Genomic DNA, 72,089 nt, shown 5'->3' with positions numbered 1-72,089 from the left:
ATTCGCTAAGTTTTTTTGAAATTTTTTTAAAGGGTCCCCATTTACTAGTACCATACTAATTATTAATATAATAAATGGGGGGGTTGTTTAATAGCAAAATAGGGTCAAAAACCCTTATGTTCAAGATAAAAGGCCTAAGTTTAGTGTGTTGAGAACGACACAACTTCCTCATACCATAACACAAATTTTTAGAGGACTGTGTGCCCTAGTTTGATGATTTATAGCCATAAAAGGCAAGTTCATGTATATTTCTAGGGTTTTTGGTTTTTTGGACAAGGAAGTCGAGGAGTTTAGAACTATGTGTGAGCTGTTAGAAGAGGGTTGAAGCCATAGAGGCAAGTTTCTAGGTGGAGGTCTATCCTAAGGATTTAGGACAAAATTTTTGGATGACCTAATTAGCACTTCTTCATGTACATATTAGTCAAGACCATTTTCCCTGTCAAGATTGTGAAATATTTCTCAAGTGTAAGTCAACTAAAGAGGAACAAGTGCTAGAAGACCTTCGTGATAAGGTGGATAAGCTACAATGATTTAAGACAGTGATTGACCTATGTTTAGGAAAAATTTGGTATCAGGTATGGTATCATGTTTAGGTTTCAAATCTTAGGAGTAAAATAGGGCTAATGTGGAAAAGAAGAGCACAAATAAGATAGGATATAAGTGGACAATTATAGTGGAAGAAGAAGGGTGTGAAAGGGTATGTTCATAGTGTTTAAGTAATAGTTTGTTGTAGCCTAGGTGCAATGATGTTTGAGGGATGAAGTCATTATTAGGAGGTAGTTTTTTATATGCCCTTAGGACTAATATTTTGAGAAACAAAAAATCAATCAAGAGGGGAGGCTGATATTCAGCCCTAGTACTGTGATCAAAGTGCAAACTTGGTATGGTTAAGAGGGATATTTGATGAAGCCCTATTTTAACTAATGCAATTTGACATATGGTTGATAAGAGGGAAAATTGCAAAGACCCTCAGAATTTGTGTATTTGGAGTAGCACATGAAAGTTTTAGAGGCCAATCATTTAACTCTCAAAGAAAAATCCATCATGGTGGAGCATGAGGGTTGCTACAGGGTAGATCAATGAGCCTATGTTTAGTCATTCTAGAAGAAACTAGAAGACTGGGAGTAGCATATTAGATAGCTAGAGATGTAAGCATTATAACCTTGTGTAATTTGTAGTGATCAGTGGAAGAGGTGGAAAATGACCTTCTCGATGCGTTCAAGATATGTGGAATGAAACGAGTGTATTGTGCACCTTCAACAAGTAGATCATGTATAATTTTTCTAGAGAAATATTGGTAGTCATAGTTGTTGAATCCATGCCCTAGTTGTGTCTTATATTAATGAGATATGTAAGCACCATGATCCCTACTATGGGAGGTCAAATGTTGTTGTATTAATGTTTGTATTATAATAGGTTGTGGGATAAAATTTGTCTTTTGCACTAGTTGATTCACTATTATTTTCTTTTCATTGTGAAAAGAGCTTATGTTGTGGTATTTGAGTGTTCTTTTTTATCATGATCATAGACTCAAACATTATTCTTGAGTGTCGGGAAATAAATAGCATTGTATTAGAGCTACTTTGAAGCGAAAATGGATCAAAGTGTGCACAACGAAGCATCTCATAGGGAGATAAGACATTGTCTAGATCAGGGGGTAGAAGATTCAGCTCAGTACATGGAGATGTGGTCTCAACTAGCTACGTGGCGATATGGGATGGGATTTCTTTTGGATTAGTGGAGAACCTTGTGAAAAAATATTATTTGTGTGGTAGGTTGTTGATCATGGAAAACTTGTGACTTGTCATGGATCATTGGGACTATCGAAGGGTTACTTTGGCTTGGACAAGTTGGCTCTATGTGACAGATGAGATGGTGGAAGGATAGTTTCTTCATTGGGTCATGATGTTTCATAGCTTAGATTAAAGCCATGTGCACATGTGGTGTTTTACCAAGGAGGATGATATTTCTTGGTGTACTACGTTCTAGTGGTGATATGGCCCCTGTTCAACCATAGCTTAGACTAACCTTGTAAGACACAATTTCAATAGAAGTGTGAGTTGGTGGAATTTGTGTAGACTCAAAGGGAGTCTAGCTTCATAGGGAGATGCCTTATGTAATTTCAAATGTTTGTGTTCTGACAGGATGAAGTAGATACACTACCAAGATGAGCATGGTTCATTCTATAGGGTGTGTTGCACTGGTGAATGTGAGTGATCGGGTTAATGTCACAAACAATTATGCTTACTTTCTTGTAGTGGAAGTAACTCCCTTGCAAAGAGGAAGTGCTGATTTGTGTATTTTGGGAGGTATTCCCACAATAGTAGGGCATTGGGTTTGGAAGAAGTTGACCCACAATGGTATTTGTTGGCAAGTGTACCCAAGGAGTGGGTTTTATACCCAAAGTTGTGAGTGTGAAACCAAGTGGCGAAATATTTGTTTAATCATCAAAATAAAGTGGTGCACCCTTAAAGGGCTAAGAGGAACCTAACGGTTTGATGATGTGGTGAAATCATATGAAAGAGATATGATTCCTTATGATAGTTGATGTTTTGTCTAGAAATTTCAAGTCATCTTGGGCTTAAGTGACACCCTTTGAGGGGTAGTCGTTAATCTCATAAACGACTATCATAAGAGAAGATATCAAGCTCATTTACAACCATAAAAGTGAAACAATATCTCATGAAGGAAAGTGAAGGAGTCTCAAGGAGAGTTTAAGCAATAAGGGAGTGTCATGATCTAAGTTTTCTATCTTGTGTGATGAATTCATTTTTCCCTAATAGCCGAGAGTCTTTGTTTAGTGTTCTTTGATCTATGGGTAGGAACACAAACCTATTTGGTGAAGAGAAGGAGACTATAAAGCCCTTGAAATATTTCTAAAGGAGGGTCACATCCCATATACCTTGTTTCATTTAGAAGAAGGGCATGTATGCCATAATTTAGTGGATATATTTGAAGGAGAAGGGTCGCAGACCTTTATGTGCAAGATGAGAGGTATAACGGTCTATGTTAAGTGAAACCAAAGGGAAAAAAATTTCTCAAATCATATCAAAAACGTTTAGAGACCTTTGTGGCCTAGGTTGATGAGACACAACCCTAAAAGGTGAGGTCATATGTCTGTCCAATCTTGAAGGTGTTTTGGAGAAGGAGGCTAAGGAGTTTAGGATTGTGAATGAGCTGCTAGAAGAGGGTTGAATCAATGGAGATAAGTTTCTAAGTGGAGGTTTGTCCTAAGGGTTTAGGATATAAATTTTGGATGCCCTAGTTATGACTTCTACCTATACCTAATAGTCAAGCCCATCTACCCTAGTAAGTATCTGATATCTTTCTCAAGTGTATATTCAGTGAAGAGGAAAAAGTGTTGGAAGACCTTTATGATAAGGTAGATAAAATATAATGATTTGAGAATGTGATTGACATGTGTTAAGGCCAAAATGTGTCTCAAGTATGGTACTATGTTTAGGCCATAGTTCTCAAGAGTAAAATAAGGCCAATGTTTGTGATCAAGTTGATAAGAAGAGCACAAAGAGGGCAAGATAGAGTGGACAATTACAGTGGAATAAGAAGGGTATTGAAGGGTCCATTCATAGGGTTTGGACATCAATTTATTGTTTCCCAAGCAAAATTATGTTTTAGGGATAAATTTTTGGAGAGAATTTCCCTTTGGTGCTTGTTGTGTAGCGTAGATGAGAAACCACTCATAATAGCTAGGTAGACTTTAGGCTTAGCTGGATTTATAGAGAAACCAATGAATTTGACTTGATGAAGAATAATGCCCTTCATGACTCCACCCTGTAATGATGAGTGAGTACTTCTCTCATGAATTTACAATCTGACTGAAGGGTAGCTAGCTATAAAATCTAGAACAAATGACTAAGCCTATTGTTAGATGGAACATGAATCACCCTTCATTATTTGTAGGAAACGTTTGATTTTGATCACATAATTTCCCCTATGGGATTCAAACCTATAATGTAAAACATATTCAATGAAACAAAAAATATATTCATAAACTATGTATAGTTATGTGTTTTCCAATTGAATGGAAATTTTGGTCTCTGTGATAATGATCATGATAGGAGATGGTTAATCTAGTTTTGTAATAATAACTTTCCTTCATGTTGATCTTAATGTGATATTATGATGTATTTTCATGGATTTCAACATGGGAGTAACATATCCTTATTCCTAGTTATCTTTAATGTTTATGGCTATAAATAGTATTCACAAAGCATTTAAGGAAAAATATTAAAGAGTTTATTAAAGAAATATTGAACTAAAGGAAAGTCTACTAAAAGGATTGAAGTGAGCTTGTATGGAATTTTAATTGATTAAGTTTGTCCTTTCTAATCAAGCTATGATTTCCAGAATCTATTTTGTATTTTTTTTGGGTTTGATGATAAGTTTAATGGTATCGCTTATTTGGATAATAAGGCTTGAATGCCTCATATTGCGACACACTATGAATGGTGACATCCTTTCACTGCTTAGAAGAAAATATGTGGAATTTTATATGAGATTAAGGATTCATGGATTCCTTCAAGGTTGGTGAAGAACTCTATAGCTTCAAGAGTCTTCTCAACAAAATTCTACCCCATTCGAGTCTCTTTCAATTTCTAGGAGAAATACATAAAACTCCATTGAAAAATTTAAAATATCATTAAGGAACTTTATGGATTGAATTTGAAATTTGGGGAATAGAGGAATTTATCCCAATCCTAGTCATGTGGCCCGATAGTAGCTATGAGTGGAAGCTTAGCCACAAGGGGTATTATTTTCAAAGGTCACTAACTAGACTAGCATTAGGCCATTATATTTAATTCTTAAGTTATCTTAGTGGCCAATGGTTCCATTAATAGAATCAATATGTAATGGAGCCATTATTCCCTTTTATTGGGTTGAATTATGTTAACTAAATTGAGATCAATATTTTAGTTACATTCCTTACTATTATAGGTTGCTTTTGTCATAGTTGACAAAATATTTAGGTTTTGGAACCCTAAGTTAATGGAGATGAGAAGCTAAGATCCCTTAAGTAATTGAGAACTAGGCATTAGATTCTACCAATAGCATGAATCCTAGGACCCATCAAGTGTGTTAGAAATAATTTGTTGAATTTGTCAAGTGTTGTACAAGGGATCGAGAATCTATCTAGATCTAAATTCTATTAAGAATTGTAAATGGAATTAGTATGATTTTTGAAGTGATGGGACTAAGTATCCATATTTTATGAGATCCAAATTTTATTAAGAGCCATAGAAGGAGAATCTATAATCTTGCAAGTGATGAGACTTTGGATTTAGAGTATATCGAGGTATATATGTCTAGGAATATGAAATAATTTATAGCTATAATTTAACAAAAAAAAATTGCGAGATGGGCTATATAGTAGAATGACAAGTGGTGGAACTCTACAATGAGGAATCTTATCATAAAGATTTTTAGAGATACAGAAGTGAAAATAAATTATGGACCTAGACATATGGAAAAACCTAGATACTAGATGTGAACATAATAGGTTATGCCGAAAATACATTTATTCCACGAGAAATCTAGGACCTGTGGCTAGGAAGGTGCTAATGTGGCATGGTAACATGTCAATCTAATGTGGAAGAAGACTAGTTTGGCATGTTATGACATGTTGATATGTCAAGGACATGGAATTTCAATATCGTTTAGTGATTTTTTTGTATCAGAATGGAAGATTCAATGTGGAGGTTGATGTGGTGAATATCAAGGAAGGAAAGGTGGAATTTGGAAGTCTAAAAATCCAAAATATTGTAAAATGGGGCTATTTTGGTTTCTTTAGATCTACACGAATTAGTAGGGATCTAAAGAAAATTAAAATAAATATGCAGATAGGGATGGATTTTACCAACACTAAATGTAGGTTATGGCACGATGTGACAAAAGAAAAGGAAGGAGATAATGGAGACATAATAAAGACACTAGATCTTTATGCAAGGAGGTGGGCATTGTTGACATGTCTGGTAAGCATGTGTTCCAACATAGTGGTGAATTGTGGGAAAATTTATACAATTCATCAACCAACAATATTTGATTTAGAATTTCATTATGATGAAACATGGGAAAAAATATGGTGGGCTGGTTGCAGGTGTTAATGGCAATCGTTCAAAACTAGAAATGATTTCTTCAATTTCGGTGGAAAATCTTCTTGGTTTTTCGTTGGAGTATCAGTCATCAACATCCAAATTTAGTTATTCTACTAAAATAGCATAACTGTTTAATTTACCCCATATATGGAAAAAATTCAAAATTAGCACGGAACTAAAAGGAATTATAAGAAAACCCCAATTCATAATGTTATCGTATCCACACTCCATAAACCTTGAGCACATTAAATCTCTGTTGTTGATCGCATTCCTCAATTTGATGGTTGCCATGTCACCTGCTCATCAAGTAGCTTGCTGGATCCACACCGTCGATCAATCCTGCATTATCCAACGGCTATCGTGCAATCTCATGTAGATTCTTGCACGATGCATAACAAGTCGAGAGCATAGAAGAAAAGTGGTTTTCCCGTGCTACATGTCAACCGTTAACGATAATCACGTGAATTTGCAAAATACCACTTACCACCTTTTAACCGTGCGAGATACTGCTTACACCTATGAAGACCGCTATACTATTCTGATTAATGTATGCGCTTGTTGGCACATGATAACCATTAGATCTATTTGCTCTGTTGGATCAGATGATTTAGATCTTTTCCCAGGTTTCTCGTGAAATTATCAAGTTTCCTCACCAAAATTAGCACCTCCGCCAAGTTTAGTCTGTCTCTAAATTATTTAAATACATAGTGAGCAAAAAATTAGATGCGACAAGACAAGATTATACAAAACTCAACAAAAATTAGAAATATTTTGAAAGAAATAAAACCTTTTGGATTTGACCATTCATGCACAATATTCACAGAGATACAGAGAAATTCCAAATATTACATTCCAATCCTCCTTAGCCAAAATCCAACCAATATCTATCAAAATCTGCCAGAATCCCATTCTACTAATTCAAAGCTTACATAAATACCTGCTCATACAACAATCAGATCCTAAAGCAATGAATTGAATCTACCTAATCATAGATAATATCTAATCTACATGATATTCTCCTCAAGAATCTCAACTAAGCCTAAATACTTGAGTTAATTACAAGATAATTCAAATCCCTGAATTCTAGCTCAAATCCTGTCCAGAAAGCTTTGTAAAGTAGCAGCTAAAGGATCTCACTCCTTTTCTTGTAAATTTTTTTGTATTTTTGGAAAAATATTCGAAGTATTTTGTCTTGAAGCCTCATGCTCCTACATCAGACTCATGAGGACAAAATTCTTCATGGGCTCCTGTCCATGAACTCTTCTACAAAACTGCCCAACTTCTGCAGCATGTCATCTGTCATCCAGGTAGCATCAGCAATTGGTTGATCCTTCCACTTGATCAAATATTGAAAATACTCTTGTCCTCTTGTCTTTCTAAATAATCTCTTATCTAAAATCTTTTTTGGCTGCAATGCCTTTGTTGTAGGTGATTGTTTTACTAAATCAACCTCTTGTTCTTCTTTATCTTCGGTTTTATCATCTGCATTTCTATTTTCGTACCTGTACAAATCAACAACATTTAAAATTGGAGATATTCCAATTTCAGGGGGTAATTCAATTTCATATGCATTTGTAGAAAATTTCCTCAAGACTCTGCATGGTCCAATTTTCTTAAATTTTAACTTGTTACACTCCCTTTTTGGAAATATTTCCTTCCTCAGGTGTGCTAAAACCAAATCTCCAACCTCAAAATTAACTTCTCTCTTCTTCAAATCTCCTCTGCTCTTGTACTTTATGTTGCTATCATGTAACTGGTGTTTTACGTGTTTATGTATTGCTTGAATCTCTGAAGAAAAATCTTCTCCTTTAGCACTTCTCATTTCAGCTTTACCCAAGTCTCTTAATTCAAACACTCCTCTTGGGTGCATTCCATAACTATATGGAATGGACTCTGCCCTGTACTCCTGTTAGGAGAATCATTATAAGCATATTTATCCTATGCCAAAATTTGATCCCACTATTTTGGATGTTCACCTCCAAGACTTCTCAGAAGATTACCCAAGCTTCTGTTTACAACTTCAATATGTCCATTATTCTAACGATGATAAGATGAACTGAAACTCATTTTAGTACCAATTTTCTTCCACAAGGTCCTCTAGAAATTACCAACAAATCAGGTGTCTCTTTATGAAACAATGCTCTTAGATAACCCATGCAACCTTACAATCTCGTTAGAAAAAGTATTAGCAACGTGAGTAGCATCACTGGTTTTATAACATGGAATAAAATGTGCCATTTTAGAAAATATGTCAACCACAAAATAAATTGAATCATTTCCTCTTTGAGTTATTGATAAACCCAAAACAAAATCCATACTTACCATATCCCAAGGTATATCTGGAATAGGTAATGGAAAATACAAACCTGTGTTTTGGCTCCTCCCCTTTGCATATTGACACACTTTACAATTTTTTACATACTTTTCCACATCAGATCCCATCTTTGGCCAAAAAGAAAACTGTTTTAACTGTTCATAAGTCTTGTCTTCTCCAGAATGTCCTCCAAGTCCACCACTATGTTTCTCCTTGATTAAATTTTCCCTTATAGAGAAATTTGCACAACTAATTTCTTTTAAACAAAAATCATTCTTAAAAGAAAAAATCTAGCCACTTACTTTTGTCTAACAAAATAGGACTTTTACAAGCTTCAAATGCCTCTTTAAAATCTAAATCTTTCTCATATAATTCTTTAAGAAAATTAGAACCCAACACTTTAATTTGACTTTCCTAAACTAGAATACTTTTTCTACTTAAGGCATCTGCTACTTTTTTTGATTGGCCATTTATATGTTTTAATACAAAATTAAAACTTTGAAGATATTCTACACATTTCACATGTTTCTGATTAAGCTTTGTGTGTTTCATAATGTACTGCAATGCATGATTGTTTGAATAAAATATAAACTCCTTGGACATCAAGTAATGTGTCCACTGTTTCAATGACTGCACAACTGTATAAAATTCCTTATCATAAGAAGAATATTTCTTCTTTGATTCATTCAGTTTTTCAATAAAATAAGCTATAGGTCTGTCCTCCTAACTTAAAACAGCTCCAATAGCTTCTCCACTAGCATCACATTTCACTTGAAAAGGTTTATTAAAGTCAAGAAAAATTAAAATAAGTTTTTTAGTGATCCTCCTTTTTCAACAACTGGAAGTTCTTTCTATAGTCCATTTAAATGGTTGTTTATCCTTCTTTATAGTGTCAATAATAGAAGCATTCATCTTACTAAAATTCCTTATGATTTTTCTATAAAAACTAGCAAGGCCATGGAAACTTTGTACTTCAAAAACACATTTCGGTGAAGGCCACTCTATGATTTCCTTTATCTTCCTTGGATCCATCTTTAATCCATCAACAGAAACAACAAAGTCCAAATATACCAACTCTTACTTCATGAATGAACATTTCTTTAAGTTTAGCAGTAAATTTTCTTGTTTTGGAAATAATACTGAGGGGGGGGGGTGAATCAGTATTATCAAATCAATAATTTAATTTTCAAAACTGATTTGTATATGCTAGTTCAGTTCAGTGAACTACTGTGTATACATGACTGTACTTAATGCAACTAACATATATCCAGAGACCTTTTGATTTACCCAAAATATCATGTATTGAACTTTAATCAGTATATTAGGAATTCATTAGACAGTGCAGTAAAAACAGATGAAAGCATCACACATAAGAAACACACATCAACACCAAGATATAAGGTGGAAACCCAATGTGGGTGAAAACCACCTGCTGCAATTGTCTCTGTCTTCTTTTTAATAAGAAAATTATGTTTACAGTTTTTGTACTGGTGCAGTGTTATACCAGCACATAGGCTTCTACCTGTAGAAGCCTACAACCTTCTCTTTTTCTCTAGCTTCTACTGGAAGGTAGCTACAACCCCCTAGCTCTTCCACTAGCCAATGTGTTTACTAGTACATAGGAGTCGACCTACAGAAGGCTACAACCTTCTCATTTTTCTTCCAAGGACCACATTTCATAAATTTTCAAACTGGATCCGTCAACAACATCATATCAAATATATCTTCATCAAGCAATAACCTTTTGAACCAACCACAACCGAATCAATCAATCACTTAGACAAGTCATCAATCTAATCATTCAGAATATTGTCACCAGAATATAGTAACTAGAAGCCAAGCCAGAGCCCTGAACACTGCAGCAACAAACAGAAGCAACTAAAACATATTTTATAAGGTATACTCTAGTTCCATGTGTCAAACCTGTGTGCATACACACTTTCCTCAAGGAGAACCAACGTACAGATCTGCAAATCAAATTTATGATGTATACGCTGCTTTGATATGTAGAACCAACATGTATATGCTTCTTTCCTAAAGTGAACCTCCGTGTAGATCTGTAAATGATGATTTAAACATTACAACTATTCCAGACTTTAGTCATACCCAGGTCATCATATTTACAGACTACAACATCTACCATTTATTTAGATACATGATCAAATCACGTAAAGATAATTCACTTCAAGCCTTGAGATCCAAATGCATCATTAGATCTTATCTTTCATCAAATGCTAAGGTTATTCCTTGGTTCAAATCCAGTAATGCACCATAACCCAATAACCTGCATACTAGATCTCACACTTCATCAGATATTCAATGCTTGTGTCCCTTGGCATAATGATCTTCTCCTCCTTATACAATTTTAGATCTTTCTCAATACCATGGACCAAAACCACTTAGGACCAATACCTTGGATCAAATACCTACGGTAAATACCTCAAACCAAATACCATGGACCAATACCATGGATCAAAATACCATGGACCAAAAACTTTGGACCAAAAAACTTAGTTTCCCAAGGTATACGTGCTTTCATTTCTGTGAAAGTGCATGTGTACATTATACGCTCCTTTGGTCCTGTTAACCTGCATGTATACGTGGCTTGGTTAATGGTGAACCTGTGTATACCTCTCTTTCTTCATTCTGTGAAGAATGATCTATCATTCTTTGTTGTTTACCTACCATACTGTGATCCTTCATCTTCTGAACTGATTCCTTGAAGTTGCCCTGCATTTCATCACATCTCTAAACACTATTGTCATGCATTCTGTCACATCTGATATCTCCTTTGTAGATTCAGCTAGTTACCACATACAAGTGAGTTTATTTTCTATAAGTGGGTTGCCATCAAGTACAACACATACATCATAATGCCAACAATCTCCCCCTTTGGACTTGATGGCAACAACTACCACACCAAGTCACTCTCCCCCTTTGACGTCAAGGGCAAGGGTTCCTACTCCGCCTGAGTGCATGTTGAATGATGAAATCTGCTAATTTAGCTCCCATGATCGATTCCATGCTCCCCCTGAGCATAAGCAAGGTCTGCAAAAAGATGACTCTATACATACATCACAAATGACCTTCCTATCACCAATGACTCATACATACATCCATGTCCCAACCAAGTGGGGATATACCAAATTTGACTCATCCACCCAACCAAGTGGGGATATACCAATTTTTTATACATGTCAAAGAAAAACATTACATCATCCATCCCATGCATAGTGGGATTACAAATTAGGTATTTTCATGACCTTTACATTAAAACATGTACATGACATATATTATAGAGACCAAATATCTTAAACATGACCATGATAGTCATCGGAAACTATCATATGATCCGCACCATCAACAACATCTATTAATCAGCATCAACCATGTTCTCCCTCCTGAATCTATTCCACCTATTCACTGTCAGATCTGATCATTGCATATGTTAGTAAGAGATATCAAAGCATCATCATCAATCAGATATACATCAAGTTATCAAAAACTTTATGAGAACCAATATATTTCCATATGTTATTAGCAGAGTGAAACCAATGTCAAACAAAGCTAATAATTGACAGAACCATGACAGACCCTTTCTTCTTGAGTCTGACCCACTTCTTTCCTTCAAACCAGCATATACGTGACTATGCCCATAGATACCCGCGTATGTGAATGACTACGGTTTATGAAACTCACATATAACCACCTTTCTTTGAAGAAAATAGGATTTAACAGTAGGATGATGTAGCAACTACTCCCAACTTTTGTCTAAGATATTCAAATGTCTCTCTGGGCAGTGTTGTTTAGAGGGAACATGTTCCAGTTTGAATTTTTGTTCAAGCACTTGTTCACGTAGAAAATGATATTTGACGAGTATGTGCTTGGTCTTGGAGTGCATGACTGGATTCTTTGAAATGCTGATGGCACTTGTATTATCACATAGAATGGAGATAGGTGGAGTACATGTGATCTGAATGTCTTGCAAGGTTTGCATCATCCAAAGTAGTTGTGTGCAGCAAGATGCAGTGGCCACGTATTCTGCTTCAGCTGTAGATAATGCAATTGAACTTTGTTTCTTGCTGAACCAAGACTAACCTGGAACCCATATCGAATGCACCACCACTAGTGATTTTTATTTCGTCAACACATCACCCAATCTGCATCTATATATGCATGAAGTGTAAGATCGACATCTCTAGGATACCATAAACCAAAGTTCTGTGTTCCTTGAAGATATTTGAAAATCCTTTTGACTGCATGAAATTGTGCTTCTTTAGGATTTGCTTGAAATCTTCCAACTATTCCCACTGCATGCATGATGTCCAGTTAGGTACCTGTCAGATAAAGCAGACTTCCAATCATGGATCTGTAAGTTGGTTGATGTACTGCTACTAATTCATCATTTGAGCTAAGACTACATCCTCTTAAGATTGGTGTACATACTGGTTTAGAATATTCCATGCTGTAACTTTTCAGGATCTATTTGATATATTTGGTTTGTGAGAGAAAAATACCATTTTTATTCTGTTGAACTTGTAGACCAAGAAAGTAGGTGAGCTCACCAAGCAAGGACATTTCAAATTCTTCTTGCATTACTGAGGAAAAAGTTTGACTCATGGATTCTTCATTGCTACCAAAAATGATATGATCAACATACACAATAATTATTATCAATTTATTAGTGTCCATCTTTGTATATAGATTGCTATCTGTTGACCCCTTTGAAAAACCTTGTTGGTGGAGATATTTGTCAAGATGGTAATACCATTCTCTCAGAGCCTGTTTTAGACCATAGATAGTTTTTCTGAGTTTTCATACATGTTTTGCATCATTTCCAAGTATGAATCCTTCTGGTTATTCAATATAGACTTCTTCTTCTAAGTCTCCATTAAGAAAGGAAAATTTTACATCTATTTGGTATACTTTGAATTTCTAAAAACTAGAAAGAGCAAGAAACATTCTTATGGCTTCAAGTCTAGCAACAGGTGCAAAAGTTTCTTCAAAATCTATAACTTTTTGTTGAGCATATTCTTTACAAACAAGTTCAGCCTTGTTTCTATAACTTCTCCATTTTCATTCAGCTTATTTTTGAATATCCATTTAGTTCCCATGATATTCTTATCATGAGGTCTAGGAACTAATTCCCAAGTATCATTCTTTCCAATTTACTCAAATTCTTCATTCATGGCCTTGACCCAACATTCATCTCTGCATGCTTCATTCACATTTTGAGGTTCAGTGGAAGATAGTAATGGTAGATAGCTTGAGGGTTCAACAATAGTTCTTCTTGTCTACACTCTTGCCCCCTTTCCCCCCAAAATTTGAGTTTTTGAGAGATTTTTCTAAACATACCTGGATGGAGTATTTTCTTCTATCGTTATCTCTTCTTCTGGTGCTTCATTGGTTTCTTCTTCAGAATCAATGTGATTTGATGTGGGAAAATGATCCGCATCTTCTTCATTGTCATAACCTTCGGTTTTTATATATTTTGGATTTTTTCATGCTTCATCAACTACAACATCAATACTTTCAATAATTTTCCCAAGTCTTTTGTTATAACATTTATATCCTTTACTTCAAGAATAGTAGCAAAGAAGAATACCTTCATATACTCTAGGTTCAAAGTTACCAAGTTTTTCACCAGTCCTTTTCATGTAACATTTTCTTCCAAAAACTTTGAAGTACTTTACTATAGGAGTTTTACCATACCAAAGTTCATGTGGAGTTTGAGTGTTGTTTACCCGAACATTTTCTTGGTTGAGAATAGTGATGACAATGAATGCAGCTTCACCCCAGAAGGATGCAGGAGTTCCAGATTCATCTATCACAACACTAGCCATTTGTTGAATAGTTCTGTTCATCCTTTCTACTACTCCATTTTTCTGAGGAGTCCTTGCGGTGGAGAATTTCCTTTTTATTCCATGTTGTTCACAGAAGTTAGAGAATTCATCCAAGGTAAATTCCCCTCCTCGATTAGATCTGAGGTATTTGATTTTGTGATTTGATTCATTTTCAACCAAAGCTTTGAAGGCTTTGAAATTTTCAAATACTTCATCTTTATGCTTTAGAACACCTATCCAACACATTCTGGAAAAATCATCAATGAACAATATAAAGTATTCTTCTTCACGAGGTGACATTTTCCTTGATGGTCCACAAAAATCAGTATGAACAAGTTCAGGAGGCTTACTAGCTAATCCTTCCTTTTCGATGAATTGAGATATGGTCTACTTACCGAATTGACATCATTTGCATATAGTATTTTCAGGAATGTTGATATGTGGAAGATCTTGAATGGCTTGGAATCTACATGCTTTTCTTATTCGAGAAAATCTTAGATGTCCCAATCTTCTATGCCATAGCCAGTTTTCATCATTTTTGCTTAGATAACACTATTATTGTCTTCCCTTGAATATGTGTAGGTTGTTTGGAGTTCTTGTACCTTTAATCATGTTTTCTCCTGTATCAAGCTCATGAACAACACATCCATTTGATCAAAACACTACTTCCTTTCCTTGATCACACATTTGACTCACACTCAACATGTTATGTTTTAAGCCATCAACATACATGAAATTTTCGGCTTTAACTTTTTCTTTCAAGAAGACAAAGCCTTTACCTTTTATGGAAGTAGGAGTGTCATTTCCAAATGAGACACTCTTTTCCTTTTCTAAGGCATTATATCAGTGTAGTTTTTCTCTGTCACCTGTCATGTGTTTCGAGCATCCACTGTCGATGTACCACTAGTTTTCTTGTCCTTTTGCATACAAGGCTATACCACATGTTTCTATTTCTGGTTCTTTCTTTCTCCATATTTTTGGATTTAATGGAGTTTGCTCCTTTTGAGATATTTTTCGAAATATTCTCCTGCATTCAGATTCTTCATGGCCAAATTTGTTACAGATTAAGAATTCTATTTCATTTTCAAGTAGAGAGAAGTTATTATAGGAAAGTTTCTTGATCCCTATCACATTCCTTTGATTTTTTGCTTCTCTAGTCCTGATGGTTTTTTAAGCAACACATTTAGCAGCTTTGTGTTGAAAATTATGACATGAGAAACATTGACCATTAAAGAATTTCCTGCGATTATCGAATGTACTGACCTAGTGATTGTAGTTTCTGTTGATATTAATCTTTGAGGTAGCTTGAGTACGATTTACCTGAGGTTGGCTGTGGCTTTTTTTCATCCTTAAAGTAAATTTACGTGATTTACCCGGTGATTTGCTTTATGCCTTTGCTGCATCAAGATAGCTTCTAGTGTAGGTTGATGGCTTTTGTGATTGAGATGCTTCTTCAGTATATCCATGACCTATCTTTATTAGAGGAGAACACTGCACTTTGATAATTCCATTTAAGTTTTCTGGTCCTTTAGTGAATCTAAGATTGAGAGCTTTTGTTTTCTCAAGATCCTTTCTTAGACCCACAATTTCACATTCCAGTTTTTCATTGTGTTTTTCTCTTTCTGTAAGTTGGTATGTCAAGGTATCTATAACCATACTCTTTTCTTCTAAACATATTTTGAGTTCAGAGATTCCTTCATAAAGGTCATCTTCATCTAGTGCATCCAAAAAATCATCATTTTCGTAAGCCATCCGAACTCTATAGCCATTACTATTTTCATATTCATCACTATTTGATAAACCATCGCTATCTTCACGAGTATAATAGCTCTTTTTACTTACACTTTGTTTTCTATTCCATTTTTCAAATTCCTTCCCTTTATCATATTTATCTTTATGAGGGCATTTGGAAGCGTAATGGCTGACTCTACCACAGGAAAAACATTGAAATGTAGTTTACCTCTAAATCATCCAGAACCCCGTTGAAGGTTCTTGATGAATTTTTCTTCTTCTTCTCCTTCTGAAATATGTCCTAATTCATTGAGTTCTTCTTTTGCTTTTTCTAAAGCTTTAAACGTGGCTTCTCTCATATCTGATGGACCTCCTTTTCTCATCTCAAAGGCAGTTAAGAATTCATGAATCTGTGTCATAGTAATAGTCTATAGATCCTGCGTTTCTTCTATGGCAGATACTTTTGATTCAAATTTAGTAGACAAGGATCTTAAAACTTTTTCAACCAAAGTAACTTCCTTTAGCTCTTCACCCAGATTCTTCATGCAGTTAACAACCTCATCTATACATAACAAGTAACTAGCTATACTTTCATCATTGTGCATCTTGACGGTTTCATATTGAATTCTTAGAGTTTGCAGTTTAGCAAGTTTTACCTAAGAGTCTCCTTCGTAGCTTAGAATGATTTTGTCCCACATTTCTTTAGCAGATTTGAACTACATAACTTTGACAAACTATGATTATGATAGACCTCCCAATCATGTATTGACAGCCTTGGCATTGGTTTCATATTGATTTTTACCTGTCGTATCTGGAGGAATTGCTGATGGAAATGTATATCCTCCTTCCATGATTTCCTAGACATCTATTCCAAGTGATTAAAGATAGGTTGTGGTTCTTACCTTCCAATAAACAAATTTTCTCCTGTCAAAGATTGGCAGTCTGAAGGATCCCCCACTTTCTTGATCAATCATGATGATGGATCTTCCTTAAAGTGATCAAGCTTCTTCTAAAGGACCTGCTCTAATACCAATTGTTGGAAATAATACTGAGAGGGCGGGTGAATCAGTATTATCAAAGCAATAATTTAATTTTCAAACTGATTTGTATATGCTACTTCAGTTCAGTGAACTAGCATTTATACGCGACTCTACTTAATGCAACCAACGTATATGTAGAGATCTTTTGATTTACCCAAATTATCATGTATAGTAAAAACAGATTAAGTAATCACACATAAGAAACACACATGAACACAGAAATATAAGGTGGAAACCCAATGTGGGTGAAAACCACCTGCTGCAAGCGTCTTTGTCTTCTTTTTAATAAAAGAATTATGTTTATATTTTTTGTACTGGTGTAGTCTTATACCAGTACAAAGGCTTCTACGTGCAGAAGGCTACAACCTTCTCTCATTCTCCAGCTTCTACTGGAAGGGAGCTACAACCCCCTATCTCTTATACTATCTGATGTGTTTACTAGTACATAGGCGCCAACCTGTAGAAGGCTACGACCTTCTCCTTTTTCTTTGAGGGACCACATTTCATAAATTTTCAGACTGGATCCAACAACAACATCATATCAAATATATATGCATCAACCAGTCACCTTTTGAACCAACCACAACTGAATCAATCAATCACTTTGACAACCCATCAACCTGATCATTCAAAATATTGTCACTATAATACAGTTACTAGAACCCAAGCTAGAACCTAGAACACTGCAACAACAAATAGAAGTAACTAAAACATATTTTTTAAGGTATACACTACTTCCATGTGTCGAACCTACGTGCATATACACTTTCCTCAAGGCGAACCAGCGTACAGATCTACAAATCAAATTTATGATGTATACGCTGCTTTGATATGCAGAACTGGCATGTATATGTTTCTTTTCTAAAGTGAACCTACGTACAGATCTGTAAATGATGATTTAAAAATTACAACTATTCCAAGCTTCGGTCATACCCAGATCATCATATTTACAAACTACAACATATACCAGTTATTTAGATACATGATCAAATCACGTAAAGATAATTCACTTCAAGCCTTGAGATCCAAATGCATCATTAGATCTTATCTTTCATCAAACACTAAGGTTCCTCCTTGGTTCAGATCTGGCAATGCACCATAAGCCAATAACTTGCATACTAGATCTCACACTTCATCAGATATTCAATGCTTGTGTCCCTTGTCCTAATGATCTTCTCCTCCTTATATAGTTTTAGGTCTTTCTCAATACCATGGACCAAAGCCACTTAGGACCAATACCTTGGATCAAATACCTAGGGTCAATACCTCAGACCAAATACCATGGACCAATACCATGGATCAAAATACCATGGACCAAAAACTTCAGAACAAAAAGCTTAGTTTCCCCAGGTATACACGCTTTCCTTTCTATGAAAGTGCATGTGTATGTTATACGCTCCTTTTGTTCTATTAACCTTTGTTTATACGTAGCTTGGTCAATGGTGAACCTGTGTATGCCTCTCTTTCTTCATTCTGTGAATATTGATTTGACATTCTTTGCTGTTTGCCTGCTATACTGTGATCTTTCGTCTTCTAAACTGATTCCTTTAAGCTGCCTTACATTTTATCACATTTGTAAACACTATTGTCATGCATTCTGTCACATCCAATATGTCTTCTGTAGATTCATCTAGTTACCACATACAAGTGAGTTGTTTTGCTATAAGTCGGTTGCCATCAAGTACAACACATACATCATAATGCCAACATCTTGTTGCAGCTTCTGTAAGACATAACTGGGATGTCTCATATATTCCTCTTTAGATATGCTATAAGCTAATATATCATCCATATATACTATTACAAATTTACCAATAAATTCTTTCATCACTTCATTCATAAGCCTCATAAATGTACTAGGAGCATTTGATAACCCAAAAGGAATTACCATCCATTCATATAGTCCTTCATTTGTTTTAAAAGAAACTTTCCATTCATCACCTTCTCTAATCGTTATCCGATGGTACCCACTTTTTAAATCCAACTTTGTAAAATATCTTGCTCCACTTAAACAATCCATCAAATATTGAATTCTAGGTGAATGAAATATGTACTTGATTGTTATTTTGTTGATTTCTCTTAAATCAATGCACATTGTCAAACCTCCATATTTCTTTGGACTCGGAAATGATGGCACTGCACAAGGACTCAAACTCTCTCTAACAAGTCCTTTATCTAACAATTCCTGAACCTATTTTCTGATTTCTTCATTTTCTGTGGGAGTCATCCTGTAAGTTGCTTTATTTGGCAGATTTTGCCCTTGAATCAAATCTATATGATGACTGATTTTTATAATGGGTGGTAACTCATTAGGAAAATCATCTACAATGATATCACAATAATTTTCCAGCTTCTCTTGAATTTCAATTGGAAAATCAGAAATTTTTGTGCAAGTAATTATTACCTTGGGTTTGAAAATCAATGTAAAATTACCTCATTCTTTTCAATTTGCTACAAGTATTATTTTCCACTCAGAAATAGAGTCTTTGGATCAGATTTTCTTGATGCATCCTCTTCTTCCATAAGAAACAATGTATGATTAACACCACCTTTACTAAATTTGTATGTGTTCTTTTCCCATCATGCATAGCTCCTCTATCATATTGCCAAGGTCTTCCCACCAATCAGTGGCACACATCCATAGGCATCACATTGCACATAATTTTGTCTTTGTATCTTTCCAACTGGAACTCCACTTCACACTGTTCCTTCAATAAAAATTGATATCCTTTTTGAAGCCATGACACCTTGTAAAGTGTTGGATGTTTCTTTGTCTCTAATTTCAAATTTTCCACCACTTATCGCTGCTTCCACTATCAATTACCATTTGACAAAATTTTCCTTGAACCTTGCACACAGTCTTGAACAAAGTCTTTCTCTATGCTGGTTCAACAAATCCTTTTCTATATTTAACAAAACTTCATTAATTACCAAAGATTCCCCTTTCTTTGGTATATTTTTTTCTCGTGGCACCTTTATTGCCTCCTCTTTAGCCTGAACAACAATTACATTTCTCTTATTTGTCCCTTCATTTTCTTGGCACACATAGGCTCTGTATCCCATCTTATTACATCTATAACATCTAATTTCTCTTCCTCTACCTCTACCTCCTCTTCCTCTAAAAAAACTCCTTCTACCACTTGCATCACCTTTTGTTGGTGTATGTTGACTCGATTTTTTCTTGGCTCCATCTCTAGGTGTTGTAGATCTTCCTCTACCATCTTGACTTCCTCTTCCTCAGAAAGTACCTCTACTTCTAGCATATTTCTTCCTCATGATATTTTCTTCACCCTTTAGTACCATCTGATAAGCCTCTTCTACTATTTTAGGAGATTGCAAACTTATCTAATCTTGGATCTCCATTCTGAGACCATTTATATATCTTAAGACCTCCTCATCTATATCTTGAATTTTTCCAATTCTTATCCTCACTTTGTAAAATTCCTTTGTGTATTCTTTCACTGTCAAAGACCTTTGTCTAAGATTCTACATCTGTATAAATAATGACTGCTGATAATCACTTGGCAGAAACTTACCTCTGAACTTTGCCACCATCCTGTTTCACTTTTTAATTAGCTTCTTACCAAGTATTTTTCCTTCTACCTACACTCCATCCCACCAAAGTGTTGTATGTCCTTTCATTTTTGTGACAACAATTTTTAGTCTCTTTCTTTCTTCCATTTCTTCATAATCAAGGAATTTATCCATATCATTAATCTAGTCTATCAACTGCTCAGGGTTTACACCTCCTGTATAAACTAAACCCTCAAGTTCGGGTTTAGATGTGGATCCCAACACTAATTTAAAGAATCTTATTTCAGGAGTAACTTCTGTAGGTTCCTTTTCTTCTGTAGCTTCAACTTCAGGTTCACTAACATCTCTAGCACCTACATCTCTTTGATTTCCCATTTCCACTACGTCTAATCTAGCTTGCATCTGTTGCATAGATTCCAACACTTCAGCATTTGCAATTGGTCTTATTCTTCTTAAATGACCACCACATCTTCCTCCAACTCTAAAAGCCATGTTGGGTTTCTTTTTCTAATCTTTGAGATCATGCTCAGTGTCAGTAGGCTACTCTGATACCACTAATGGTGGGCCAGTTGCAGGTGTTAGTGATAATCATTCAAAAGTAGAAACGATTTCTTCAAGTTCCGGTGGAAGTTCTTCTTGGGTTTCCTTTGGAGTATCAGTCATCAACCTTCAAATTTAGTTATTTTGCTAAAATAGCAGAACCGTTTAATTTACCTGATATATGGATAAACTTCAAAATTACCACAGGATCAAAAGGAATTAAAAAAAAAAAAACTAGTTCATAACCTTATTGCATCCACACTCCACATACCTTTAGCGCATTAAATCTCCATTGTCGATCTCATTCCTCGATTCAACGGTTGTTGCGTCACCCACTTGCCAAGTAGCTTGGTTGATCCCCACTGTTAATCAACCTTGCTTGATCCAACGACTATTGCATAATATCACATAGATTCTTACACGATGCATAACAAGTCGAGAGAGCGCGAGAAAAGTTGTTTTCTCGTGCTATGTGTCAATCACTAAGGGTAATCACGTGAATTTGCAAAATACCACTTACCACCTTCTAACCGCTCGAGATACTTCTTACACCTATGAATACTGCTCTACTATTCTGATTAATGTCTGTGCTTGTTGGAACGGGATGGCCATTAGATCTATTGGATCTATCCGATTGGATGATTCAGATATTTTCATCGGTTTCTCGCGAATTTATCAGGTTTCCTCACTAGAATTAACACCTCCACCAAGTTTAGTCTGTCTCTAAATTATTTAAATACATAGTGAGTGAAATTTAGATGCGAGAACACAAGATTATACAAAAATCAACAAAACTCAGAAATATGTAGAAGGAAATAAAATCTCTGGGATTTGACCATTCATGCATAATATTCACAGAGATACGGGAAATTCCAAATTTTACATTCCAATCCTCCTCAGCCAAAATTTGCCAAAATCCGTGAAAATCCCATTCTACTAATTCAAAAGTTACATAAATACCTTCTCATACAACAATCAGATCCTAAATCAATTGATTGAATCTGCCTAATCCTGGATAATATCTAATCTGCATGATATTCTCCTCAAGAATATCAACTAAGCCTAAATACTTGAATTAATTATGAGATAATTCAAATCCCTGGATTCTAGCTCAAATCTTATCTACAAAGCTTTATAAAGTGACAACTAAAGGATCCCACTCCTTTGCTTGTAAACTTTTTTTGTATTTTTGGAATAAAATTTGAAGTCTTTTCTCTTCAAGCCTCATGCTCCTGCATCAAATTATTACCATGTATTATACATGGTGTAATGTTACATATGCTCATATGCCATATAGAAGGGGAAAATATCAAAAAGGGTATAACTTTGTGTCCATAGCTAAGACCTAGATGCATTTTTTTTTATTGGAAATATTTTAAATAATTGGGGCATGTTGTGAGTAAAGTAAAGAATTTTTCTGTATAACTCTGCGTCCTTAAAATGACATAGGGGATTGGGTGTGTTATGTGGGTGGCTACTCCCAAGGCTAACGACTTTTTTGTTTGTTTCCCAAGTTGGTTTAATATGTTTTTCAAACAATATTTTATCAATAAACTCTTATATTGGAGTAATTGAACCATTTTTTATATTTATATATGTGATTTGGGTCAATGTATGATGTGTTCAACTAAAACTATTACTAGAAATTAAAGAATAAATAATAATACCAAAATAAACATGTAGCTAACATTCAAGCTAGTAGATAAATAATAGTACTTGAAATAAATATATTATTTCCTATTCTAAATTACATTTAATGCTAAAAATGAATTTCTATGTAAGTTATATCCAACTACAAATAACATAGTCTACTCTAGCTTGGAGGATTTAAGAAATCTAACAGCCCAAAAGAGGCTAATTGTTGGGCGTGGAGCCTAATTATATTCTTTATTCAGAGATAATCATCTTCTTTATTCAGAGGTAACCATATTCTTTATTCAGGGGTATCACCGCATTGGACACCAGTTCATAACGGAGTGGCAACACTACCTATCGTTTAATCACTGTCAGGGTAGTCTAGGGGGGTGAAAATGAGGGTTCAGGTTAGTTCCCTTGAAGCTAAAAAATAGATGTAAAATTTCCTTGTAAAATATTATAAGTTGATAGTCAATCTGAGCTAGTCATTAGGCGAATGATATGACAGTAGAAGTTATGTTTAATTTGGAGTTTTTTGACCTAGAAGGAAACCCTTCACTATATATGAGGGAATTTTATTGCAGCTAGAGATATGTGTATTCTGAATGAGAAAGAGAGAGGAGATTGTGTGAGAGCAAAGAGGAAATGATAGTGGATTGTCTGTAGGTTGTATTCCTTAATTTTGTTGGATAATATAAAGGAAGGAATTATTGTTTCTCCATGGAAGTAGCTCAAATTGGGTGGAAAACATATATATGTCTCTCTTGTTTTATGTGTTTTCCGTGTTTCTATTTCTACAATATTTTTTGTGTTCCATTGCTCTGTAATATATAGTTTTCTAAAAACTAGTATCAGATCCGATGGTCTATTTGGTTAATAAACTCGTAGGAGAGAATGGTTCTTGGTTCAAGTGGGAGAAATGGAAGAAGATGGTAGGTTTAGGTTCGAAACGTTTAATAGGAAAAACTACTAGTTGTGGAAGATGAATATGGAATATTATTTGTATCAGAAAGATATGTACCTACCATTGTGCAGAAAGACAAAGAAGTTGATGACTATCACAGATGCAAAATAGGATATTCTCGATAGAAAGGCACATGGAACAATATGGTTGTGCTTAGTAGTGTCGTTAGCCTTTGATATTTTAAAGGAAATCACAATAGAGGGTTTAATGTCAACGTTAGCCAACTTATATGAAAACCCCTCAGCCTCAAACAAGGTATTTCTTATCAAGCATTTATTTAATATGAAGACGTCAAAAGGCGGATCTGTTGTTGATTATTTAAATGAATTTAATACAATTACGAGTCAGTTAAGTTCTATAGGGGTAAATTTTAATGATGAAGTTAGGGATTTGTTATTTTTGTGCCCATTTTCCAAAAAGTTGGAATGGTTTAGTTATGGCCATTATTAACTGTCTCTAGATCTACTACTTTAAAGTTTGACGATGTTTTTGGTGCAATCCGTAGTGAGGGAATGCGAGGGAAAATCTCTGATGAGACATCAGGTAATTCTTTGACTACAAAGACTAGGGGAAGAAAAATGGAAGGAGGAAAGGGCCCAGGATATCATAGTAAGTCAGGGAAAGGCAGATCCAAGTTTATATCAAGGATAGTGTGCTAGAAATGAGGGAAGAAAGGACACATGAGGAAAGATTGTAGGTCTCAGAAGGGAAAACAAGGAGACACATAACAAGAAAACAATCATGAAGTGAATATGACAGGTGATGTGTTGCAAGATGCTTTAATTATTTCATTAGAAAATATTATTGATGCTTGGGTGGTAGATTCATGGGCCTCATTCCATGCCACACTTGATAGGAAACATTTGCATGACTATGTTCAAGGAGATTTTGGACAGGCTTGTTTGGGTGATGATAAACCCTGTAAAATCATTAGAATGGGTAAAGTTTTTGTAAAATAGTATAATGGAAACCAATGGCTATTGAAGGAGGTAAGGCATATTCCAGATCTGAAGAAAAATATAATTTCAACAGGGAAGTTGGGAGGTGAAGGTTGTGTAACTACTTTTACAGATAAAACTTGGAAGGTCACTAAACAAGCCCTGGTAATAGCAAAAGGAGAAAAGGTTGGTACATGGTATTTATGCAATGGTATTTTGAATTCTATTAATTCTTTGACCTCTATAGGAGTAGATATAACATTGTGGCATCACATTCTATGACACGTGAGTGAGAAGGGGATGTAGATTCTTCACTCAAGAATTTTTTTCCCAAGTTTGAAGCATGTTGATTTAGAATTCTATGAGAATTGTATTTATGGAAAACAAAAGAGCCAAATTCCTTGGAGTTGGGAAAGAAAATAAGAGTGAAAAATTAGAGCTTGTGCATACATATATATGGGGACCTCCTCAGGTATCATCTCTTGGTGGCTTCCTCTATAATGTTACTTATATTAATGATGCAACCAGAAAAACCTAGATTTATTATATTCGAAATAAATCGGATGTGTTTGATACTTTCCATTAATGGAAGGCTTTGGTTGAGAACAAGACAGGAAAAAGGTTGAAGTTTCTTAGATCAGACAATGGAGGAGAATTTTGCAATAGAGAGTTTTATAAGTACTATTTTGAACATGGAATTCATAGAGAGAAGATAGTTCCACGAACACGCAAAGAAAATTATGTGTTAGAAAGTATGAATAGGATAATCATTGAGTGTACAAGGTGCATGAGATTACATGCATGTTTTCCTTTAAAATTTTGGGCAGATGTTGTAGATACTATCGCTTATCTAATAAAAAGAGGGCCTTGAAGTTCCTTGGATGATGGTATTCCAAAGGAGGGATGCACAGACAAAGAGGTAAACTACTCATTTTTAAAGACTTTTGGTTGTGAAGCCTTTGTCCACATTAATAAAAGAATAGAACAAAGCTTGAGGCAATATCAAAGAAATGTACATTTATTCAATATGGTGTTAATGATTTTTGTTATCGCTTTTATGATTATGAAAAACACAAAATCATTAGGAGTAGAGATGCCATATTCAATGAAAAGGTTTTATATAAGGATCAAATGTAGGAAAAGAGATAGGAAAAAGAAAATAGAGAATACACAATGGTTGATGAAATCACAGAATAGGTAAAGGTGCCTAAAAATCATAATGATCAACAACCAGAACAACAAGAGCAACCACAACAAAAAAAGCTACCTCAAACACCTGAAAGTGGTGTTAGAAGCTCTACGAGGATAAGTAGACCCCCTGAATGATACTCTCCTTCATTATATTATGTATTGTTTACTGATTTTAGTGAACCAGAATGTTATGAACAAGAAGTGCACATAGAAACCAGGAAGAAGTGGGAGCTAGTCATAAAAGAAGAGATGGAATCCTTGGTACATAACCAGACTGGGGACTTAGTTAAGTTTCCTGTGGGCAAAAAAACATTGTAGAATAAATGGGTTTACAAGTTGAAGTAAGAAGATGGGGGTAGAAAAAGGTATAAGTTAGACTCGTCATGAAGCTTTTTGCATAAAAGAAAGGTATATACATTGATGAAATATTTTCTTCTATCATTAAAATGACTTTAATCAGAACTATTTTAAGCCTAGTAGCAACATAATATTTTCATCTTGAGCAGTTAGATGTAAATATGACCATTCTCCATGGGGATTTCGATGAAGAGATATATATGTATCAAACACAAGGATATGAGGTCAAAGGGAAGGAGAAACTAATGTGCAGGTTGAAGAAGAGCTTATATGGCTTAAAACAGGCTCCAGGGTTGTGGTATCTAAACTTTGACAAGTTTATGTCCGAACAAGGTTATACTAGATGTCACTTTGGTCATCGTGTTTATCTCAAAAGGAAAAATAATGGAAGCTATATTATATTTTTATTCTATGTATATGACATTCTTGTTGCAAGTTATAACATGTAGGAAATCAATGTGCTCAAAGGAAAATTGGCGAATTCATTTGTAATGAAGGATTTGGGTGCTACAAAACAAATCCTTAGTATGAGAATAACTAGAGACATGAACAATTGCAAATTAACATTGTTTCAAAGTGAGTACATAAAAAAGGTTTTTAAAATATTTAATATGTAGAATGCAAAACTAGTTACTATACCTTTGGTTAGCCATTTCAAACTATGTAAGGAGATGTGTCCCAAGACTCGAGAAGAGATGACTTATATGTCTAGAGTTCCATATGCATTAGCAGTTGGAAGCTTAATGCATGCAATGGTCTTCACAAGGCCTGATATTGCACATGGAGTGGGAGTTGTAAGAATGTACATGAACAATCTAGGAAAAGAACATTGGATGGTAGTGAAGTGCATTCTCAGGTATTTGAGAGGTACCACAAATCAAGAATTATGCTTTGGTGGTTCAAACATTTCTCTATAGGAATATGTTGATGCATATATGGTAGGTGATAGAGATAGTAGGAGGAGCACCATAGGGTATGTGTTTAGTGTAGGTGGAGCAACTGTCAGTTGGGTCTCAAAATTGTAGAGTGTTGTTGCGCTCTCAACGACGGAAGTAGAGTATGTTTCTACTACAAAGGTTAGTGAAGAAATGATTTCATTCCAAAGGTTTATGAATGAATTGGGTAAGAAGCAAGACTTGGGCATGTTATACAGTGACAGCCAGAGTACCATTCATCTTGAAAATAACTCAACATTTCATTCGAAGACTAAAAATTTACAACTCAAGTACCATTTCATACAGTTAGTGTTTGAAGATGGACAATTGAAGCTAGAAAAGAGACACACTAGCTACAATCCTACAAATATGTTAACAAAAGTTGTAACCAGGGAGAAACTAAGATTACTCTAAGTTTCAATTGGTCTTAAAGTATGATGATGAAGATGAGAAACATCTATGTACAAAGTATAGTCATTGTCCAACAAATGAAGTAGCAGTGGAGTTGTTATCATGAGTCTCCAAGTGGGAGATCGTTTCTTTATTGAGAGGTATCGCCACATTGGACCCCAGCTCATAATAGGGTAGAAATGTTTCCTATTGTTCAATCACCATTATGGCGGTCTAGCGAGGGGGGGCGACAACGAGGGTTTAGGGGCAGCGCTCGCGATGCTAAAAATAGATGTAAAATTACCTTGTAAAATATTGTAATTTCGTATTCGATCTGAGCCTTCCATTAAGAAGATTATCTCATGGTAGAAGTTATGTTTAATATAGATTTTTTTCCCATATAAGGAAACCCCTTGCTATATATGAGGTAATTTTACTGTGGCTTGAGATATGTGTATTCTGAGTGAGAAAGAGAGAGGATATTGTGTGAGAGCGAAGAGGAAATTACAATGAGTTGGTTGTAGGTTGGGTCTCTTCATTTTGCTGGATAATATAAAGGAAGGACTAGTTTTTTCTCCGCGGATTTAGCCCAAATTGGGTGAACCACGTATGTGTGTGTCTCTCTTTTTTTATTTGTTTTTTGTGTTTATATTTCTGCAACATTTTATGTGTTCCATTGATCTCTAATATATAATTTTCTAACAATAATTTGGTGAGAAATTGAGAAAATTTTTAAATTTTTATCCATGTCTATCTATCTATATATATATATATATATCTATATATATATATATATATATATATATATATATATATATATATATATATATATATATATATATATATATATATATATATATATATATATATATATATATATATATATATATATATATATATATATATATCTATATATATATGTATATACACGCAATAGATTCATATTGTAGAAAATTTCTCTGGAAATTTAGCTTAAAATGGAAAGGATAATAGAGCTATAAAATATAAAATAAAGAGATTTTCTAGAAAGGGCTTATTGGTGGATTATTACTAGACTCGTGGTCTTATTTTTTCCAAGTCTTATGAGGAAAAATAATAATTTTGAATCGATTCCACTAAGGGTATACAAAACCCTAAAAATCAATGAGAGATGGGAGAGATAATAGGCATGGAAAATTTTAGGGGCTAATGTTCGCCCAGTGGGCTAATTTTCCATGATTTTTCCAAAAAAAAGATTCGCCAATTTCCAATTTTATAAAAGACGATTCGCCCAAATTTTAGAATATAAAATTATTTTACCTTAAAAATCGCCAACATTATAGAGAGACTATATATAAAATAATTATAAATTTGATTAATTTTACAAATATATCAATAAACATTTATAATTTGCATATTAGGGATTAGTGAGATTCGCCAATGTTTTAAACTTCAAGAAAATTTTCCATCCTTAAAATTTTCCTTGATAATAGGCCTACCTACAAGGGCACAACTAAGCACTTGAATGTTGATAAGAGCGCGAGTGGATTTTCCATTTTTTTATGTTCTTTCTAAGATAAATGTTAGTATAGAGTACCATTCTAATGGATATATATCGAGGATAGGGAAATATATTATTGTCCATCTGAGGAGATAAATTTATTAAATTACTTGTGTTTTCTGTAAATCTGAAACAAGAAATACAACATTATAAGAGAAATATAAATGACGAGTAATGAAATAAGAAGAGATCCAATATCTAAACACATGATTTTATTGTATTAGCGCTGGCTTTGAAAATGATGTGGTTCCCCTTGCCTAATGTAGTGTAGGGTCCTAGTAATCATATATCTTTGGTGAGATTTCCTCCCTTTGGTTGAAAGATAATTTAATGGTTGGATCACTATTTTGGTTTCAAGGAAATAAGGGAAATGTTGACGTAATGAAAAAAATGATATTAAAGAGAAAAGAAATTGGTCATAAGTAGTCCTTAAAAAGTAAAATAATAGGGACACTTCATAGGGTAAAAATAATAGAATAATCAATATTATCCAACCTTAACTTTTTAATATTGTTCTTACATTTTCGTTAAATATGGGAAACAGGTCATAAAATGGGTTTATGACATTAATTATGGGTAGATAACCTAAGAAAAATTATTCCTCAAATTAACTTAATGAAAATAAGTTAACTAAAGGGTTTTTTTTGGTTATTTCAATAAACGATGGGTTAATTTTTTTCCCATGTAAAAATTCGTAAAGAGCATATGCAGATGATATGTTCCGGTTTTCACAGAAACCAAAAAAAAAAAAAAAAACTTTTCTTTTCTCCCTTTCTTTTTCTCCACCTTTCGCCATCCTCTAGTGTTGGGGGTAGCAGTTACAATTGATAGCTGATTTTCTATTATAGTTATGGGAATGTCCTTGTCCTTCTCAGATCCTTCTGATCCATGAGTTCTCTTGTTGCTAGATATTTCCTTTCTTGTTGTCTGGGAAACTTGTTGCTGCAAAGGGTTACTGGGGGCTTCCTCTTTCTTCTGCTTTGTATTATGTACTCTCTGCTGTGTCTTATTATTCATCCAATGGATTTGTATGTTGCCATCGTTTAGGCTTCCTCTGTGGTTGCTTGTTCCGTTTGGGGATGTTTCTTTCCTGTGGACAAACACTGATAAGGTGGCCTGTTTGTAGACATCCACAACATCAGAATGTTGTGTTTTTGTAATCCAAGGGTTGTATCCATTGTGTATTATTGAGGTTAAGTGTTATAATTTCTGGTAGTCCCTGGCTAAGATCTACTTCAACACATATTCTGGGAAAGATAAATATTCCCTTTGTGAGTCTGTCTTCATTAGTCTTTAGAGATTTTCCCAAGGTGTTCCCTATACCGATTAATACCTTGTGGTGCCAAAACTGTAATGGAAGGTTGTGCAACCTAACTCAGACTGGCATCTTTGATACCACCTTTATGTTGGTGTAAAAATTTGGAAACCATGGGGTGATGAAAAGCCCCGTGTTGTCCCAGAACCATGGCCCCTTATTGAGGATATATTCCTTTTCCTATTCTATATTTAATCATACTATAAAAAATCCCTTTGGGAATAAGTAAATTTCTTAGTTTGGTGTCCATGTAGTATGAATCAAATGGTGCAGAATTTTAGATCTATGCTAAAACCCATTAAATCTACAGATAACTAAGTGGGAATATAGATCTGAGTACAATGCATTTACCTCGGGCATTGCAATGGTGAGAGTATGATTCTCAATTTTTTGTTCTACAATGTAGGGCCCTCGAAGTTTAGGGGCCATTGCAAGATTGGTCTGCGCTTTCCTTTTACCCTTAACTATGTCCTTGAAGGAGCCTGTGTTCTTGGAGCTAGTTCCAGAGCATCCACCCCATAGATGGAGATTGATGATGATGGTCGAGTTTGTAGTTATGTTATAATCTTGGAGGTTGTAGTTATCCTATAAGTTGTTTCCCATGTAGATCATATTTTTCTCATGTACTGGTATGCCAAGAAGGCTCTGTATTTTATATCTCAGATCCTAGATCCTGCAACCCTTCCAAAGCCTTATGTAATAATGCTTGCCTTCCGGTGTTTTGATGAAGAATTGTGTGAGATCCATCACTGTAGGGTATGGATCCATCTAAGAATGACCTCAATCTATTGCCTAGGACATCATGTTCCAAACCACTAGATCTCTTCTGTTTATCTTGCCTTTTAGGCCTTCTTCTGCGTTTTGGGCCGGCGAGTCAGGATAGAAGGGTGTCTTGGCACTTGCATGCCTCTAGATCTGGACTTTATATGGGCTGTTTGGTCCTTTGAGTACTTGATCTATTAGGTCATTAACAGATCTGTGGATATTACCACCTTTCGTGATGGGGCAGGTTGTCCCAGATCCATTTAATGTCCATACAAATATAGCATAGCTAGACTCTGGATTATGTATAGGGTAAATGAAAAGCATGTTCTCCCTTACTTCTAGGTCTATCGCATATATGTCGCCACATATAGCTCTATGAACGTCGATGATCCCTTGACCATGGGGCTGAACAGAAGCGAAAATGATGGCTGTAGAAATGCTCATCGTCACTCTCGTGTGCACTCCATCTCTGTTTCCCACACGCCCTATGCTTGTCAAACCATTTAGGTTGCCGTCTCTGTATCCCGTCGCTGCTCCTTGATATGTTGTTCCACAAGCTTCTTTCCCCATGGGATTCGTTGACGCACATGTATCCATCGTTACAGCCATCCCGCTCTAGAAATCCGTAATCAAAAACGATGGGTTAAATTAATGGAAATAAATCAACATTTTATTTATTTATTAATCTATAATAAAATATGGGTTATGTTAATGGGAATAAATTAACAAAATTGTTTATTAAGATGTTTTCATGAGGTAATGGTACAAAAGTGACTTTCAATGTGGAAAATTCATACTACTAAAAGATAGTTTAATAGTCCTAAAAATTTTGACTAAGGGATCAATTTTTATGTGATAACACATTGAGATACATATTATATTAATCTTAAGATAACTATACAAATGATGGCCATCGTACTGTTTAAGCATAAATAGCATAGATATGTATATAACTAAATAGTTGTACATAATCATGGGGTGGACACAAAACCATTTATGTTCATTAAACATGAATGCTAATTCAAGTTCTATATTAAATGATAAAGTTAACGAATAAGAGGTAATTTGCATGCATTTTCCATGTTTAAATTAAAAATAATAAGGTTCAAATTATTTTTTAATATTATAACATTGAAATATGAAGACTAATTTAGGTTGTGATATCAATATTAGGTGCATGTGGGTGTAAACTTGAAACTCTAAAAATGATGTTGACTTTTGAGAATGTTAACTTAATGAAAATAATTCATAATGAAAGGGCGACTCGTAAGTGAGGATTTGAAGGTGGTGATTCTTTTTTTGGGATGAAAAAATGGAGTCAGGGATCTCTATAAGGTTTCTATTGTGGTTGAGGGTTTCCTGCAAGTCCCCAAAGCACATTTATAGCTAACATTATGATACCCTGGCGCTCTTACTTGCTCGTATGCCTTTGATATTACTTTTCCTTTTATGACGAAAATTGGTTGTAGTTAACACATCCTCTTAGTCGTTTAGCCTCCCGTGCCCCTCCCTGTTCATTACTATTCTGGGTCATTCAATGACGGGCTCCCCAACACCTCGAAGGTAGCTAGCATGGGTTTTTAGTGATAGTTATGGAAGATATAGTTGATTATTTAGCGGACGCTTTGGAGGAAATCTCTATTTGGACACATCCTCATTCATCACCGATAGACATCTTCTCCTTTGATTGTGAACTCTCCGAGGCCATCAAAGCGCTGCCATCTATCTCAGGGTGAAAAATCCTGGTTATTACCCTCCAGGAGATCAGCCCCACCCTACCTGACCTCATGAATCAAACTTTTTTTCCCTCTAATCTCTAGTTTGTGGATCATCCTCCAAACCCTAGCAGCGAAACCCTTCCAGTGGGACCTAACCCTTTCCCTCCCTCGGCTGGCTCTCGGGCCTCCTCGATCACTCAATACCTCAATCATGTGTCTCAAGCTACCCTCCATCATCCCTCGCTACCTCTTCATGCCCCCTCATCTAGTAACCTCACCGGAATTCCTCCCTTATTTGGTGTATTAACCTCGATGCCTAACCCAGACTCTTATATACCTGGAACTAGCCCCCTTCGACTGACTCTCAGCAACCTGTTGAAGGCTCAAAAAATCGAGTCTACAACAAGGGGGATAACCACCTGGTCCGGACCTTAAAGCAACTCCTTTTTTGTTTGGAATAGTGGCTCTGACTAGGGATGGGTCCAGTTTTCCAATCTGTTTATGATGTGCGTACTAACGGGATGATGTTTTTCTTTTTTGCAGTTTTATGGGGTGAATGCTTGTTCTAAATCTAATCTATCCTTTAACTATCATATGCAATCTATTCTAATGAAATAAAACACCTAACTTTAAGCTATCCTGGGAGTAACGTTTCACTTATGCGATCTAAAATAATTTCTAACAACAATTGATAATGAAAATCATTCAATAACTACGAAAAAAGAATCCATTAAAGATTATTGTTTCGTATAAAAATTTAGCCGAAACAATTATGAGAAACATGACAACTAAACATTCAAACTTTCATATATCAATAACTAAAAATAATTTATCGCTTGGCATGTAAGTAAAAATATCAGGAGATAAAAATACCATTGGTAATAAGTTCTACTCATGAGCTACAACAATATAGATTTATCTTCAAATCACTCAACATCCACTAAGAGTACAAAAGTGCATTTGATTAGAAGATATAAAACTCATATAAAAAATAAATCTCATTCCATTCATTTTATCAAAACCTTCTCAGTGGGTGGAAAATTGCACGTTCTGAAGAATTGTTTTTGATAAAACTCTGGACCCCTCTCTAAATGCATGAGAGGGGTTTAAATACTACTCTAATTAAATCTAAAAATAAATATTACAAAAACAGATGAGGAGGCTTAAACCACTCACCTCATTTTAAGAAAAAATGAACTAAAACAAAACAAAACTGTATCTATGATAAATCCTGTATCTGATCCTTTAGATTGCAAATGTCCAGCATCGGTTTCAAGAGTGTCGATTGGGTGATTTCAGCTCTTTATTTTCCTATAAATACGACATTAGATAGATTTGGCACTATCTTCTTGGTAGACGTTATGAGGCATTTCAGGGTCATCCTTTGGCTATGTGGCTTTCCCAGGTACTGCTAGTATGTGTCCCAGTTTAAATTATTTACCTTTCTAATCGCCTCTGCCTTCTCCTCTACTGTTTGTTTCCACTTCGTTTGAAGTTGTTGTGCCTTTTGGAGGAAGCTCGGGGTAGTCTCTAATACCAAATTAGCCTTGTGCAGATTTTTATTTATGCACTCAATGACACTGTTTGCTGTTATCACTACCTCTTCCATCGCCTGTTCTACTTCTTTAAGCTGGGAATCCCATTTCACAAATAACATTTGTTTGTGTGATTCATTGATTATGGGAAATTCTACTCTTTTCCCTTCTTCTGATCTTTTCCAGCTCCAGAAGTCTAAAACCTTCTTAAAAATTAAATCATCATCAAGTCATAAATCTACGATTTGATTTGTAATATTATCGCTCGTTTCACAATGGGAATTCCATTGCGAGATCTTCTGGCAGAGTATTTCTTCCTATTGCAAGAGTTGGGCATTAAGAGCGAGTGCTTCTGTGATAAACTCCCTAATTTTGGGATCCTCCTTATGCAGTTCTATCAGATCTTGTAATTGTTCTTCTTCATTGGCCAAACTGTTTTGATGATGCAATTGCATCTACTAGAAGTCTTGTTGGAGTTTTATTAGCTGTGTTTTTGGTTCTTGACTCATGCTGACTTGCTGTAGTTGTTATCTAAAAACAAAATCCTATCCTCCTTTTCTTTTAGTAGCACTTGAATTTCTATTGCTTTATCAATTGTTGCCAAAGTGTATGCTCCTATGATCTGAGAGAGCCTAGTTATATTTTCCGATGGGTCTATAGTTAGGTCATTCCAAACAACATCCAGAGGTTCATCCTATGGAGTGATCATGGCATCTATTTTTCTTTTCTTTCTTTGCCTCCTAACAACAACCTAATGTTGCAGGCTATAAAATACATCTAGAGGAGGAATATCCTCTATCTTTAGTACAATTTTAGACGATAGAGCAACAGGAATATGCTCCATTTCCTGAGTATTGATAGTCCCTTCTACCACCATTTCTATGGTTGTCTCTCTTGGGTTTGTCAGTGGCTTTGTGCTCTGTTCCTCAGTGTTTATTAACTTATTAAAATTCTCCCATTCACCTTCTAGATCCACTACAAGTGGCTTTGTTGACTTTGTAAGGGGAGTGGGAACTTCAGCTTGTTTTGGGGACAAAACCTGCTGGTCAGGCTTTTCTGTAGATTGAGCTGTGTCTTTAATTGACCCCTCACTTCTGTTGTGTTCACTCTTGGACTGATCATCAGACTTTTCAACTTATTCTTTTTCGGAATTTGATTTAAACTTCTCTTCTTTTGAACTACCACTTATGCTAACACTAGGAGTAGGCTCCCTTATTGGTTCAATGAGTAATTGGTCCAAAGGGACCTTTGTTAGCCTCTGTTTTCTATAATTGTCAAACTTTTGAAGTTCTTCTTGGTTAAACTAAATTCATGCCATATGTAGAACCTATATGAAAGTGTTCTTCTGCAGAAAGACATCATAAAAGCAATCTTCTTCATTGATAAACACTTTTATTTTAACCATTGTAGTAAAATTACTTACAACACCAAAGGGATCATACTCCCTCCCCGAGAACTTTTGTAGTTGTAAACATATTATATTATCAACATTTTTAAAAGCATGAACTAAGTCAAATAATGCAAAAGCTCCACATACTACGGGAAATGGAGGCCAAATGGCCTTTTTAGAATCATTCAGCACTTTGCTCATTCCCCCAATGCCACAAGTCTGGTAGGCTATTTCCCTGGCCATTAGTTTATCGGGAACGTAAAAAGGGAGCACATGGGGTGAAGCAATGCCACCAAACACCTTGATGTATGTGAACAACTCCTCTCCAAACCACCTTCCCACAGGTAGAATGTCAACTTCAGCTTCTCGAGAAAATCTTGGGGCGTCTTTATTGTAGAGCATTTTATGAATAGGGAGCATAACTCCATGAGAAATTTTGTAGAAATGTGGGATGAAATTGGATTCCCACAATACTTTGTGATAAACCTGAATGGGAAGAGGATTTTGTGCCATCCACTTCCATCCCATAATAGGAAAATTGGGGACAAAACAAATGGCATCCATGACATAGGCACTCCAAAAGAATAGAGGATAAACCCTTGAAGTAAAACTTCTTTTAGTTCAATATCCTAAAATAACATAGGCTAAATTATCTGATAAAATTTCGGCCCAATCCATTATGCTGGCATTGGTAGCCACATCTAATAGAGGTAACTACTCTGATGAAAACCTATTGATGTCTGGTCTCCCAAACAATCTACACAACATTGTAGTGGCAAACCAATAAGGAGAAGAAAGAGAGCCAGTGGCATACATACCATTTTTATCCTTCTTTAAACTTTCCTCGTTGTTCAACTAGTGCTTTGTACATTCTACCATGTCTTCGTTCTCCTTGGAAAACTTCTCTACAAAGTACTTGTTGTAGCTAGCCTAGGGTTCTCGCAAGTGATACATGTGTCTCAAGTTATTTGGGGCAAATGACCCCATGACTCAGTGATTAGCCATCTTGAACTCTCTATCAAATATGTCTCCGTGATCTATAATCCATTTCACCATATCCGTGTAGGGGAGTATCTTTGGCCTCACAGCAATACAGTGTAGGAATGAGCATGCAAGCTCAGTTAGGTATGCTTCAGAAGAGCTACATACATCTACTGTAGCTGTAACCTTGATAATTCTCGGGTTTTCCTCTTCTAACAATTATTACATGGCTTTCCAGGTAGATATCCCTACATCCCTAGTACAAGTGGTGTCTATGAATAATGGAGTCATTTCTGTTTTCTCAGATGTAGGTGCTTTGCCTTTCTTCCCCATTTTGTCATGTATTATGGTCTGCGTACTTTTCCTGAAAATTCGCAAGCAGAGAGCAAGGATATGATAAAGATGCTAATGAATACAAGAAACATCAATAGAAAGACAAAAATAAGGTGATGAGAAAGCCTTAATTTCTCAATCATATCAAAGATATCACCTTGCGTCGAATGGTCCTTTACCTTGATCCGAATCGCTTTTTAATAAATGACCACTAATGGACTATTAAGTTAAAATTTAATGTTCATAACTTTACATAAAATGATGGAAAGTATTGTCATAGAACTCTGAGCCATTAGATCTGCGATAAAAGCGATTTTGTGATTTTCTTTGAAATATCGTAGATCGCAATATCGCAAAACCTATTTATAGTTAAAAACCATTATTTCGTCGTGTGGCTGCAATATACGATTTGTGAGAGGCTTATCGCATTTCACAATATTTGGGCATTTTATATAAAGTAGCATCGCGGATTTTGGAATTTACATTGCGATGAGGTCGTAAGACTTTGTGATCGCCCATTCTCATGGATCACATTTTCGAGTTACTTTTATAAGAGATTCCCGCTGTCATCTTTTGTGATGCGATAATATCATTTTAAAAGTGGGTTTTTCAAATGTTTTCTTAATCTTCGAGACTTTCCGCTTATAAAGCTTTTCTTAGGTCTTGTGGTCATATAGCGCTTTTTGTAGGGAAATGCATAGTTTGTGATGTTTCATGCGCTTGGAGTATGAAAAGGTAAATTTACATGTTTTAGCAAGTTCTACTTTGATATCTTGTTATATTCTAAAAACAAAAGGCAACAATAAATGCTAAGATTTGATTTTTTGGAAGGGTCCCCATTTATTAATGTTATTGCTAACACTAATAAAAGGGGGTTGTTGATGGTCACAACACAACCCTTACCTGATGATTGGACCAGGTGTTATAGACATTTTTGTGCCTAACAGCATGGAGCATGAAATGTCAATAATCTGAGGGATCCAAAGTCCCTAAACATGTTGTTCTTACCCTTAGAGGAACAAGGTCTGCAAACCACAGCACTGAGAATCAGTTCTCCACTCAAAAACACTCAAAAACAGGCTATTTCTGGATCATGTCAGCTGCTCCACTGAGCATCTGCGCTGAATGTCATCTGCTCCTCCTTGTACATGCGCTGAAGGTCAAAATCAATGAAGGCTACCTGCGCTGGGCGAGATTGGCCAAGTGGCACAGTCATTCTGCAAGGTGTCAACTGCCCAGGAAGCTTCCAAACTGACACTTGGTTCAAGGAATTCGCCCTGTGATGAGTAAGAGGGTCTTGATCTCCAAGTGGAAGCAAGATTCTCCAAGTGGACTCAAGAACTGAAGATTAACTAAAGTGGGAGAGGACACAAGTCAGCTTCAGGCCAGTCTCAAGATGACTCATCCTTTCTCCAAAACCCTATATATAGAGCTCTCTCATGAGGTCTAAGGAGGCTGGAATTTTGTGCAAGTAAGGAAGTGTTGTTGGTTTGTGATTAGAGCTATTGGGTGTTTGCTTAAAGGAGGTGAAGAGGAGATTTCTTTCAGCTGGGAGGTGTTGCTGGATTGGGCCCATTGTGGCTGTAACTCTCTCAGAACTTTACTTCTATTATCAATAAAGTATTCGAGATTCTTCTATGTGCATATGTCTTTATGATGAATAGATGTTTGTACATTTGATTTATGCTAATCCTATAATCGATTATGGATGTATGCTTCTTGTAGTTTCTTTTTCTTGTGCTTTTACAGGATCTGTGTGTAGCTGGGCTGGTGAAAGGGCAAGGAGCTAGGAGCAAGCAGCAAGGAGTGAAGACTGGATCGACTATAAGCGCAAGATAACGGTTAGTAGATCATCCTTTTCTTCCCTCTCTCATCTCATAAAGAAGAAACTTTGAATAGCTTTGCATTCAGTTGTTGCTGGAGTACTATCACCTTCAGAGTAGGGATAGAGGCATTCTGCATTAGATACTTTCCCCCCCAACAAAATGGCGACTCCGCTGGGGATAGGATCTTGGTAGTTTGTTGTGTTTCTTGCTATTCATTTCATAAACAAGGAGAGTACCGAATCGAACTGTGTTTGAATCTATCAAACACAAAGTAGAGGGCAACTACTCTGGCTCAGTTTCTGAGCAAGTTTATGATTTGAAGAGCTGATCCACAAGGACTCTAATAAGCTCTTAGTTATATCTTTTCATCCTCCTTTACATCCCTTAGTGTGTCCTTGACTGATAGCTTCTGATTTGAGCAAAAACTGCGAATTTTTGAGCAATCTGTGACCCGGAAACCAAGACGGACGAAAGTCTCATTCTTCATTGCAGGCTGTACACTAGCAGTCTGCATTTCAGCGCAGTTCCCAAAGGGGCTACCTGCGCTGAAGGTCAAACAAGCAGTGTTACACCTGCGCTGGACCAGTCTTGGCTTGAGTTCCTGGGGTTTCCTGCTGTGTCTTGATTTGTTTTCACTGTTGTTTTTGCTGTTTGCTGCCAGTTAGTAGGCCTATCTGAAACCATCTTCCTTTGTCATTATTCCGGCTCAATTGTATAAAGAAACTGTATTTTTTCTTTTGTATTTCTTATGTCATTTACAGTTTCCCATAACAAAAGTGAACCAGTCTTGCATTGACCTCTTAGATCTAGACCTGTGATTAAGTGTCGTTTATGATCTTAAGAGTTAGCTTATTTGCTGTTCATAGCTAATTGAGTTTGTCGCTTTCGTTATATGGTTTGAATTTACATATTTCTGAGTGTCAAAACAAGTAAATCGTAAGGTGTCATTCGATTTTGGACAAACTTGTTTGTTTTCGCTTGAAATTGAATTCGAAATTATACAACAACTTTCTTTTTGTATTTCATCAAACATTAAGGAAGAGAAAAGAAATACTTGCATTGTGCATGTACATTATGACAATTTGCATGTTGATTTAGGAAAGTGCATTAGTGTGTGCTCTATGATCTGTGTGAAAAGGTGTTATCTTCCTTCTCCCTCAGTAGTTAAGGTTTTCAAAGTTGAAAGATTGAAAAGCTTGCTTATCATCTTAGATTGCATTCAGGAGTGTTTTTATACATCTCGTGGTGATCCATAAAGGCAAACTGCTAAACAAGATCAACCTTAAAATAAATTGAATTTACATAACAACGCATTGAAACATAACGCAAACATCTAGAGGTCTAAGCTAGAGACGTGTTCCGGCGTCGTTAAACGTGATATCTTAGCATTGAGTGGTTGGGTGATTCCTCCACGGTGAAGCGATAAGTATCAATACGGACTTGTGGTCCCACGTACCGTCGCGTATATATTGGGAGACCCCTATAGGATCAAAGCCTTTATCCATAGGAAACTGTGTCAGCCGCCCTACTGATCGCAATGCAGTGAACACAGCATTCACGAAGATCGACCACTCGTACCGTAAAACGTATTCTGTGGTTTTGCGAAAAGTTTGGCACACCCTCTGCCTAGAACTCTAGAACAATTTCTTTTTGCCTTTTTCAAACTCTATAACTGAAAAAGTCCATCTGAGCATTTGTCACTTCGGGCTCGTTAAAACATTGAAGGAGACTAGAGTCATCTTTAGCTTTTTCTCGACTCTTAAAAAGTGAAAAAGCAAGTTGTGTCTAAGCGTCGTTATAAAATTTATTTTAAACGGAACATAATCACCTCCTATTCCCGCGTTGATCTTAAAGTTGAGAACATGGAACGCCCCAACCAAGGAACTCCACATGATGGAAGTCCTAGTCCATTCTCCTCTTGGGGAGAAGTTGGTGCGCCCCACATGGCCACATTGTCGCTTCCAGGACTGACAATTGGCCTTCCAGTTTGGCTATTCTCAACTAGTGTAGTTCAGAACACCATGGTTCCTGAGCAGTCGAGTCAACAGTTAGATGAGTCTAGAGCATCCCACCAGCCTTCTACTTCCTCTAACCCTTCCTCTGATCCTTCATCTTCAAAAGGTAATGCTGGAAAAAGCCAAGCTCCCACGGAGAAGAAGGAAAAGAAGAAGAAAGAGAAGAAGAAGAAGGAGCCTAAGGCGGCTGGGGGCAAGCAAAAGACATCTAACAAAAACCCACACATAGCACAGACCGGGCCTAAATCGCCATGTGTCATATGTAGAGGAGACCACTTCCATAGAGATTGTCCCTGTATTCCCCAGATACTAAGGGACTGGTCACCTCGTTTGCACAATTCGGGAGCATCAACCTCTGATAGCCATGTTGATTGCTTACCGTCAACCAGCGAAAGTGAAGGTTCAAGACAAACAGGGGGAGCAAGATCCCCCTGCAGACTATGTGAAGGCGGTCACGCCATCCACCATTGTCCCTTCTTAGACGAAGCGAAGAGAGTTTTGGAAGATCGTCCGGTTTCTCCGGTAATACTTCCTCCTGGATACAAAAAACTCGTGCCAAGTCCTTCGTTGGTTGAAAATACAGCTGGCCCGCCCAAGTGGTCAGCTGAAGAGTCAGTCATTGAAAATGAACCTACTGAATCCAAACCAGATGGAAGTCTAAAGGTCGATACGGCAGTTGAACCGGTTCTTCCTTCAGAGGTTTCATCCTCAAATGACACTGTCACTGAAGATTCATCTTCAAATGACACCCTCACGAAAGAGAATAAGGATGACACCATCCAGATTCTTTTCGTCAACACAGATTCTGATGAGGATCAGGGAAATGCACCCATTCCTTTATCGCAGGAAGGAACATCGTCAGGATCGTATCCGGCCGTGTATTCGGTCCCACCACCAAGCAACCTGGTTGTGTCCTTTGATTGGAACCAACTGGGAAGACCCCGGTTACCAGCCAGTATACCATTCAGAATCATAGTCCAAATTTATAGAATGGTGATGGTTGGAACTATCATTGATGAAGGGGCATCTGTGAGTATCCTTTCCTCTGTTGCTTGGAAAGCACTGGGTTCCTCGGCGCTTTTGCCTGAGATGAGAAATCTCTCGGGCTTTGATAAAGGAACTAGTCGACCATTAGGGATCCTCCCCAACGTGCCTGTTACATTGAAAGGGAAGACCGTTAATATGAATGTGATGGTCGTTCAAGGACCCTTGGATTATAACCTACTCCTTGGACGTGACTATATATATTGCATGGGAGCTATAGTCTCCTCACTCTTTAGAGTAATGTGTTTTCCACACGAAGGAAGGGTGGTCAAGCTCGTAGACCAACTTTCATTTCCGGGATCATGCATTGCAAATAGTCAAATACCAATCCTCAATGGTCTATTCACCCAAGAATTGTCTCCACCCCCAGTCCTCCTTCCCGATGAATGTGAGTGATTTGAAAAGATAGAAATGGAACCCAGGGGGCATGCATCCTGGTCTGCTTCGGGCAGAAGAAACCTTGGGTATAAAGTAGAATTTATGCGAAAGAATATGACTAGTCTGTACCTCGTCCGTGGATGGAAGAGGGGTTGTTCTAGAATAGGATTCTTTTGATAAGGTTACTTGTCTGACAAAGTGTCACTCATCTTTGTCTAAAAAGGTAGGCTACCAAGGAAAGAGATTCTATTGCGGTAGCAAATGGTAACCGTCTTTGGGTAAAAGGAAAGCCTCACCCATTAAAACTATGTTTTAGAGGATAAGTAGGGGCAGCCCCCAAAGAAGGGGACTCTTTGCTGCAACAAGTAGTAACCATCTTTGAGTAACCTAATGATAGACATCGCCGAAGAAAGAGTTTCATTTGCGGCAACAAACGAAACCATTCTTTCGGTAACCAGAAAGAGGCAAGCCTCACCCTTTAAAACAAATGTTTTATCGGATAAGTAGGGGCAGCCTTGAAATTTTACTTTATACCTGGGGGCATGCAAACCTTTTGGAGTGCAAGCAAAGAGCGGTTATTTATCTGCTTTTTGGATTGGTCGTTTCTGAACTTGCATAAAGAAAGGATGAGGGGCAAAGGTCAAAATTTTCCAAAGGGCATAGCTTTGGTAAGGCGCACGCTCTATAAAAAATGGGATCTTTCAGGAGACATTCTTATCTTATGACTGGTATATCGAGCAGTTTTAGCACAAAGTTCATGCTCGTTAAAAAATAAACGCAAGATCTGAGCAGTTTTAACGCGGTCTTCATGCTCATTAAAAAATAAATATATGCAGTGAGCAATGTTTCCTCCAGAGTTTAAGCTCATTTTTAAATAAAAAATGAACCTATTCCGGTAAATAACCATTGTGATCGTAAATTTATTAGCCATAAAAGCCTTGGTCGTGTTTGCACCCGCCACCTCCATTTCATTTGGCCTATCGTTCACCTCCATATGATTGTTTACCCATTTTGAGGAACAGCTGCGAAGAGTGATTTCACTTAGCCATCCTTGTGACACTATCGTGATTGGAAAATTCCAACCTGTACCTGGAATCCGCTGCTATCCCTGTTTATCACTCGTTCCTCAAAAGACGAGTCTTCTTTGAGCTCTTTTCATCTGACTCGTAAAATATGAAAAGTTTGCCGAGTTTTGGCCTTCCAGCTCGTTAAAAGGACCGGAAGAGCTATCCCTCCTTTAGATTTTAATCTTTTTGGACCTGAGGGATTATTGCACAAAAAGGTCAAGCGCTTGTTTTATTCGGCTCATTAAAGTTATCGAAAATTCATCCCTTTTGTATTGTTTTATACTTTTTCGGACTTAAGGGATTAGATGACGAGAAAGGAATTTTGGAGTTAACTTTCTGTACCTTTTCAGACTCTCTAAAAATGAAAAGGACCGAGTTGTCTTTGTCGCTAGACTCGTTAAAATGATTAAATAGCGACAAACTTGTCTTTAGACGAGAACGAGTTTCCCTATCACTAGGCTCGTTAAAACATAGCGATGGGCTTGCCCGAAGGGCAGGTTATAGAACAAGCATATGTTATCCTCCTCAAGCTTGACAAAAATAAACAGGTACTGGTCAGAAATGACTGGGGAAAAATTGGGAGAAACTCGAAGTTTTGATGGTAGCAAGTCGCTCTTGAACATGACACTTTGTCCTCCGTACCACATCGGGTTGGGTTGTTTCATTCACCGGTCTCATCACCATGGTCCTCGCCAAACCATCCGTATTTGGGGTAATGCTACCGATCCATCACATTAGTGTCGTTATATGTTCAAGAGATGTGTTCAGAAAGATTCAACCGTGTCCCATCCACTGCCATACATTATCCTTCATCCACCCATGATCGCCACCCTGAATCATATCTCACAGATTGTTTTCACCTCCACTAAAGTCATTAGCTCCGTTCCGTGTCACTGATGTGGGATTCATTAAGGCCCTCCTTTGACGGATCGCTTCTTGTCGACTTCAGCTCATTATCCAAGAAGTTGATCTAGGAACACCCCCCCCAGTACTTTGAAGCTTGCATGCCTCAATGGCAAGTTTCTCACTTCCGGCGACAGGTATACATCAATGACCTTCGACCAGAAGATTTTGCGTGGTGTTCGACGCCAAGTCCTTTATTCACACCACGTGAATTGTACTGTAGTACCTTGAGGGTCATCGTCATTATTGATGATTCCTCTCGCGCTTGTTAACGGTTTACATCATTGACCGGTAATCAAGCGATGTCTTTCCATGTTCGACTTCAGCGCAATTCTCACATGGATCGACTTGTACTTAGAGTGAAGATCGAACGAGATTGAAGACCCCGGATCTAGTTTCATCCATCCGGGCTGCGATATATATTCAGGATATAAAGACATTTGATATGTACATTGTTGCAGCAGATGATCATCCTACTCAAAGGATGATAATTTCAGCAGAGAATTATCAGTCTATCATCAGACGGTCGTCTGTTATATGTACCAAAATGAATTTATAAAGCTGAGCATGGGAATTCCCGCCTCAGCTAGATCATGAAAGCAGAATGAAAAATAATGTATTGTATTGTATTTTATTGCAGGGCACCTCTCAACCGATTGAATGAACTTCGGATCCTCCTAATAAAGCATTTCACCCGATAAACGACCTCATACTTTAAGGGGCAACTGTTATAGACATTTTTGTGCCTAACAGCATGGAGCATGAAATGTAAATAATCTGAGGGATCCAAAGTCCCTAAACATGTTGTTCTTACCCTTAGAGGAACAAGGTATGCAAACCACAGCACTGAGAATCAGTTCTCCACTCAAAAACACTCAAAAACAGGCTATTTCTGGATCATGTCAGCTGCTCCACTGAGCATCTGCGCTGAATGTCATCTGCTCCTCCTTGTACCTGCGCTGAAGGTCAAAATCAATGAAGGCTACCTGCGCTGGGCGAGATTGGCCAAGTGGCACAGTCATTCTGCAAGGTGTCAACTGCCCAGGAAGCTTCCAAACTGACACTTGGTTCAAGGAATTCGCCCTGTGATGAGTAAGAGGGTCTTGATCTCCAAGTGGAAGCAAGATTCTCCAAGTGGACTCAAGAGCTGAAGATTAACTAAAGTGGGAGAGGACACAAGTCAGCTTCAGGCCAGTCTCAAGATGACTCATCCTTTCTCCAAAACCCTATATATAGAGCTCTCTCATGATGTCTAAGGAGGCTGGAATTTTGTGCAAGTAAGGAAGTGCTGTTGGTTTGTGATTAGAGCTATTGGGTGTTTGCTTAAAGGAGGTGAAGAGGAGATTTCTTTCAGCTGGGAGGTGTTGCTGGATTGGGTCCATTGTGGTTGTAACTCTCTCAGAACTTTACTTCTATTATCAATAAAGTATTCGAGATTATTCTATGTGCATATGTCTTTATGATGAATAGATGTTTGTACATTTGATTTATGCTAATCCTATAATCGATTATGGATGTATGCTTCTTGTAGTTTCTTTTTCTTGTGCTTTTACAGGATCTATGTGTAGCTGGGCCGGTGAAAGGGCAAGGAGCTAGGAGCAAGCAGCAAGGAGTGAAGACTGGATCGACTATAAGCGCAAGATAATGGTTAGTAGATCATCGTTTTCTTCCCTCTCTCATCTCATAAAGAAGAAACTTTGAATAGCTTTGCATTCAGTTGTTGCTGGAGTACTATCACCTTCAGAGTAGGGATAGAAGCATTCTGCATTAGATACTTTTCCCCCCAACACCAGGCCAACAAAAAAAAGAGGTGTTTAAAACCTAAGGCCTGTGAGGTCTTCCTTAGGCTAACTGAGGACACTCAATTGTGCGATTCCATGGACATAGCAGATAGGGTTTTGGTGGGACATATCAGGGGACGCAACTATACCACGGCAAAACTAAAGCAATGGGAAACTGAGATATGGGGTCATCACCTAGCTGAACCTCCTTCCATCCAAAATTTTGTTAAGGGATGGTTTTCCCTATGTTTTTCCACGGTCGAACACGCAAACTAGGTGCTCTCAACTGCCTGACACATAGAACAGGCATCGATGCTTCTCCGTAGATGGAATTCCCTATTTGATCTTGAACAAGAGCAACTTGAAGTTGGCTCCCTTTAGGTCCATCTTCCTGGATTAGCATTACAATTCTAGTCGGAGGACGTCTTCAGACGTATTAGGAATGAACTTGGTGCTTACTTAGAACATGAAAAGTCCTACCTCACTACAGGGAAGATGGCCTATGCCAGGGTCCTGGTACATTTGGATACCACTGACAGATTATAGGAGCTCATCATTATCCAATGGAGAAATTTCTCTTGGGGGAAGACATTGGATTATGAAGGAGTTCCCTTCAGATGTAAAAAATTCCATAAGGTAGGGCACCTATTTCAGGATTTCCCTCTTAATGGCAAGGCTCACATAGGGGGTTCTAGAAGGGTGATCCCACCAAAGTCACCATCAAAGATGGGAGAACAACCCCCTGGAATAGACTTAGAGGTACAAACAAAGCCAACTACTGAAAATAAGACCCCCACACAAGCAACCTTGAAGAAGCGAGGTAGACCATCTCTTCGGCCACTGTCTCCTCCTCTCACAAGCGATAAGGAGGTTGTCGGGACTATGGATGCTTCGAGTAAGAACTCTTAGTCTGAAATTTTTTCTCATCTGCTCTCTAATGGAAATGGTAAGTTTTCTTCTTCTTCCAGCATTATTCAAAGCTTGGTTGGACTCTCTCTACCCCCTTCCTCTTTGGCCTCCTCCCTTGGCCCCCCCTTCATTTACTTTCGCTACCATTCCCCCTTCGTTCCTAGAGCCCCCTCCTGTAAATCCTTCTGCATCTAAGTTGTGGCCTCCCCCCCATAATATCAGAGCCAATCCGAGGAAGAAAGATAGGCCATGGACCACATTGGATTAGATCTGATTGCTTCCCCCTTCTCCCATGAACTCCCTCATCGTTGACTCTTGTCTCTCTCCAAAGCACATACCCTGGCTGGATATGAGATTTCTTCTAGCAAACAAGAAACCATTTGTGTGGCACTTCGAGCCTGGACCCCTTTGAAGGAGCCCCCCCATGAAGATAGTCTCCTTCAACTACAGAGGGCTAGCTAGGCCCGATAAAAAACTAGCACTTCGAAGAATGATAGCTGTAGAATAGATGGATGTCATCTTTTTATAGGAAACCCTAGGAATAAGGGAAGCTATGATGCACCTTCTAGAATTGATGTTCCCCAGATGGAAATTTCTTGGCCTTGATGACAATGGAAGATCTGGTGGAATCGCCTCAGGCTTCAACCCACGCACTATTATTCTCCACAACTGTTGGGGTGGATCTGGGCATATTGGGGTGGATTTATTCTTATCTAACCTAGGATTTGAGATTTAGTTTTACAATGTGTATGGGCCTTTCCACCATTAGCATAAATTTTGGGATCATCTCTTGAGCTCTGAGCTTCTTCAAAAGGAATACCTTATCATGGGAGGTGATTTAAATTTCTCCTTTGACCATTCTGAATCATGGGGACATCGAGCTTAGAGAGAACCCCTATCTAATTACTTTGAGAATGTTCTAGATGCACACAACTTGATAGATATACCCTTTATAAAGCTGCAACCCACCTGGAGGAGTAATAGAATTGGGGATGATAGTCTTTCCAATAGACTTGATCGATTCCTGATCAGGGAAAAGCTAATTCAGTACGGCTTTAACCATAAACAATGGGTGGGATCAGGAGGCATTTCCAATCATTTCCCTATTTATATGGAAATTTGTGGTTGGCAGGTGAAGCCTAAGGGGTGATTTAAATTCTGCTCGGCATGGTGAATTGATGCTTCCTATATATGCATGGTCACAGGTTTTTCGAAGAGAAATCCCCCAGATGTTGGAGAAAACATAGCTAAAGGTTTTGCTCACAATCTCACCAAGCTGAAGAGGCTTTCTAAAATATGGGCACACAACAAGAGGGTCAAGGATGATCAAACCATGAGGCAAGCAAGAAGTGAAATAGTAGAATTTGAAAATGATAAGGGGGGGTTATACAACTTCATCAAACATAAGCAAAAAATGACCTCTTTCTATCTAGCCAGAGGTAAAATCTTAAAGGACTGAGAAGAAGCTTGGAAACTGAGGAGAAAGGAAATATGGATGGAAGAGGGTGATGATAACAATAAATTTTATCACAAATTTTCAAATGGGAGGAAAGAAATAAGCTCCATGTGGAAACTCTCAGATGGACAAGGACAAACTGTAAACACTTTCCCCCAGCTGGACTCACTGGCATCCTCTCATTTCAAAAAGATTTACAGAGCTCCCCTTCATGTCAATATAAATGAAATAATTCAAGTAGCTCATATTTTTCCTCACTTTGTGGAACAAGAGGATGCCAGGGATCTTACTATGGAAGTCTCCCTAGAGGAACTGGAAGCCACTCTCAAATGTTTTAAGAAAGATAAGAGCCCTGGGCCAAATGGGTGGTCGATAGAGTTCTATCTAGCTTTCTTTGAGATTTTGGGTGCAGACCTCCTCAAATTCATTGAGGAGTCCAAACTTAACGATAGAATGCATGCTCCCTTCTCCTCAACCTTCATTGCACTCATCCCCAAGACCGATAAGCCGACCACTTTTGATGACTATAGACTGATTTCTTTATGCAACTGCATTTATAAGATCATGGCCAAAATTATAGCCAACAGACTGAAACCTATCTTATCCAATCACATATCTCTGAACCAATTTTCCTTCCTACAAGATCGCCAGATCCATGAATCTATGGGAACAACTCAGGAGGTATTGCACTCTCTGCATGTTAAGAAAATCAACGGTATGATTCTCAAGGTAGATCTCTCAAAGGCTTTTGATAGAGTTTGTTGGTTGTACTTAAGAATGTTGTTAACCCACCTGGGATTTCTTTTTTATTTTATTAAATGGATTATGAATTGTATCACTAATATACCATTCAATTTTCTAGTAAACGGAAGCGCATCCCCATTCTTTCCTTCTGAAAGAGGCCTATGCCAAGGATTCCCTCTGTCACCATTACTTTTCCTCCTCATTATGGAAGGGTTTAGCAGAATAGTCAAAGAAGAATTTAGAAGGGGCAGATTGCATGGCATAAAAGTCACATATGACTGTATCTTCACCCATCTGTTATTTGTGGATGATGTCTTGATATTCTTCAATGGAGGCATTAGGGACTTGATGAATATGAGGAATATATTTTCCCTATTCAAATCAGCCACTGGAATGACTATCAACTGCACCAAGTCTACTTTAATAGCAACAAGATGCTCCGAGCACGAAATCCATTACGCTCTTCAAAGATTTCAATTCTCCCATTTGGGTCTGGGGGAGGGACTCACATATCTAGGATAGAAGCTAAAACCTCTGGGTTACAAAATAGAATACTTGACTTGGCTTATTAAAAATATAGAAAAGATACTCAACATCTATATCATAAATATCTATCTAGGGAAGGCAAGCTTGTTCTTATTAAAAGTGTCCTGGAGGCCACCCCGGTCTATTGGATGACCCTCGCATGGATTCCTAGGGGAATTCTCTCTAAGATATGGGCCTTATGCTATAGATTCCTTTGGAATGGTAGTCAGGTGGGGAAATTTTTCCATGGGTCAAGTGGGATGCAATAAATCTACCAAAAAGATGGGGTGGCTAGGGAATTAAGAAGCTCAAGGATTTCTCCTCAGCACTGGCATCCAAACTTGGTTAGAAACTCATTACTACTAGTAGTCTTTAGAAAAAGGTGGTTGTCTCCAAATACATTGCCCCACTACAAGCGATGGATTGGCTTAGACTACCTCAAAGGCTCTCCATAGGGATCTCAATAATATGGAAGGCGGTGATTTTGCCTATGGACTCCATCACAGTAGGTATTACATGGAAAATACAATATGGATTGGTTGTGAGAATTGGTATGGACCCATGGACTGGTTGTGGTAATGCTCATAGGCTGCTAATAGAAGTCACAAACCACCTCAATGCAACAAATATCACTCACATTAGTCACATCACAGACTATGAGCATACCACTTTATTTTAGAAAGAATGGAAATCAGCTCATCGTAAATATCCCACATCAGTGGTATCAGACCTGGAATGATTATATTGAGGCTCTTACAAAAGCACACATCTGAATAAGTGAGGGTGAAGATGAGATAATCTGGGCTCTTTCGAAGACCAGGAGATACTCTCCAAAGGAAGGCTACCTTGTTTTGGCTGAATCTCGCAGACCTCTAGACATAGAGTCATGGTGGCAGAATCTTTGGAAATTAAAAGCACCTCCCAGATGTAGACTCCTTATGTGGACAATATTAAAAAACAAAATCCCCATAGGAGACAACCTCCTCAAGCATTCTCAATATGGTCCATATTGGTGTTGTCTCTGTAAATGTTGCAATGAATCAGTCCCTCATCTATTTATAGAGTGCACAGTGGCACAAGAACTATGGCAATCTCTTTTAACATTGGTGGCACCACAATGCAGGTGGACGGGAGCATCTATCACAAAAGCATGGACCGATTGGTGGACTAATTCCATCCAGTACAAGCTTAGGAACCTACCTCTCCTTGCTTGCTAGGCTCTCTCGATCGCAAGAAATAGACTCATTTTTCAGAACATCGCCTCACATTGGCCCTGCATTGTTTCTCATGTTTTGTCTGATTTCACCCTCCTCCTAGATGACACCGAACTCCCAGATCACGTATTATTGAACTAGAGTCTATTAATCATCAGTTTCCTTGGGCCTATTTTGATGGCTCCGCCCAGGAGGGAGGATGTGGCCGGGGCGCCATTCTTCATTTATCTGTTTCCCACCAATACAACATTTAAATGGGATTAGGGAGGGGAACAAATAACTTTGCTAAATTAAACACTAAAAAATTTATTGTGAGATTTGCTTTGGATAAACATTGCAGAGGTCTATAATTATTTGGGGACTCTAAAGTTCTTTGTGGTTGGGTAAACAAAACTACTAGATTCTCTACTTTTTGATTGAGACATATTCTGGATGAGGCTCTACGACTTATCTCTTATTTTGACTCTTTCACATGGCATCATATCTATAGGGAACGAAACACAACTACCGACAGACTATCCAAAGATGATGCCGATAGGCCTCCAGGCACTTAGTTAATTCAAGAATAGAGGGAAGGTGCTCATTATCAATACTTCCATTGGCCATATATGGACATAGTTGTATAGCACCAGCTTAATGGCAACCAGGACTACTTCATATGTTTTTTTGTCATCAATCATTATTCCATCTGTAAATATACATGTTTTCTCTTGAAATTCTCAGCACTATTCAAGTGCTGGACTACTTGTCTTGTAAATTATTATACAGTATATTACATGACAATGATGCCTCCCTGATTGGACATAAGGCATCAATTTCTTTTTAACAATCACACACCTGAACTTTATTTTTGGACAAGCAAAGCCTCTCTTATAGCATATGCATTATGCATGTACAACATGTAATTTTCCTTACTTAATGAAAATTACAACTTTTCCAAGGGGAAAAGAATTCATAATGAAAGGCTTTAAATATTTTATGTCAACATTTTTTAATATTTATTTTAATTTTATTTATAACTTTTTTAACATTAAATTTAAAATCCAAAAGGAAGGGGGAGATGTAGTGGTGTAAAATAATGATTCAGTAATCATATCTAAATTCACTTAATAATCATATAAAGATTTAATATTTCCAATAAATTTACAATATAACAATATTTTTAACTATGCATATTCACCCATATTTGACCATGGATATTATTAACTTTTATATAGGCTTTGTTACAATTCCATAGGCCAATACCATGGGCCAATATGATGGATTATAAGCACCACATGCCCAAAAACCAGCTCTTTTTTTAAAATCGAAATATTTTACAAAGCCGATAAAATTTCATGGATGGATGTTGTGTGCAACTGTAAGTTTACTCAAAATTGCACATAAAATTGATCTAGAACTCTAGAAATATATAGTCACAAATATTTCATAAATATTTTATTTTAATTATATTTTTTAATATTTTTTTAATTTAAATATAAAAGAAAACGGATATGGGGGAGATGTTGTAATGTGGATAAACATTTTGACATAGTCAAAATAAAATTAAAATTAAAATTAATAAATAAAGATAAAACTAAAAGTAATTATAATTATCAATAAAACATTTTCAGTCTATCAAGTTACATAAAACTGGAAATAAAAATAAAGTAAGATAAAAAACATAAAATTAATCATTCTATTTATTATTATAATTAATAATAAAATCATTGTATATCCATATTAACTCTATATATATCTAGATTAGAGAGGGTTTAAACATGTTGTGATGCAAACATCTTCTAGAGTGAAAAAGTATTTGATCCCTCTCGACACTTGGTAGATCCAGAGCTAATATGGATCTAGGCTAATACATTTGCAATGTATTCTTTAGAGTCTTCATGTTTTTGATATTGTAATTTCCTGAAACTTCTTAAAAACAACTATTGCACTTTTATATTAACATTACATCTTTATGAATTTTTAAAACCAATGTAGATCCATCTTAAACGCAAATCTATCAAGTGCTGAGAGGGATGAAATCTCTTGATGTGCAAACCTCTCTTTTGGCTACAAAACTTTATGAAAGGCTTTCACTTTGAGAAATTTGATCCCTCTCGATGCATAATAGATCTTGCATTAAGAGGGATCAAGAGTGGATATATAATGTTATAGAATATATATATTTGTATCTATGTGTCTCTTTATTATTCCCTCTCTATACCTCACCCCCCAAACATGCACACTTTCTCTCCATATCGATTTATCTCTCTCTCTCTCTCTCCTTCTGTCTCTGTCGAGTCATTTCTATCTTCCTTTATCTCTCTCCCTTTATTTCCCACCTCCCTCTGTATCCCCCCCCGCAATCTCTCTCTCTCTCTATTCCCACCAACTATATCATTATCTCCCTCCCTCTCTTCTTCTCTCTCTCCCATCCATCTATTTGCCTTTGTCTCTCTGTGTTCCCCTTCTCTCCCTATCTCTCTCCACTCCTCTTCTCTCTCTTCTCTCCTCTCTCCCTCACTCTGTCTTCATATCTCCCTTGTCACACTCTCTCTCTCTCTCTCTCTCTCTCTCTCTCTCTCTCTCTCTCTCTCTCTCTCTCTCTATGTCTTCATTCTTTCCTTCTGTTGCAAACCATTGAGCACTACTGAGGTGGGGGGGCTGGGAGTGAATCAATGGTGTAATCTTATTAATAATTTTTACCACTTTAAAATCGTTACTGAATCATGCACCATTAACCAAAAATATATCATATCATCACATGAATATAAATGATAGAAACAAATAAATCATAAACCATAAGAGAAACATAAACATGAACAAGAACACAAGAAAGAATCAACACATGAGACACATGATATCTGGTGGAAAACCCTTCACCAGGAAAAAAATGCACCCTTGTTGTTGTTGCACTGCTCTCAATCTTCTATCAAGAAAATATAGTCTTTTTACATAAATTGATGAATCTGATCATCTAGGAGACTCGAACTCATATAAAACCAGCTGACTCTAATTATCCAAGAGAGTCGATTCTACTCATCATCTTATAAGACTATGTTCTCCATAGATCTACAAACTGTCATCCACTGAAAGCCACCATGATTAATCAATCATTACCTAACTCGGATTGGACTATCCAAGTACCATTGGATTGATAAATTGTTACTTTCATTGAAACTTGATAATCACAGCTCCACATCCATGAAGTCACTTCTCCTATACTCTATGTGAACATCCTTTCACATCTTTTCAAGCTAGATCTCAAGACTTTCTACTCAACTTGATTCATCTTTCAAATACGACCTCTAGAAGCAAGACAATATCATTAATAAAAAATAACCACAATCATATGCTCTCACACAAGTAAAATAGTGTTCATAATCCATCCAATAAAACAAATTAATAAGATCATCAACAACTAAAGTAAAACTCATAACAAACCCTCACACCAAAATACAAATGTTGCATAATACAATCAACAACATAATCTACACTATGGCTATGTGCCAAATGCATCAACAACTCCTACAAGAAGAAATGTTAGAGTTACTAATATGGAGGTCCATCAATACCAAACTTTTCTACAACTCTCTGCATCACTGATCTGAAATCTGGAGATTTAAATCAATACCATTCTTCAAGAAATTGACCTGCTCATACTACAACAATTAGAGTTCATACACTTAAGAAATCAAGCTCACTAATTGCTCTAAATCATACTCACACAATGCAACCTTCTCTAACTCACTTACACTCACCATCAATCATAAACTAGCTCCCAAGTGATGAATATAAAAAATTTTGGGTGAAATTAAGCTTAGGTATAGGATCAAGGATTAATTCAACCAAATCAAACTAGGACCACTAGTTGTGCACTAAATGAGTTCGCATCAATGGAGGAAATTTTTAAACTATTTCCAACCTTCACAAATTTTTTTGGAAGCCTCTTCGAATTTCCTTGCTAATTTTCCTTTGATTTGCGTGAGGAATGTGTAGAAAATCTTGTGAAAATCCTTAGTCGCAAATATAACACTAGATGAAATTGACTAGGACATTTAGTCACTCCCATAGGCCTGTCTTCCAATGACCTAAGCCTTTCAGTCGCTCCCACAGGATTGCTCCATGGGAATGGGGAAACAAATGGAGAAAAACATCAAACCTTCAACTTAGAACCTCTGCCACCTATTGGATCACCTTATCCAACATATGTACAAAGCTCCAAAACTAGGACAAAGCCTCTGACACATCTGCAAGTGGATCAAACAAGTCTCCCAAGTGTCACTTCCAATTTTACCTAAAAGGCCAACAAACAAGGTTGGCAAGAGTGCCAAGAAGTCCTCCACTCTCCAAAAATAATATCCACAAGCTGAAACACCTCTGATAGACCTATAATACTCTTTAGTACATCTCCATAATAAAAATAAGGACATCACACAATAGCAAGTCATCTCGATGAGCACAACCATGATGACCTATATGAAGACCTAGTTTTGAACTCAACTATTGTGCCAATCATCATCTCTATCACATGTAGATCTACATCATCCACCTATAACAAGATATTCAACCAAACCAATATCATCATCTAACCATCATGTGTGTAACATCATATAGTTGACATCAATTCCAACACAATCATCCCAATGTCAACACAGCTAGTTATAACCATGCTACAATGAATGGCGTCTAGACATAAGATAGTCTACAAGGGTTGACATCAATGCCAACATGAGCTAGTTTCCATCATGGACAAATTCCAACATAAAAAATATAGATCCATGCACACTATAACTCCAACAATCTCCCCATTTTGCATTGATGGAAACCATACAAAAACTCTATATCATCAACCTCTATCACTCCCCCTTGAAAATCAATGGAAAAGGGTGAACTCGATATAACAAGAAAATAATCTTGAAGGACAAATATTAGAGAAATTGATCTCTACATCCATTGCTAAATAATGATGCACACAAACAAGCATCCATGTCTAGTAGAGAGTAGCACATAACCAATCATCATACATAGTAGAATACCAACCATCAACATCTAGCTGCAAGTAGTGATATGCCAACATGAGGCAACTATATAAGCATTAATGATCAACATCATAATGAACAAGATTATGCAACAATATGCACATGAAGGAATCATCCAATATCTCCATAGAAAAAATCACCAAATATCTTTGATCAAAACATGAGGCCAAGAACCCCAACTTTCATAAAATAGTATGAGGCAGACCATGAACAGCTCCAAGAGCAAATAAATTCTCCTTCTAAACACATGCCATCTTCAAGATGTAGTGATTGCTTCTGCTACAAACAATGGTTCTTTTGACAAGTATAAGAACCATATGGATCAAGACTCCAAGTGACCATGAATATATAGAATATACAATGATAAATACATGGTTGTAGTAGTCATATAAGAACCTCATACATGATTCTTACATGACCTTATGACCCATGAATACAAGACCAAAAGATGGAACAATACAAGTACATGGCTCTATGATCATATAACATATATTTTCAATGACTTACATTGTTGATATAATCATCTCCTATGGACCAATGCCTCAGAAATGTGACACATCATGAATATTACAACATCATTAGCCCATACATGTGGCTGCAAAATGGACTCATTATACTCCTCAATAAAAATCTTATCACCATGATGAATCATCATACTAATGACTGGAATCTCAACCAATAGATAATGTTGATACAATAATGAATACATGGTTTTAGTAATCATCACAGAATGGCTCATACATGGCTAGTCCATGTCACATGTCATCTTTATACATGGCTGGAGGAATGAGTACATTTATGAATGGTTTCAAATCTTTTCAACCAACCATTAGCGGAAACCAAAAGCATATACATGGACGAAAAATGAAATATTTTTCACTATGAAAACACCTTTTAAATATGCCACAAATTATTGAGTGAAAAGAAATGAAGAAAATGAAAAATAATCTAGGCAAACATTGTACCATGCATAGCTCCCCCTGAGCTCAATATACCTCCAAGTGATAGGTTGGTTGTGTGCACCTGAATGTGCATGAGACTCAAAAGAGCTCATCAAGTGTTGTTGCAATAATCTCGTACAGATAAAGAAACCAAATTCTCTCCCTGAGGTTGTGTACCTCTCATTATTTTTATAGTCCTCTATGAATATGCGTGAAATAATCATGGACTACACAAGGGGATACTCTTCACTACTTGAAGAGTTGTTTCTCCTTATTTCTCCACATGGTCTTTGGATGCTTCTTCCCTTCATTTACTTTATTCTTTTCTTCCTTCACTAGTTTTATACTAGGTCCCATTTCCTTTTGCTTCTTTTGTCAAGTTTGGCTTGAATAATGGGGCAACAAGCAATCTCTTGCCATATGGCCAAAATTATGCAATGTGTAACACTCCACATGGCGAAGAGGATCATATATTCTTCTACTCATGGAAGGTCTAAACCTTGCATGAAATGTGTCTCTCATCTAATGCTTAGACCTACAATATATTTCCTTATGGCCAACTAGGTGACACGAGTAACAATAACCATAAAAAACACAATTATACCTATTGACCAATCTCGTCAGTTGCTGAAATTACTGCAAGCTCCAGTGTTTTGATCTATATATTCTACTTCATTTATTAGATGCAACATGTCCATACTTATGAGAAATATAACATTGTACCTCGTGAATCAAAGGAACAAAATGACTTTGTTTCGTTTGAATTCTAATATTGTTTCCATGATCATCTTTAGGAGAAAAAGTTTTTCTAAATGTAGGACCTCCTTGAGATTTTATTCTCTGCTTCTTGTTTTGCTTGTTTTCCTCTTGTTGGTTCTTTTGTTTGATATTTATCTTCTTGTTTTTATTTTTATTTCCTTAGTTTTCACTCTTGCTACTGGTATTGTTTGGTGTAGGTTTCCTGGGTTCTACTTTTTTATTTTTTTATGCTTGCAAACCAGACTCACCCTTTTGGAATCCAAGACTAGATTTATCCAATGGTGATTTGTAGATTTGAAGCAAAGTATACAAGGCAATCATGCTCTTCTCCATCTTTTGATAAATTCTCAAGGAAGTCTCTTTAGCTTCTAATCTCTCAACCTCTTTTTCCATCTCTTGGTACTTCTTCGTTGTACCTTCTTTATCTCTTTTTGATTCAGCCAACTTAATTTTTAAGTTGACAATCTCTTCCTTGAGCTTGGCCTCCTTATCATCATAGATCTGCACTATTTTTTCTTGATCCTTTAATGCAATTGTTAGTTAATAAATCTCATCCCTAAGAACCTTAATATCATTCTCATCTCCACTAGGAAATTCAGCATGATCAAAATATAAATCCTCGTAATTTTAACTCAAAAGAAAATCATTAACATTTATACCTTTGGATTAATTTCATTGCAATACTTTGGTTTTTTATTTTCTTATTTCTTCACATTATTTAGTGAACCACTTGCAATCAAAATATGAGACATTTGTGGTTTAGCTTCCTTATTTTGAAGGTCATTCCTTTTATGAAATTGTTTCCTCTTGTTCTTGCCCATTATGAAGAAAAAAATCAAATTTTCCACCAACAAACCCTAGATATACCCTCCAGTGATCAAGTTGCAACCAAGAGCTCCACTCTCATATCAATTGTTGGAAACCTTTGAGCACTACTAGGGGGGGTGGATGAATTACTAGTGTGATCTTATTATCAATTTTTTCCACTTTAAACTTCTTCATTAAATCATGCACCATTAACCAACAACATGTCATGTCATCGCATGAATATAAGCAATATAAGTAGCTAAATCATAAACCATGAGAGCAACATAAACATGAATAAGAAACAAAAAAGCATCAACACATGAGACACAAGGTATCTGGTGGAAATCCTTTCACTGGGAAAAAAACCACCCTTCCTGCTGTTGCACTGCTATGAATCTTGTATTAAGCAAATATAGTATTTTTACATAGGTTTTTTACTCCAATAAGGTAAGAGATGTTGGGTTGTGTTATATTCTTTGCACGACTAGCTCTGATTCAGATTTAAACAAGAATGCAAAATTTTACAGAGATAACAATAAATACAGATATGCAGCGGAAATAATACTTCATTTCATTACTGTAAAATATTGAAATATGCTTAGAAACAGAAATGGAAATAAACAAGCTAGGGCGATTGTGGCTTATCTCTAGAAGAGATGTGGTGGCTACATGCCTTTGTACTATGTTACAATGAGGTTTGAAGGCCTATTTATTGTTGAGAAATAATGGAAAACCCTTAACATCCCAAAACCTAACCCTGGATGATGAAATGCCAAATTGTGGGCCCCGTTTGGGTAAATTGGTACATTAATTTCTCGGGGTCGTAACTTTGGCACCCAATCTCCATTTGATGTGTACAATAGCTTGTTAGAAAGATCCATCCGAGCACTAAAACTTTGTGAAGAGAAACATTCATCCATGGACCCATGTTTCTCCTAAATTTCCCAAAAAATGTCATTTAGGGCCTCAAAATGGCTCCAGAAGTTCAGGACCTAAAAAACTACTAAAAATAGTAAATTGTGCTACAATTACGGAAACTAAAAAACTAAAAGAGACAGTTGTGGGGGTCCAAATGGGATAGGTGGGTGGCCACCATTATCCACCTGGATCATTCCTCCCCCCTTAGGAAGTAATGGTCCCCATTGTGTTGAGTTCCTCCATTTGCTGAACTTGGTCCCTGGTGAGCTATTCTGCAATCTCAAATGTGTTTAGTAATGGTGGGAAGCATGGTCGAGGGTGGTACACATTGAACACTTGGTGCAGGCGAACGAATGGAGGAATGCTATACTCCAAAGAATTATTTCCCACAGCCTTAGTAATGGTGTAAGGACCATGTCGGCATGGTTGGAGCTTCTGGTGGGCTCTTGTAAGGCGTTTTTTCCGTAGATGCAACCAGACTTTATTTCCCACCTACAACTTGTGTGGTAGCCCTATGGGTGAGAAGAAGTTGTTCCTATGTTATTTCATGACTGTATCCCTCTGTTTTTGTTGCTGGTGCATGGAGGAGCCCTTTACGGGGGTCATGGACATGGCGACAATATTCCCCTTACTTTAGTAGCGAACCAGACAGAAAATGAATTTCCTTGTCTGGGATACGAGCTTGCTGCCTTTCTTGGTAGTGATCAAAGAGGTGGTGGTAGGTGGGGCTACCTCCTATATACTTTATAATGAATTACACAAAGAAATAATGACAACACAAGTCCTTCAGTCATACACAGCATGTCACCTCCACAAGTATGGCTAGCCTAATAATACATCACAAAAATCCAGAGGTGTACCATCACACAATACATCATCTGTGAAGGGCTTGATGCTATAATGAAGGCGACACTATTAGCGAGCTTTGAGATCTCATCCATCGTGAAGCCACCTGATACTATATGGTTGCAGGTGTGGTGTAGTCGGTAGGCCTAACCACTTCTTCTTATCTGCTGAAATGAGGTTCTTCTGGCTCCTGTTATCACTCAGATTTTCACAAATGTTGTAAGAAGGGGAAAGGGGTCTAAGGTAACCACAAACCAATCTTTTGGATACAGAATCTAGCCAATCTATATCCAAAGAGGGCTCTCTTTTTAATTTTTAGCTTTGTTTTATAAGGTTTTAGGCTAGTTATTAGAGCTTGGGGTTAGGGAAAATGGCTCAACTGGATTTGGTTTCTCAATAAAGGATCGCTCCATAGGGAAAGATAGTTGAAGAGGGAACAAATAGTGACTTAAAAAGATGGGATGAACTTAAAGGGTTAAAGGGAAATTAAGAATCCTTCAACATACTTTAAGAAAATAGAACATGACTAACCATCAATAAAGAGCAATTAAGAATTCTTTACTAATTGATTAAAGTGAATAAACCAGGAAATAGGAGAAATTAAGAATTCACTATTTATGCTAGTTTAGAAGAAAACATTGAGAACAAAAACGATTGAAGACAGATTTCACCTAAGAACTTTCTTAATTATTCTTTTTCATTTTAACTTTCAGATGTGGAACATAATGAATATAATAAACCAGAAAACATTAACACATGAGATATAATATACTTATTTGGTTGATTTCCAACACATGAATCCTATGAAAAGTCCTTTACATCAATCCTTCATCCAGCCAGCCATGAAAAAATTGTCCAACAGAACTTTTTATTCCAAAATAATCAGTTTTACAACAATGTCAAAGAATCCACCCTCAATACTCCGAATGGGGGTGTATTTATACAAAAAGCTTTACAATGAAATATCTCATAACAAAGTGAGATATAAACTGGGATGACTAATCATATATTTCAAGAAAGTAGGGCTAGAAGACCTCATAGATGATAGATAAGGCAACCGAATGGTTTGCTGTCCCTATTCTTGAGAATGTGCTAGAGTTAGGCCCTATGATTTGGCCTTTTGTTGTCCTTGGTGCAATTATGTGCTGGCTACTTTGTTTTGATCTTCCTACTAATACACTTTACCTGCATTTGATACTCTTTACCTATTTTCATTCTCTTTACTTTCATTGACTATAGTAAAAATCAAAAGTTACCTTTTACCAAGGATAAATTACAAAATTTCAAGTAGTTCTTCCCACCATTTTGGCTGTGGTATTCTGGTTTTCTGAAGCTTTCTGAAAGTTTCATCTATTTTTGTATACCTGAAAAATGTAAGCCGAACTGGGAACAAATGCTTCATTTCATGCTCGACATAGAATAAGTTCTCTAGGCTGTCATACAGAATGTGGCCTGTAGGGAGTGCTTTTATTCCTGATACACTTGTTGATGAGCTCGCTTGATTGCCTACATATTGATTCAATTTATCCACATAAGCTTTGCGCCTTATTAACCTGTCATTAATCACTAAAGGACTGGGTAGCCCTTTACTCTGCAAAATAGTAAATTTCTCCATAAAAACATTAATCCCTACCTGCATGTCATGACATATTATTTCTAAATTCTGCATCAAAGTTTTCTTGGTCAATACCCTTTTGATTTCCAAAATGGTTTTTGTTCTATCTATGATGCCAAATTATTCTTGCTATTCCTTATTCCTAGTATTCAAAAAATGTATGAGCATGTTTGCTTCCTTAGGCATTTTTCCTAATTGTGCTTTTGTCCTTTAGATTTCTTCTTGGGCTATCTTTACTAGATCAATTTGCTAAAAAATTACTTGGATGGATGGCCAAACATCATTTATGGATTGAGTGATGTTGGCCCAAAGAGTTTTCTTGATTTCTGCTAGAGGTTTGTCAAAAGTAAGATCCTTTTCTAATGATTTCACTTTTTTTTCTAATGTTTTAATGTCTCTTGCTTTTTCTGCAACATTTATCATTGAGAGATCATATCTTCTTTCCAGCTTAGCAAACTATTCTTTTACCCTATTTAGCTCTAAAACTTGTAGTCTCATCTCCTCCATTGACTTTATTAATTCCTCTGTGCTCAAATTGGCATTGTTGCCTTGTGCTATCCTTGTTGTTCCTATTGTTGTTGTACCCGTGACTACCTCTGTTGTGGCTACTGGAATTTTTGGTGCTAATGATGTCCCAAGTGTAGAGGGGACTGTTGTTGAGACTACTGGTATTACATCAGGAGGCTGAGAGGTCAACTTTCTCTGCTTGTCCTTCAGTGCTTTTTCTAGTTCTTGTTCAGTCTCATTCAGTCTCTCATTAAGTTTTAAAAGTAAATCCATCAACTCTTCTTCAAATTTCTGCTTTATAATCTCATCAGTCTATGGATGCCTTGAAGGAGGCAGCTTTAGCTGCTTCCTCAAGGCAGCAATATCTTCGTCTTTCTTTTTAATTAATGCTTCTACACCTTTCACATCTTTGAGATCATGTCCCAATCCAATAATAATTTCTTATAAAGACTTTATTCTGTTATCTTTAGCCTGGGAGGAGGCTTTCTCTAAGTGTAGTTGGGCAGTAGTGTTATCCAAAGAATTTTGTAACCTATGGGCCATCATTTCCTTACCAGTCAAGGTTGAATAAATCATTTCTCCAGTTTGTTTATGCAATTCAATCTGATCCATAGGATGAATATTCTTTTCCATGACCTCCAAATCTATTCTGAGATAATTTTCTACTAATTGAGGTTGTTGCACTTTAGGCTTAAAGTAGCTTATTATCATTTTTCCCTCCTTAATGTCATAGGCTGACATTAATCTCTGTTTATTTGTGGGGCCCATTTTCAAATATTGATTGTAAATTTGAAGCCTCAATGGATCATTCCTGGATTTTATTTCTGTAAATGATTTCTTGATATCTAAGGCATCTTTCATTGGTGGCCTGAAAGATGACACCTCTGCACTTTGCTGCCTTTCTAGCTCTTGTATCTCTAAGATAGTGGATGTTCCTTGCACCGAGAAAGTGTGCTGGATATCTAATCCTTCTCTTCTCTGAATATTTGTAGTCTCTTCAACAAATTCCTCCTCCGAAAGGGGATTTAACCTTTGCCTTTTTGTATCAGGATGCTCTAAGGGTCCACTGGCAAGGGTAGCTAGTTCCCTGTCTCTATTTTTATTCCTTTCCTCATTTAGAGGAGTCTGCAAGTTGGGAGTTTCTTCTACATTACTTTGAGGTGGAGGAGTTGGCATTTGGGTCTGTTCGTTGGAAGTTTCTAGTTGCTTAGACATTGTAGACTGTTCGGTGACTTGAATACTAGTTTCTAGTTCTTTTCCTTTAGATGACTCTGTAGCTGGTGTGTTGGTTTCCTATGGAGGTTGCTGAGAGGTTCCAGCAATAGAAGCACCAATTCCTGATCTTTGTACCTGCCCAAAAGAATCGAGGTCAAGTTTTTTCTCAAAATATTTCATAGCATTCTCAATATTGACCTACTCACTGTCATTTTCTACTAAGGTCCCTTCTCTCCACTCATCCATATTTGAAAACTACACAATCTCTGGGATCCTATGGTGAATGTATGGTGATAATCTATTCTTCATTCTTCTATCACATAGAAAGCTATTAGGGTCATATGGTATCCACCCAAAACTCTTTTGTAACTTAAGATGATCTTCTAAAATTATTTCGACTTCTCTCCATGCTTCCCTAGTGTTCAAGACAAAAGGGCCTAGCTGATTCTTTATTCTAAGCTAAGCTTTCTTCTTGGCATTATAAAAATGAACTAGGTCTGCATTTATCATTTTCCTGAAATATTTCAATGCAAAGAGTCTCATTGAAACATACTTTGGTAGCTTAAAGGGGTAGAGCTCACACCCATAGATCTTGATTTCTGTATGGTTCTTATATAGGTACCACTCACCTATCCTGTATTGCTTGGAGAGCTGGAGGATCTTCTTCACATCACCATTGATCCTAGGAGGGGAAACCCCTATCAACAAAGTGGTTGCTGGATGGAAAAATAGATCAATGAACTCATTGTAGGTGTAAGGGGTCTCAAGGGACTTATGGAAAATGGGACTCCAAAATATGATAGACCTGGGATTTCCTTTGGTGTCAAGCTTCCTGACAGGGAAAGGGAAGTTCTCTGACTAATAATACAACATAAGATGATAGATGAAAGTGGTATACTTAAAGACTCCTTCATCATCCAGTCTTAGGAATTGATCATGAATCTTATTAGCAATATAGGAGGCATAGTCATACTTAACAGTAGGTGGTTGTCCAGGAGTGAAAATTGACAACAACACTAGGGTTACTTCATCAACGTATTTGCTAGTGTTAAATCCCATAACTAAAGATATCATGTCCACAAAAGTCTATCCATATCTTTGAAAAAGGTTTGTACATAAGGAGGGGGGCCTTTGGGCTGATGTTTTTCTAACATGAAGGTCTGACAGATGTGAATGAGTTCTGATTGGGGTATTTCAGTGGATTTCTCAAGTAAATATCCCATAGAAAGGGGAGTTAGGGCTTGACCAGGGGAAAATTGCAACATTTCATTAATCGATGTAGTTGTTATGGGGAAAAGAACTATTTGACTTGGGGACATAACAGCTCTTAGGTTTGGATCATAGTTTGCCTGGCATTGATGAATTGTATCAGGGAAAACATGGAATGAGGGAAGAAAATACCTAGGAAGGTTGGATTCCCATAGTCTCAGGATGTCTGAGCCATTTAGGTAGTTGTCTCTGGATTGGAAAAAGACCTTGAGGTGATTTTGGTTAGTGGATAGGTCCTTTATTTGGAAGTCTTTATCTGCAAGAGGCAGATAGTCTAGGTCCTTATGAGGGGCATTGATAGGTGTGACATTTAAAGCAGCAGGGGTTTCCATTTCTGGTTCTTGTGGATTCAGGAATGGAATTTGGGTTCTTTGTGAAAAAGGGCAAAACAGCAGGTCTGGGAACTTAGATAGTGAAACAAAGTCTAAACTTGTACTGAATTTGGCCTTTCCTTGTGGAATTTATAATGTAAAACCAAACTTGCAGGGTTTCGGTGGAAGTTGGATAAATACCTGTATTAGGGAAGTGCACAGTGGAATTGCAGGTTGGATAACAGGTTTCCAGGCTGCGTCGCTGTGAATTTTCTTAACCAGGTGGCGGTTGGAAAGCTTTAACAGTTGACTTGGATGGTGCTTTGCATGGGAGCACGGGTTGATATACAGAATACTAAAAACAACAATTTGTTTGTTTTATTAACAAAGTCAAGGTTGGCAGGGTTTTTTTATTATTCAGGCGGATGACATAAGTGGGAAAAGATGTTTTTGTCATATGTAGAGGGCAGTAAGCAGTCTGGTATCGCACCGCTTTTGGGGTTGGGCGGTATTCAGGAAGGAGCTCGTGATTCCATGGATTGCCTGATGTGTGGTAGAAGTATGCGATGAAATGATGGAGACGGGATTGGATGGTGGACGAGAAGCGAGGTGCGGTAGAGTTTAATTGCGGTGGGCCCAATATTATTAACAAGTTAATTAATCATATCGGGGGTGATATGATAGGTTAGGGTTGTTCTTAATTAACCGTGAGGGTTAATTAATTCCTTACTAATGCAGTGGGAGATGTAGTTTCTTAATGAGTCAATGACTAACCCATTAATCCAATTTTAACACTGATTATGGTTATATTTAACCAGGGGTGGGATATATAACATTTCGGGGATTTCTATATATATTTAATAATACGGGGAAGGGTGAACTTTTTTCGGGAGTTATATAATATAAGTTAGAAATTAATATGAAACAATGTAATAAAAAACACTAAGTAAAACATCAAAGTGTACATTTAACTTAGGCTTAAGTGGAAAAAAAGGGTTTTATGTAATATTGTGTATTTTTCCTAAGTAATAGGATTTTACTTAGGAAAAGACTTATGAAAGTGAACGAATGATGGTTTTAAGTACTTAGGTTTTTGAAATTATTGGGCCAAGGGTCCAGTCCCTCCAGATGTCAGAGAAATGCTCTGAGCCCCTCCAATTTAGCAAATACCTTAGTCCTTAGGGGAAATTAGTGAATCATTAGGGAAAATGCGAAGGGGAGTTAATCATTGTGACTTTTCTTTACTTGTGATGTATTCAATGTAGTGTATGCCTTTGCATTATGATGAACAAATACATTGTTCATCACACATGATTCCGCAACATCATCTACCTACCCTACCTACTTAAACCTAGCATTTTTTATTCTTTATTAGGGTGCACTTAAACTGGCAAATCCTCTTCAACTTCCTTTTCTTCTACATAATGATTTCTATCTAAATCTACACTTATTATAGCCAAGGGCTCAGATTAAACTATTGAGATACTTTTTGTTTACTCTACTTATCTACTTATCTGCCAAGATTACATTGTTTAGTCAGATATTTATTCTCTATCTCTACAACATGAAATTGAAAAATGAATGAGCCAAGTTTAAACAATTTGACTATTCATAAATTGTGTCATAAGAAACAAGTTTCACACAATTTGTTTATTACACAAAATGAAAAAGTAGTGGCATTTACACTTCCACACTTTCCTAGTATTTTTTGTTTGGGGTTCATTTTCTTTCAATTTTTTGACCATCTTTATTGTTTTTACCCTTTGATTTTTCTTTTGGGGTATACCCTCTTTACATTTTTTAAATTTTTTGATTTTTTGAAAATATGGAAAACCTTTTCAACAAGAAAAGATATGAAAATATTACAGAGCTCATCAATTCAATCATGAAATATGACACCTATTGGTATAGGGGCCTAACAGTTCCCACTGTCAACAGTGAATTGTAGTGGTGAACCATTCACCGACATTTGTGAGTGGAAAAGGCACTCCCCCTCCTCTGGGTCTTCAGGCTTTTCTGGATCTTTGCAGTGGCAATAGTGGCACTGGGCTTGTTATCGGGAAATCTAGTGTCCACTCCAAGCTGCTAGTCCCACTAAGACTCGTAGCTATCTTAGAAACAAAAAAACTAAAACTACTTTTGTTTTCCTTTATGAGAAGTACATAAGAGGGGAATGAAGGACACCAACCTTAGTCTTGCACTTGGTTCCTTGCTCAGTTCGTCTCCCTTCTAACCAATCCTTGCCACTTCTCCTTTGTCTACCAAGCTTCAAATAGCACCTGTGGAATCAAAGCAGCATAATACTATCGAAGAACAGAGATCTACAATCATAAACAATATAGGACCAGATATATATTGACCACAGAAATACATATATCATCAAACATACAAGAATGTGGAGGAAAAATTGAACAGCATTATTAATATTAAGAATAGCAAAGAGGATTACAACCAATTGTTCTGACCCAGCATCATCCTCCAGCATGAAAGCCCTTCTTTCACCTCATGAAAAGCTTAGATCACCGAACACTATGATGTTCCACCAAGAAACCAACAACACTTCCTTACAAGATACAAAATTCTAGCCTCTGGATCTCTGGGATGAGGGATCCATATATAGATGATTGCAAGGGGGTGAGTCGGCTTCTGGGATTTTGATTAGTGTCCTCTCTCTGATAGTTCTTGATTCCACTTGGAGGTTGATGATCTCCTACACATCCCTGGGCGAATTCAGAGAGGCAAGTGTCATAGGAGATGTTTTTGGAAGATTCTATGATCATCCACCTCGCAAATTGTCTCTGCCATTTGTCCACTCTCACCCATCGCACCCTATAGAAGGGATTTTCAGTATGCATTGCACGCTTTTCGCTGGGCAAGTGAGATGCATTGCACCCTTTACACTGGGCAATTTGTATGGTCCAGTTTTCACCAGTTCTAAGCAGATTCCTGTGGAGAACTTCTAGGAGATGATGTAATTAGCTGACCTTGTTCTTTTAGGGTATGAAACAAAACTTTTAGGGACTTAGGAGCCCTTGGTTTATGGACATGTTTGATTGGGGTTGTAGTGCCCAAAAATTTCTATAATAGTTGCCCCCTAAAGCATGAGGTTTTTAATCTTTTGATGTCGAGTGAAATGCTTTATCATGAGGATCTGAAGTTTTTCCGAGCTGGAAGGTGACCTGTAATAAGATACAACACAAAACATTATCTTCATATTATTTTTCATGATCTAGCCGAGGCGAGCATTCCCATGCTCAACTTTATAAATTCATTTTCATGTACATAAGGCAGACAACCGTTTGTGAGGCAAACTGATGATTTTGGTAGAGTCATCATCCTTTGGTTCAGATGATCATCTGTGCAGCAACGATGTACATTTGATGTTTTTATTTTTCTGAATATATCGCAGCTCGGATGGATGAAACTAGATCCGAGTCTTCGAACTCATTCAATATTCAATCGGAGTACAAGTGGATCCATGTGAAAGATATTTTGGAGTCGAACATGCAAAGACATCGCCTGATTACTAGCCAATGATGTAAGTTGTTAACAGGCGTGATAGGAATCACCAATAATGATGATGACCCTCAAAGTACTATAATACAATTCATGTGTTGTGAAAAGGGACTTGGCATCAAACACCACGCAAAATCTTTCGATCGAAGGCCATTGATGTAAACCTGTCGCCGGAAGTGAGAAACTTGCCATTGAGGCATGCAAGCTTCAAATTACTGAAAGGGTTGTTCCTAAGTCGACTTCTTGGATAATGAGCTGATGTCGACAAGAAGCAACCTGCCATAGGAGGGCCTTAATGAATCCTACATCTATGACATGGAACAAAGTAAATGATTTTGGAGGTGAAAATGATATGATGATACAGGGTTTAGGGTGGCGATCATGAAAGAATGGAGCGTGAATGTACTGCAATGGATGAGACACAGGTGAATTCTCTGAGCGAATTCTCTTAAACATATCGTGACACTGACATGGATTGGTAGCGTTAACCTCGAATATGGATGGTGTGATGGACCAATGGTGATATGACTAGTGAACGGAACAACCCAACCCAACTTGGATGCAGAGTGAAAGTGTCATGTTCAAGAGCGACTTGCTACCAATAAAATTTATTCAAGTTTTCTTCCCAATTTTTCCCCAGTAATTGCTAACTAGTACCTCTTTATTTTTTTCAAGCTTGAGGAGGATAACATATGCTTGTTCTATAATTTTCCCTTCAAGCAAACCTGTCGCTATGTTTTAACAAGCCTAGCGACGGTGAAAGTCGTTCTTGTCTGTATGGACAAGTCTGTCGCTATTCGGTTTTAATGAGTTTAACGACAAAGGTAACTCGGTCCTTTTCAATTTTAGAAAGTCTGAAAGGGATGTAAATGAAAATACAATAATCATTTCCGTCATATAATCCCTTAAGTCTGAAAAAGTATAAAATAATATGAACGGGATGATTTTTCAGTAATTTTAATGAGCCGAACAAAACAAGCGCTGGATGTTTTTGTGTAATAATCCCTCAGGTCCAAAAACATTAAAATCTAGAGGAGGGATAACACTTCTGGTAGCTTTAACGAGTTGGAGAGGCCAATTGCTTGGAAATATTTTCATATTTTACAAGTCAGATGAAAATAGCTTAAAGGAGTCTCGTTTTTGGGGAACGAGTGATAATTTCAGGTAGCAACTGATTCTAGGTAAGGTTTGGAATTTTCCAATCATGGCAGTGTCATAAGGATGGCTAATAGGATCACTCTTCGCAGCTGTTCCTCAAAAGGGGTAAACAATCAAATGGAGGTGAATGATCGGCTAAAACAGAGTGGGGGTGATGGTAAGAACACAACCAAGGCTCAAAAGCTGATGATAAATCATTCACAATGGTTATTTACCGGAAATTGGTTCATTTTTTAATGAGCATAAACTCTGGGGGAACGTTTGTTCATTGCTAGGGTTTAATTTTTAACGAGATTGAACTTTCACATAAAAACTGCTCGTGCTGGTCATATAATAAGGATTTCTCATCGATAGGTTCAATTTTTAGGGAGCTTGCACCTTTCAAAAATTTGCTCTAGATCCTTTCATTATGCAAGCTAGGAATGACCAATCCTATGAGTTTAAAGGGTTGAGAAACTACAAACTAAGAAAATAAATGGTCGCTCTTCGCTTACATGCAAAAAGGTTTGCATGCCCTGAGGTATAGTGAAATAGAGTTTCCAGGTTACCATATGAAAGCTCTCCATCCGCGTTGCAGACAAAATGCTTCCTTGGCGATGTCTACCGAAATAGACAAAGGTGTGGTCACCTCCACTCACATAACTTTGACGAGGGAATCTTATTCATGTCTAATCCAATTTTCCTAAACAGATGAGTGTGTCAGACTAGTCATATATCCTCAACGAAAACCTACCCTATACCCAAGGTTTTCCTGCTGAAACAGACCAGGGTGCATGCCCATGGGTTTCAGTCATGTCCTCATCAATCACTCGCGATCTTCAGGCAGACGGAGTGGAGATTTATGAGACATTCGTTGCGTGAAAAGACCATTTAGGGATGGCATTTTACTATTAGCTATGTGTGAGCCGAGGACGAAAGCTGGTCTACGAGCTTGACCACTCGGCCTTCATGCGGAAAACACATTACTCTAAAGAGTGAGGAGACAATGGCTTCCATGCTATAAATATAGTCACATCCAAGGAGTAGATTATAATCTAGAGGTCCTTGGACTACCATTACATTCATGTAAATGGTTTTCCTCCTCAACTTTATGGGCACATTGGGAAGGATCCATAATGGTCGACTGGTTCCTTTTTCAAAGCCTATCAGATTTCTCATTTCAAGCAGAAGTGATGGCGAACCAAGCACTTCCCAAGTAGTTGACGAAAGGATACTCACAGAAGCCCCTTCATCTATGATGGTACCAACCATGATCATTTTGTAAGCTTGTACAATGATTTGAAATGGTACATTAGCTAGTACCCGGGGTCTGCCCAGTAGATTCCAATCGAAGGAAATGACTAGGTTGTTTTGAGGTGGGACTAAATAGACGACCGGATATGAATCTGACGAACTTCCTTGTTGCGGTAAAGGAATGGGTAGATTTCCCCCATGTTCATCGGAGTCTGTGTTTACGAAAATAATTTGAACGGTGTCGTTCTCATTCTCTTCAATGTTTGTATCATTTGAAGATGGACCTTCTGAAGACAAGACCAAGTCGACTGCCACCTCAACCTATTGACTTTTGTCTGGTATGGATTCAGTGGGTTTATCTTTAAAGATAGATGCTTTGACCGACCACAATGACATGTCAGTCAGATTTTCAACTAGCGATGGACTCGGCAAGAGTTTCTTGTATCCAAGAGGAAGCTGTAGCGGTGAAGCTGGACGGTTATCCAAAACTCTTTTAGCTTCGTCTAGGAAGGGACAACGGTGGACGACGTGATCGCCTTCACATAGTTTACAAGGAAATTTACATTTCCTTTTTTGTCCAAATGCTTCACTTTCACTTGTTGATGGTGTACTTTCAACATGATCTTCAGAGGTTGATGACACCGGGTTGTGCAAACAAGGAGACCAGTCCCTTCAGATCCGAGGGATGTAAGGACAATCTCGATGATAGTGGTCTCCTTTGCAAATGACACATGGAGATTTAGGCTTGGATGGTGCAGTGTGTGGATTTTCACTAGACGATTCCTCGTTATCCCTTTTTACCCTTGGCTCCTTCTTCTTCTTCTCTTTCTTCTCCTTCCCCTTCTTCTCCTTCTTAGTTACTTGACTTTTGGCCTTACCAACTTTATCAAGTGGAGAGGAAGAAGGAGAGGGAGAAGCAGATGAAGTAGAAGGTTAGGGGGTAACTTTAGTATCATCTAGTTTCTGACCTGATTTCTCAGGAATTACGGTGTTTTGAACGACAGAGGTT

Source organism: Pinus tabuliformis, chromosome 2_2 (genome assembly GCF_031772625.1).
Source record: "Pinus tabuliformis cultivar Carrire ecotype Pingquan chromosome 2_2, CPIR1, whole genome shotgun sequence".
NCBI classification, from domain to species: Eukaryota; Viridiplantae; Streptophyta; class Pinopsida; order Pinales; family Pinaceae; genus Pinus; species Pinus tabuliformis.
The sequence above is the reverse complement of the archived record's forward strand: the minus strand, read 5'-3'. Positions refer to the sequence as shown.